The following is a 71,134-nucleotide window of genomic DNA, read 5'->3' as shown; positions in this document are numbered from 1 at the left end:
AAACGTCCAGGGGTTGGGGGGGTCTCTGGGCCAGTGCCTCTCGCTTTGCCAAGTTCCTGAAGCCTGTTGTGCTCTCAGAGATCGGGGCGCTGGGCCACATAGCCCTCTGGCCTCTGCTTCTTGGCCTTGCTGACGCCTCCTGTCAGCTCGGGATCCTCAGCCTTTTTCTGTGTGAGAGAGACCTCAGGACTTCTCAGGGGCTGAACTGAGAGAGCTTAGGCAGCAGAATGAAGCTGGGAAGGCTGAGAGTTGGTGCCCAGCCCCGGGCTCCTGCCCAGTCCGGGTGCTTACCGCCCTCCTTCTGGGTCTCTGGATGGTGCCTGCTCTCCCTCCGCCCTCCTGCCTGTCATCCCTCTTGCTGGGCTTCCCAGGGCTCTTTCTGCTTTTGTGTTTAGCCTGCCTGACTCCGTCCTGAAAGACGCCAACAGACGGAAATACGGCAGCCTGGCTAGAGAGCAGAGAAACCACTTTCTCCTCTGTCCCCCTTCCAGCCTCCCGTCTGTCTAAGACCACTGAAGGATCAGAGGGTCCTCTGTTTGGTATTGAAAATCAGAAGGCAAGCTACTTATAATGTCTCAGAGCCCGTAATTTCCTCAGCCAGCATTTACCTGCCATGTACCGTGCAGGATTCTAACTTACCTGGACTAACTCATTTAATCCTGGAAACAACCCAGGAAAAGGATACTGTTATTACCCCATTTTGCTTCCAGGAAATCCAAAGCACAAGGGTGCTGAGGAACTGGCCCAAGCGCGCGTGGTTGGAAAGGGGCAGGGCTGGGATTCAAATGGATGTTCTTGCCACGCCCTGCTGGGTGCTGGGAGAGCCCAAGGCGAGGGCATGGGAAAGCGCTGCCTCACACCGGGGCCTCTCTTCACCAGGCCTCTGTAGAAGGTGCGTTCACAAGCGGCCCCGAGGTGCAGCTCTAATCACCCTTTGTCTATCCTGGGTTTTCCTTTTCCATCAGAAGTGAGGGGGGAAATGAAAACAATGGGAGAAGCGAGAGAAAGCCCGAGGCAGCTGGGTTTTTGCTGGGGCTCATCCAAGCCACTTCCCCTCTTGCCCCAGCTTAGATGGTGCAAGAACAGGGATGAGAATTTGCCAGGGTTTCCCACTTTCCCCCTGAGTTCCTTTGGCCAGAGATCAGAGGGGGCTGGCATCTCCTTCTCCCGAATCCCTCCCGTGAACCTGTGCAGTTCCTCTAGGACACCCAGGCACCCGTTTTGCTCCCTGTAGCTCCCCGTCTCATAAATTAACAGGGGTTGGAGCAGTGTCCCCTTCCGGCCTACACTGTGTCTCTCCTAGGAATCCTGTTGCACAATTTGCCAGGAAGGCCCTGGACACTGGGCTGGGTCTGGGAAGAAGGGGACAGATGACCCCTTCAGGGATTATTATCCCTCTGTGACACTCCAGCAAGGCAGACTCTCAGCAGGGGTTGCTGGGTAAATGTTTGCTGAATAAATCCTGAACCGGGAGAGCAGGAGGGAGGGGTCAAAGCCACTAACGGGCACAGGAGCAAGCCCGCCACTCACCGGAGAGTCCCCCCTTGCAGAGGCTGGGCCTGGGTGCTTCTGGGGTTACAAAACTGCAGCTCCTTTCTCTTCTCTGTCTCTTGGCCCCTGCCAGTGGGGCAGGCCTGGAAGAGATAGGCAGTTAAATATTTCACATAATCGTTGAACTGTACTGAATAGGCGAGCTGGCCTCCTGCCCCCTCCTGGAGGACGTGCAGATCAGAAGTCTGTGTGTATCCTGTCCTCTGCCTGCAGACTGCTGAGACCTAAAATATTCTGAGCAATCTAAGCCTTTTTCACAGTCTTCAGAGCTACCCAGCATAAGGCCTCCCTTGGGACAGTGGGCCTGTGCTTAATGCTGCTGAGATTCAAGTGAATCTCTCTGGCCCATTTTTAGTGGAAATGGAGTTGGACTTCTAAAACTCTGTTTTCTGAATGCAAAGACTGTCGGAAAAAAGTCTCTGTCCCATCTTTAGAAGGGGGTGGCATTAAAGTTTGACATTTGGGGGCCCATGTCATCATGTCAAGCTGATGACCCCAGTCACTCTTGTGATGACCCTGGGGGTGGGCCAGCCTCAGACAAGCAGGCCTGGAAGACCCTGGAAGCCAGGGAATAAAGACATTTCAAGACTGTTAGTGTTTGACTACTTGAGCTCCTAAGGTCCCCAAGTTCCCCAGAACTAGTGGTAAATAAGGGGCTGCCCTTGTAGTTTCGAAAGCTGATGGAGTTTCTCCTCTTTCTCCGTAAGCAGGCGAGCGAGATACAAGGGGTGGGGGCTGGCCTGGGCAAGCCAGCAAAGGCAGAGGGGACCTTGGCTTCAGATTCCAGGCGCTCAGTGAGCCAGAGGCTGGAACGCGGTCTCAAGCAGGCCAAGAAGGAGTGAATCTCCAAGGAGCCCTGGACTTCTCTGAGACAGGAGGCCGGTGCCCAGCTCTGCTGCTGCCAGCTCTGGGAAGAAGGCCTGGGATCTGTAGTTTGTGCCACCACCCACCCTTGGCCTGCCTTGTTTATCAGCGCAGGCTGGAGACTACAGTTCCCAGAAACCTTCAGAGGCCAGACTGGGGGCGGCGGTGGAGGCGGAAGGGGTGGGGTGTGAGGCTCTGGGGTGGCAGGGGAGGAGGTGGAGAGAAATCCCAGTTCACTCCCCTTTAATTCTCTCTCCTGGTGTGTCTGCTCCTCGCCCGATCTAATCCCCCAAATCCGGTCTGCTAAGCCGCAGCTGCTTCCCCGTGATGAATGGCTTGGGGAGGGAAGGTGAATCCGTATTTTAATTACAAAGGCGCGGAGCTGAGGGGAGCTGGGGAGGGGCGGGGGATTCCGCAGTGCTCTGGAGGCTGAGGGCACCCCTCCTCTCTGGGTCATTCCCCTTCTGCCCTTTACCTGGGGTGGGGCTGGGGCAGAGTGCAGATGGGAGTGCCTTGCTGGAAGCTACCCTGCTTCAGGAGGTGGGGGCCGTGAGGGGTGGGGAGTTGTGGGGAGGGATATATCCCTTTTTAGCCTGTCAGAGAATTCCAGGCTTGTCTCAACACTTGTAAATATGTTCCTGTCCTTCCAACCCCTACTCTGGCCCACCTTGGTGAAGGGCATTACCAAAATTTGAGACACCTAGGAATTTGTGGTCTGCAAGCTGGAACCCTGGCTTTTTCCTCATCTTAGTCTCTGGGCAGCTCTGGCTCCCGTCTCCCTCTTCGTTCTTCCACCATTCAAGCCGTCTCTGACCCACAGCCCCGTTTCTGCTGAAGGTGCTGGAATTGGAAGACCCTGTAGGGTGTCTGCAGGGTCCTCTTGGAGTGAAGGGGAGTGAGGGCTTGGGAAGGGGTCGGCAGGGAGGCGGGGACACTCCTGGCTGGAGCTGATGCTCTGGGGGTGGGAAGCGCTTCTGCTTAGCCCCCACAAAGCTGACTGGCAGAGAATCTGACTGGTATGGGTCTGCCCCATACCCCAGACCATCTTGGACCTGAGCTGGGGTCCGGCCAGGGAGGAGGATGGGAAGGAAACCAAGGCCAACAGCTTGCAGTCAGATGCAGCCTAGCATGGGAGAGCAGGCGTCTGTCCAGTGCTCACGTCCCTTTCCTTCCTACTCTGGGTTTGGGGAGCTGTTTTCAACTTCGTGCCCATCCTGGGCGGGGGAACTGAGGCTGGAGGGGAAGGTTGCAGACTGGGGAGGGAAGTTTCCATCACACACGTGAGCGGGGAGTGCCCCCCACCCCTTGTGGTCCGCTGGCTTCATTGCAACTCTCAGACTCCATTCATTTCAAACGTTCAGACCTTTTCCCCCTAGAAACAGTAAGAGGAGGTTCTTCAAGGTCTAGCTTCTCTGGGGAGCCCTCCAGCTACTGTGAAGAGAAGAAGGAAGGGGCACAGAGGGCACCCAGGTCCCTACTGGCAGGGCAGAGGGACTCGGGGAGGAGGAAAGGGGCTCTCAGCAGGCCAGACACTGAGTGGGCACCGGGGCTGCCCAGGGACTTGCTGCTGAAAGGGCCTGGAGTGAAGACCCTGCACGCCCTAGGAGAGAATGGCAGGCCAGCCAGGCACTTCCGGTCAAAGCCCTGAGCAGAATAACCAGGCTCCCCCGACACACCTTCCGCCCTTAGAAACAAGGACCCGGCTCTCCCAGGGAGGTGGTCCCCAGATCCACACCGGAGGAGCCAGGGTGCAGCCCTTCGTCCAGCTCTGAGTGGCTTTTTCAACCCCCCTTTCCTCTAACGTGTAGCTCCTGGCTCCTTCCTCCATCCCCCACCTTGCTTACAGTGGGCAGAAGGTTCAGCTTGTTCTCATCTTCCCCAGAGGACCCCTGGGAGGCACAGTCACAGGCCCTGCTAGGAGGGCGTGTGGGGGCTGGGGTGGCTGTGTGCCTTTTGCTGTTTCTAAGAAAGCAGGCACTGGAAGGGAAGTAGGGTAGGGATGGAAGAGGGTCTCTGAGCCCTGGAATCAGAGACTGAGCGTGGAGGTGAGGGAGCCAGGGTCAAAGGAACTTCCAACTTGTTTCTGCTGTGAATTCCCTCCCCAGGTCAAGTCTGCTGCGCCTGCTGATTCCTCCCCCATACTTTCTCCTGAGCTTTGTCGATGGTACCCTTGATACACTCCACCTCCTGCAGCAAAGAAAGTGTGTGCATTCACAATGACCGGCTGCGAGGACTCTGGCCCTCTTCCTAATCAGGCTAGGATTCCCAGTGCCCTTTCAGCCCCTTAGCTTTGGGGTCTAATTTGTTAAACCTTGATTAATCTCCTGGAATGCTGCAATGAGGAAATGAAGGCCCAGAGAGGTACACTTCCTTGCTTAGGGTGATACACATGCCAGCGTCATAGCCAAGAATAGAACCCAGGCCACCGAAGCCCCCATTAAGATCCCTGTCTCTCTCTAGGTTTGTCACGGGAGGAATCCGGAGATAGATATAGTAGTTGTGTCTCGGCTCTGTCTATATATATCCTGGAGATTGTGCTCTGCTCTCTATATATACTCCAGAAGAGTGGGTGTGTGGCTGGTGCTGGAAAGCGGGTGATTAAATAACCAGTCTACCTACCCATGCTGACTCAAGCTGGGCTTCCTGCCCACCCAGCTGGCCATTGGAAATGCGCTGCACCTATTAATTACAGTCATTATCCGTATTACCGGGATCCTGAGCGCAGGAGGGAGGAGAGAATCCTGACGGGACCCAGCCCACTGTGGGTGCTGCGCTTAGGGAGGACCTGCCAGCCAGCTGGGCACTCTGCTCTGCCCGGAGAAGCGTGAAGGAAGTTTGTTCAGAGGAGCAAGGTTGGCAGGACCTGTGGAACTCTCCGGAGAGCCACCACCCGGGCCCTGCCAGGTTCCTCAAAGACAGTGGAGACAGTCCTCGCACCCAGCACTCAGGGCTGGCCATCCCGGGCACTGTCTACAGCTGGAGGGGCCGGGGCAGGGACGCGGGCCTGCTTGCTTGTTCTCAGCCGCTTCCTCGCAGTGTCTGGGCTGTCCTTGGCGTTCCTCCCAGAAAGAAGTGACCGCAGCAGGCCCAGGGTGTGGGCCTGACCTCCATGCAGGGGGCTTTCCTTTGTCCCTTCTGCTCCCTCCAGGGGCAGAGGAAGCCCAGAGAAGCGAGCTGCAGGCGTCTGTGGGTGGCCGCGGCCAGGGAGGCCTCGGTGAAAGGGGCCCCTTGGAGAAAGGGGTACTTTCTCCAAAGTACCCCTTGGAGAAAGGGGTACTTTCTCCAAAGTACCCCTTGGAGAAAGGGGTACTTTCTCCAAAGTACCCCTTGGAGAAAGGGGTACTTTCTCCAAAGTACCCCTTGGAGAAAGGGGTACTTTCTCCAAAGTACCCCTTGGAGAAAGGGGTACTTTCTCCAAAGTACCCCTTGGAGAAAGGGGTACTTTCTCCAAAGTACCCCTTGGAGAAAGGGGTACTTTCTCCAAAGTACCCCTTGGAGAAAGGGGTACTTTCTCCAAAGTACCCCTTGGAGAAAGGGGTACTTTCTCCAAAGTACCCCTTGGAGAAAGGGGTACTTTCTCCAAAGTACCCCTTGGAGAAAGGGGTACTTTCTCCAAAGTACCCCTTGGAGAAAGGGGTACTTTCTCCAAAGTACCCCTTGGAGAAAGGGGTACTTTCTCCAAAGTACCCCTTGGAGAAAGGGGTACTTTCTCCAAAGTACCCCTTGGAGAAAGGGGTACTTTCTCCAAAGTACCCCTTGGAGAAAGGGGTACTTTCTCCAAAGTACCCCTTGGAGAAAGGGGTACTTTCTCCAAAGTACCCCTTGGAGAAAGGGGTACTTTCTCCAAAGTACCCCTTGGAGAAAGGGGTACTTTCTCCAAAGTACCCCTTGGAGAAAGGGGTACTTTAACAGACTGACGACCCCTCCCGTGGCCCAGCCCGAGTTCCGCAGACCCCAGAGGGGCCCCTGCCTCCTGTTACGAGGGTCGTGTCACCTGGAACAGGGGTACAGTGGGGTAGATCCAGCCTCAGCCTGTACTTCGGGCTGAGACTTTTACACCAGGGAAGCAGCCATGTTCTTACCCCCCACCCCTCTGCCCTGCCTAGTGCTCAATAAAATAGCCCAGGGCACTGAAATAACTCTGTCTGCTCTCTGCTGAGGAGGGTGTGGACTTGGGCTGGTCAGGGGAAGTGCCTCTTGTTCCCTGTAGGTTTCCCAAAGGGCCTCAGACAAGTCAGGGCTATGAGGGGGCGCGAGGAATCTGAGACTCTGTGCCAGGTGTCGGGTGGTGCTGGCTGAGGGGCTGCCCTCAAGGCCCCCGAAGTCCGCCCTTGGTTCGCGGGACTGTGTGGTCCTGAGGACCCAGTGGACGCCTGATGCCCACAGTGGCACAGCGCAGAGCTCACTTTGAGCTGGCATGCTGCCTGCCCCCAGCCGCAGGTGTGCGGGGACAGGGAGGCCGAGGGCAGGGCAGGGATGAGGCAGCTGCAGCCAGGGCCCCCTCTCCCTGGGCTCGCCCGGCTCCAGTCCAAGGCCGGACTCAGCTCCACAGAGACCAGGATGCAAGGAGCTGTCAGAGACCGCCGTCAGCGACACGGCCCCACCCTCAGCGCCGGGAGAGGCCTCGAGGGGCCTCTGCAGCCTCGGGGGACCCCGGGGTGAGCCCCAGCTTGCTTCTCTCTCCTGCCTCTCTCCCACCCCCTTCCTCCTCTGCCTTCCCCTGCAGATCTCTGGTGAGCAGCCCCCGGCCTGGCCCCGGGCATGCCCCAGTTCACTTTCGCTTGCTTCTGTGGCCTCCACGGTTTCTGCAAGATGAAGAGGAAGAAGGGGGAAGCTCACAGGCAGCGGGAAACAGCGGTGTGAGCGGAACCGGGGGCCCTTCTTCAGCCCCCGCCCCTGGCTGAGGCTTGGAGCAGGAAGTCTCCCTCTGACCGGGCTCTTCTCAGGTGACCCCTGACCCCATCTCACCTGTAGACAACAGCCTCCTCCGTGTGGCCTGGCCTCCTGCCCCTGAGTTTCCAGTCCCAAGAGCTCCCTGAAGAGAGACACTGGTCACACCAGGGGAAGCCCAGGATGTGCTGTGGGCCTTCCAGAGTCAGAGAAGCCCCAGGAAGGCTCCAAGAATGAAGCATCTTCCTGCCCTGGAGGCTTCTGCCCAGAGCAACCACTCCCATGAGGAACATGCTGCCTGGGGCCAGGAGAGCTGCTGCAAAATAGGAAACCTGCCAGAGAAGCTCCAGCAGCCTTGACCCCGGGGAAGCCTCAAGCAGGTGGAAATGTGAGGCAGACCCCTCCAAGCCCAGGATGGAGTCTGCCGTGGGATCCCAGGACGTGAGCCTGGAGCCACGGCTGCAGGAGTGTGGCCAGGAGCTGAGTCCCCTGCCCTCCATCCCCTCCCGACGTCCCGCTGGGCCCGGCCGCCGGGAGGACCCCTGAGCGCGGTGGAGGGACGGGACGCGGAGCAGACTTCTGTCCTCAGCTCAGCGGGCCGCCTGTCCTCTGCCCCACTCTCCTCCACCGCGGAGAGCAGCCTTCCCTCCAGCCCAGCTCACCTCCGCCCAGCCTGGCCTCACTCGCCTCCACTGGGGCCCCTCAACGGCAGCTCAGATGTGGCGGGGCCTCCTCAGGGACTGCCCTCTGGGCCCAGACCGAGGGACCCCTTCCTGCACTAAACCGAGCCCCTCCTTTGCTCTCCCATCTTCTTGCCTCACTCGCCTGCCCCTTCCTTCTCTTCTCAGAAGCCATAGCGGGGAATGCTTGCATGTGGTGCCTTCAGGGGACACTGATACCCTCCTGGACGTGCCCTCTAATCCTATCTTCAGGGTCAGAATCTATCCCCACTCCCAGCCTGTTTCCAGGAGGTGGGAAGCAAACGAAAAACCGTTTCCTTCTCTGCCTCCATTCCTCTGTCCTCATTTTGATGAAACCTGGCCTTCTGTCACTGTGTCTGGACCTCTCAGGTGCTAGAGGGTCACACACAGCGAAGCCAACAGCTGAGGCACGCTAAGCAGATTCTGCGTCTTGAGTGAGTCTGCCATCTACTTCGTCACTGGAACAACTCAGCCCAGGAACACAGTCTGCATCCAGGGACAAAATAACCTTGCTGACACATAAGTGACCTGGGTAGAGGAGGTCAGGGTCAGCACAGAAGGGGCTGTACACCCTCTGCTTGGAATGTGCCCATCTCTGGGTAGTGGGGGAGGGCAGGAGACCTCTGCTGTCTCTTCTGGAAGCAAGGGCATGTGCCATCCTGGCAGCCTTTGTCTGTCCCGCCACCCCCACGCTCAGGGGCATTTCCTAAACTTTGAGCAGATTTGGTGGATTCCAGGTCCTCTTTGCAAGGCCAGAGCACAGCTTAAGATCTCTTTCCTCCCAGCCTCCAGCACCCTCCTTTGCCCTCACCACCGAGCCCCAGCCCTCTACGGTCTGTTATTTCCTTTTATATCCAAAGAATTATAAACAAATCCTTCCCTCGAGGAAGGAGCAATAATGGCCACTGAGGTCACAAGGGACAGAAGAAAACCTCCCTGGTTCTTCGGCCTCCTGAACAGTAGCGGCCTCAGATGAGGCAAAGAGATGGTCAGGAAAGCTTCCCAGGGTCCTGTATGAGGCCACAGAGCCCTCCTGGTGGCCGGGGACAGCTCTGGCAGTTGCCTGCGAGGCTGCAGCCTCAGCGAAGTCACTTCTGTGGCGGAGGATGAAATTGTATCCCTAGAGACCGCGGTGTTGGGTGTCCTGTCCTGACCACACGGGTTGACCTGGAGGAAAGGTCAGGAGCGTGGGGAACGTGCAGGAGAGGTGGTGAACGAGAGCTTCTCTGCTCTCAGGCCGGCAGGGATTTCAGCTGCAGGGGTTTGGCCGTGTGCCTGTTCGGGGAGAGCTGCTTCCCCCAGGGGACCTCCCTTGGCTCTGGAGGGATACTGGATACCTTGAGCCCCCGCTCTGGAAACATGGAGAGGTCCCAAGGTCACGGCCCAGCTGTGCCTGCAGACAGCTGCCCTTGGCCTCGCCTCCAAGCTGTGGCCCCTTTTTCATCCCACGCTGAGGTGGAGGGCAACACGGCAGCTTCCTGGCAGCTCACCCCAATCTATTGTCCCTTAGTTTCTGCCTCAGGGAAACGGGGCCTTCGCTCCTCTCAGAGTCTCAAAGGTGAGCCCAGGGCACAGGCTTCACCCCAAAAGGCAGGAGCAGCGCCGGCATCCACAGACCATGCTCCCCAGGCAGCGGACTTGGAGTCCAGACTCTACTTCCTCCTGTTCCTTGTGTGTGTGTGGGGGGGGGGGGGGTGGGGGGTCGGGGGAGTCTGGGCGCCTTGCTTCCGGCCCTAAGTCTCCTTCCCAGAGATCAGGTGGTACCGTTGTGTCCTCCCCGTTTCTAATTCCCTCCAGCCCCAGTGTTCTCTCCCAGACCCCACCTGAGGAGGTGATGGTTCTGAGGAGGAGTCGGGCCTCCCGGTCTTGCCGCTTGGCATGAGTCCTTGCAGACACGCAGGAGACCTTAGTTTTCCGTCTGTAAGAGGGAGACCTTCCCAGGTGCACTTCCCCTGTGTGTGGGCTGTTTAGTGGCAGGATAAAGGGCTGTGAAGGGTGCCCGAGGCTCCCACGACCTGACTGGCCGGAGGCCCCCAGGGGTCATTTTTCTTCTCTCAGGTCTTTTTTTTTTTTCTTAGAGTATCATCTCCTTCTCTGGAGCATATGAGTCAACGGGACAGTACAGGAAGATTATTATTTTTTGAGGAAAAAAGCAGTAATTTAACGAAGTGCGGTATGTACAAGGTAGCACAGTGGGATGCGAAGAACATTGAGCTGGGAACCAGGACTCCTGGGTTCCAGCCCTGCTCGGTCACGGACAGTGGTGTGGCCTTAGGCTAATCATGTTGTGTTTCTGGGATTCCGTTTCCTCAGCTGTGAAGAGAGAACTGCACTAATGGCCTCCTAGTCCCCTCCAGAGTCCAGGGTTCTGTGGGTCTGGGAGGTCAGTGGGGCCCGGGGCTGCGGAACCAGGGGGCTTGCAGGTTTCCTGTGCCCCGCTGCTGTGCTTTGTCTGTGTAGCAAATATGGGGAAGGCGGATGGGAGTGATAAGGTGGATCTAAGAGCAGGTGGGAGGACTGAGGAAAAGCCAAGGCACCCAGAGCCTCTGCTAGAATCCCGCCCACCCTGGCCCCCGGCACCCCCTGCTCAGAGCCAGGACGCCCTGCAGCTCTGTTTCCTTCCGGTAGCCAGGACCCCAATTCCAGGCCCAGGCGGGGCTATCCCAAGTGCCACTGTTGCGCATGTTCTCATACACACACACACCTTGCAGATGGGTCTCAAGGGTCTGCTCCCTGCCGCACTTTATGTAACCCCTGCACGGCTGCTGGTGAGCCCATCTCCAAGCTGACTGACCCGCTCCACGTTATTACCTTGCCTTCTGCAAGGGGAAGTGCCTCAGGCTGCAATCTGCTGTCCACAGACTTGAATGTGCATTTTGCCCAGCGCTCTGGGATGGGCCGTTGACTGTCCTTGGATGGAGAGCTGTGGCCCGCATCTCCCCACGCTCCGCACGGCTGACTCCGGACCTCGGCAGCCTGCTTCCGCTCTCCGGGCCTCCAAGAAAGGTAGTGACAAGACCCATTTCCTCCCTACCTCATAGGAAGGCGTACATTGTATCAGATGTGCCCAAGGGTGGCTTGAACTTTTGCAGACAGACATTTGGTTCACAGCCATGAAGATGGGCTTTCACCAGAAAAGGAAATCTCAGGCTGCTGAGTCTGGTGGACTCCTTGGCATGCTGGTCCAGAAAGCATGGTGTTCACTGTGAAGGTGGCCGCTGTATCCAGCAGGTGATGAAGCTGACACCATCACCAGAACCAAGAACCAGAATCTGTTCCAAAGAGCAAACTCAATCCCTCAGACACAGAAGCAAGAGCAAGAGGGCGTGGTCCTGCCCTCACCCTTCTCCGGACACACAGCTCCCTAAGGCCAAGGCACTGAGCAACGAAGGAACAGGGTAGTTAACCCTCTACCCCCAGGTCAGTGCGCACCGCACTGGCTGTTGTGGCCAGCCCTGCCTGGGATCAGAACCACAGAACGTGAAGACTTAACAGTAACCTTGGCTGTTCAAAGGGGAGCCCAGAAGGTCAGGACCGTCCACCAGGAGAGTGGAGTGGGGGGGCTACCCTGGACTTATTATAGTGAGGAAGAAATAAAAAAAATCCAAGAGCCCCCAAACGGGGCAGTCCAGCCTCTGGCGGAAACCTCAGGCTCTGGAGCTCAGGGGTTTCCTAGCATGTGACCCTCCTGTCTCCCTCCCCTTGGGCAGCCTTCCCTTTCCCCTCTGCCCATCCCTGAGTTCCACGCGAGAGGTGGGAGGCAGGCTGGAGGGGGAGATGGCAGGACCCAGAGATCCTCAGGACTCTCCCAGCCTTCGTTGCCATGGCAACACTGCTATTTTTATCCCATTGTTCATGCCGCTCAAAGCTCTGACTCTCTGTTCCAGAGAGAGGCCAGGCTGGCTTCTGCCCTCACCCTTCACTGCAGCACCTTCTCCCAGAGGCCTGGCAGGGGAAAGCGGAGTGGAGGGAACAAAACCCGCTGGGCCACCCCTCAGCCAGGGGGACTGCCTGACAGCAGCTTGCCTCTGCACCTGCGAGCCTTTGTTTTCTAGCTGGCTTAGGCACTCAGTTTTATGTTTTCAGTGAGATCGAAACTCCCCATGGTCTCCCTGAGAGGCTGTTCCAGAGAAAAAAGGAAGAGCTGCTGCTTGCAATGAGTTTTCCCCACAAAGCTATGACACTGGGGTTGCTGCCCTTCTTGGGAAAACCAGAGCTGGTTCTGAAGAATGTCCAGTTGGTACAAGCCAACCCCTGCCCCCCTGAAAGGGGCTGGAGAGCTAAGTTTGGTTAGTTAGCAATCAGATGTACTGGACATCCCTAGGGAACCTAACGGTTCTTCCCTTCCCTCTGCCCGTCCACCGAAGAGCTGGGCCAACTGGGCATCGTACCTTTGTCCAGTTTTCATGCCCAAAGCCTGTTAGCATATATTCTCCAGTCTGGGTTTGTCGCCTTCTCTCCCCCTAACCCCTCAATAGCTGTCTCTCTCCAAAGGCTTGAAGTCTTAAACTTTGATGATCCTCTTGAAGGCTGGGTTTAATGAAAAGCTTTTTTAGCCTCTCTTCCCTGGCCCAGCCTCTGGTCCTCTCCCTACACCCCACCCACTCCCGTGGCAAGGTACCCTTGAGAGCCAATGGTGCTAACCTTCCCCACCGATACGCTTTGAAGGCCAGTGAGATTTGAGCCCTCCAGCTGGGGTAGTTGGGTTCAGAGCGAGCATTTCTTGCATGTCCTTAAGATCATGATCCTGGAGACAGGTCCCAGGTCTTAACCCAGTAAAGTGCAATCATATTGTGTCAGACTCCTGCCCTGAGGTGAACTGACTCCTGGATGGCTAATTTTTCTAGGGTGGCTGGGACCCACTCACTTAGCCTCTAATGGGTTTCATTTTGGCTCAAGACGCATGGTTTCCACAATCTATGCACCTGGAGTAAGCACTTCTGGTTGCCTCTGAAAAGCATGCCGGTAAATGCTGCTCTGTTAATTGCTGTAATAAACAGACTTTTATTATATCCCTTTGCAGTAAATGAATTATGTTGTCAGGGTAGATGGGGCACCCGTGTTTATTTCACACTGTAATACACTTCAGCAGCAAACGCTAAGCATTTATTTCCACCAGCTCTGTTGGGGAGAAGGGAGACTGGGAACAAGAGGAGTATGAACATAAAGTGAAGTGATGGAGTCCCGGAGGAGGCTTTGGGAGACACACAGAGCCCTGGGCCGTGGACCTCACTTGTGCTATCTAGAAACTGGAGGAAGGCAGGCCTTCTCCCTCCGAGCATCTCAGAGAAACACTGGGATAAAGCTGGCTGGAGGAGATGATGTGGGGAACAGGAAGAGTGCTTTAGGACTAACTGTGAGCACACGGCTATGAAGGTGCTTTTATTTTTTACAAGAGAAATAAAGACCTTCAGGCGTACTTCTCAGGACTATTGACAGGACGAATGGGAATTTTCAGACTTACAAGGAGAGAAAGATGCCATAATATTAAGAACAAGAATGATTATATCATATGGTATGTGAATTATATATCAATAAAACTGTCTTTTAAAAGGATTATTATATCATAACTCCACTTTGATTAGAAGGCTAGCGATTTCAAATCATCGCTGAAGAGGCTCTAGGGCCATCAGGTTTCACCCAGAGCCAGCCTCATGTGAGGCCCAGGGTAGCTGGGGCAGGGGGGTGCTGAAGAGTCTCAGGCTGCTGCAGCTTGGAGAGCAACTGAGTGCCCTGGGGCGGCCCACCCCTTCTGGTGCAGCCACCGCAGAGCTAGTAACAGGCTTGCAAAGGTGTTTGCTGACGGTCTGGGATAAATAAATGCCCCACGCCTCTCAGCCTTCAGGAGTCAGCTGGAGTGTCAGCTTCTGCTGTCAGAATCCCAGTCCTTGCCCCTCGTGTGGGGAAATGTGTGCAGCGTACTGCTGTCTATTAATCTGTCCCATCAGACTTGAGTCCTGACTGTGTGAGGCCCTCAGGGAAGAGCCATAGGAGAAACACGGGAAAATCACACACTGTCTGGGCCCTTGAGGAACTCACAATTTAGTAAAACGAAAAGACTTGAAGGATTCAAGATGCAGGGCACAAGCAAAGTGCTCTGAGGCTTCAGGGGCCTAAGAGGGGCCTCCAAACACTCAACTGTTTGGAGAGTGGGGAGGGATCAGGCAAGGCTTCACTGTGCAAGTGGACTTCCAGCTGAGATTTGAAAGATGGAGATGAAGGCATGCTCAAAGCACAGATCCCAGGACCCCTCTCTCTTTGCCAGCATCTAGGACATTTGCCCATGGTTATATACACATGCAGTGACCTTGCAAACAAGCACCATACAGAGCCTCTTCTGTCGCAGGTGGGCCCAGTTGCTCCCAAATTCCTTTCCTTTCCAGGAGTCTGACATTTCTTCCTCTTCAGGCTTTGACTCCCTGAGGCTTGTCCTCCAGGAGGAAGGGGAACCCTGAGCAGTTATCAGGCGTTTGCCCCACAGCATCAGAGAATACATTGGGCTCTCTTCCAGAGCAGGTTTCACTCGGATAGGAGAAAAGCATGGGAGCGTCGGTGGACATCTGATCCCAGGGTGGCATGGGTTGGTGGTCGTGGTGGGGCACCTGGTGGGGAAGAGGGACAAAGCAAAGGGTGGCTGGGAGCTCTGACAATGAGCTCCCCCTGCGGCACGGCTCTGCGCCGAGGTGTGCAGCCCATTTAAGCTCCTTCACTCTCTAGACAGCCGGCCTCCTTTCCCCTCCCTCTTGTTTTCTCTCTCCAAGTACTCTCCCCCAGCTTCCTTCCAAAAGATGTCCCATCATGTCCCAGCACACTGCCAGGGTCCAGGAGACTGGGGAGAGAGGCGTGGGTTGCCTGTCCTAAAGCTGCTGTGTTTTTGTCCTGCGCTGCCCCAGCTAAGATGCTTGTTGGTGGCCAGGAAGACGCATGACTTCATCTGTCTGAATTCCAGTTTCCCTCCTTAGGGAACGGGTGGATCTCTGCCTCCACTTCCCTTCCTCTCAGCTGGCTATGGGGGCAAGAACGTAAGACTTGGGATCTGATGTCAGTTCTCTTCACTAGCTGTGGCAGCCCAGAGAACTCGGTCACCCCACCTCTCTGTTTTCGATATGTAAAATGCGGATAATAATGCCCACCGCATGTTTTTTTTTTGAGGATCAAACAAAAGATAGCATGTGCTAAAATGCTTCCTTAGCTCACTGCCTGGCACAAAGCACGAGTTCAGTGAGTTAACTGAGAGGGTTAGCTAAGAATGGCAGGAGATTTTGCCCTTATCTCACACACGTACTGCCGTTAGCACAGTGGGGTGGTGTGCTGAAAAGTCAGCCACGGTTCCTCTGACTTATTCTCTCCTTCCCACACCCCCTGCCCTCCCCTGCCCTCCCCTGCCCTCCCCTCCGCTGCCCTCCCCTGCCCTCCCCTCCGCTGCCCTCCCCTGCCCTCCCCTCCGCTGCCCTCCCCTGCCCTCCCCTCCGCTGCCCTCCCCTGCCCTCCCCTCCGCTGCCCTCCCCTGCCCTCCCCTCCCTCCCCTCCCCTGCCCTCCCCTCCCTCCCCTCCCCTCCCCTCCCCTCCCTCCCCTCCCCTCCCCTCCCTCCCCTCCCCTCCCCTCCCCTCCCCTCCCTCCCCTCCCCTCCCCTCCCTCCCCTCCCCTCCCCTCCCTCCCCTCCCCTCCCCTCCCTTCCCCTCCCCTCCCTCCCCTCCCCTCCCCTCCCTCCCCTCCCCTCCCCTCCCTCCCCTCCCCTCCCCTCCCCTCCCCTCCCCTCCCTCCCCTCCCCTCCCCTCTCTCTCCCCTCCCCCACCCCAGGCTGGAGACCGAGGACCGGCGCTCCTGCGCCGCACTTCGGGGAGCGTCCCGCAGGCGGCGCTCTCCGGTCGCTGGCGCGCCGGTCGAGTTGGGGCTGGGGTAGGGAGCGAAGGGTGAGGGGGAGTGTGCAGGGAAAACAGCCCCACGCGCAGCTCACATATTTACATCCGAACTGTCAAAATAGTTATTTTTAAGTCGAGCTCCGTCTGCTGCGGTTTAAAATCGAGCAGGGCGGGGGCGGGGCGCCCTGCTGGGTAGCGCGGGCGGCGGGCGCGCGGAGCAGCTCCGGTGCGGGGGCTCGGGGCGGCTGTGTGTGTCTGGGCCTGGCGCGTGTGGCCGCAGCCTCATCCTCCAGCCACTTTGCCCCGAACTTCGACCTTTAGGAGGCGCGGACTCCCAAACCGACCACGCCTGCCTTCCCAGGCGCATTCCACCCCGCCCCACCCCCAGCCAGGATGGAGGTCTGTCCTGTGCCCCTGGGAAGGAGAGTCCCCTTGCCCCAGCCCCTGATAACCTCAGCCCCCAACTCAGCAACCATCATCCCTCCTAGCTGCATCTTGGATCCACCGAGCTCTAAAGCAGGACCTCTGGGCCTCCAGATCCAGGTGTCATTTTGAGGACCCCCCCCCACACACACACACACACACACGGGCATCCACAGCACAGCCACTCCCGGGAAGGAAGGTGCTGGTCAGCGTTTGGACGGGCTGAAGCTAAGGCCCCTTGGATCTGCAAGCAGTGGAGAGAGTGACTTCGCCTTAAATGTCAGCAACGGCAAGAATGAATTTTTTCTGGGCAAAGTGAGGGGCCTGCGGTTTTGATGCTCGTGATGCTTTTTTCCTTGCTCACTCTCTCAGGGGCAGTGGGATTTGAGACAGACGCTGACTGGCTCCGCTGCCATCAATACGTGTCCTAGCCCCATCCAACGTCTGCTCTGTAATGAGTACTGTTTGGGAATGTCACCTCTGCTGATGGGAAGGCGGCCCTGTGCACAGCCGGAGCCGCCTCTCCGTCTTCATTAGGCAGCCCGCAGCCTGGCTGCCCGCCGCCCTCGCTGGGTGACGGATGAGGGCGACGAGGAGTCAGGGCAGCAGCCTCCTGCTGTCCAGGATTCATTCCCAGACGATGACCCCACCGCCGTCCCTGCCGACCCCACTCCCCTGATAGACAGCTGGAAAGAAAGGCCCTTCTAGGACAAGGTGCTGCAAGGACAGAGGATAGCCAGAAATCGGCGCAAGAGAGTGGAGTCATTTCCAAGAACAGACACATGCCCTAACCACTGTGGTCTCCTGTCTAGATTGCTCTTTCGGGTCTTCCCCTCCCCTGCCCAGCTGTCTTCAGAGGCTGCCTTTTATGTCCTTTCTAATCTGTTCATCATGCTTAAGTCACTGGATAAGGGTATGCTGCTGCTGCTGCTGCTAAGTCGCTTCAGTCGTGTCCGACTCTGTGCGACCCCAGAGACGGCAGCTCGCCAGGCTCCCCCGTCCCGGGGATTCTCCAGGCAAGAACACTGGAGTGGGTTGCCATTGCCTTCTCCAGTGCATGAAAGTGAAAAGTGAAAGTGAAGTCTCTCAGTCGTGTCTGACTCTTAGCAACCCCATGGACTGCAGCCCACCAGGCCCCTCCGTCCATGGGATTTTCCAGGCAAGAGTACTGGAGTGGGGTGCCATTGCCTTCTCCGGGATAAGGGTATAAATGTGTTCTAATTCCAGAGTCTTCTCCAGCCAGACCTGTATATTGCCTCCCAGCAAAATCTTGCTACCTTTAAATCTCAGCCCTCATCCCTGCCTGAGACAAGGAAGGGACGCTGAGATGAGTGAAGCCTCAAGGGGCATGAGACAGTGACATGGCTTCAGAGGACCACTGCTACTGCGATAAAAGCCTCGCCCGGCTGCCCGCTGCCCTGCACCTGGGGGTCTCGGTGCCCGCCCCTCCCCCAGGCCGCGGCATCGCCTTGGCCTTCTCCACAGGCAGAGCCAGCTAAGCTGGACTCAGAGGTGTCCTTCCGCACTTGTCAGTGGTTGGGGGTGAAGGCAGGTTGGTCCTACTTTGGAGGGTTAGGAGTGCAGGTTATGAGCACTCAGAATTGCGTGAGGAACTGTCCCATCCAAAAGCTACACGGACAGTTGATTTCTTGACTGGGTCTATTGGTGGGAGGGGCTTCATCTTACCAGGCCCTCATTTTGAGAGGCTGTGAAGGGGCCACCTGGACTTTTTCCATCACTCCTCCATGACCCCATGATGGGCACCCTTGTTCAAGCCAGAACTGCTCCTTCAACTCAAGCCAGAGTGTCGCCTTGACGTTCCCCCATTCTCCAACCCCGCCCCTACGTTCGATCCATCACCATGCCTGTGGGCTCTTCTTCCTAAATCTCCCTCGAAACTACCGGCTTCCATCTCTACAGCCAGCAACTTGGTGCAAGCTGTCATCTCTTCTCCTTGCCCTCGGATCTTGCCTCTACCACCCTTCCACTGGCGCTGCTCCAGCCACCCTGACCTTCGTGGTGCCCCAGGTGCACGCGACCATCCCTGGCCGCCGGTTCTAGCTGTTAGGCCCTCCCCTCCCAAGTCCTTCTCTGTCCCGTCAGTCTCATCATCACACTCTTGAATCCCCTCCTTCACGCCATTTGCTTGTTTTTCTGCTTTCCCCTCTAGGAGCATACGCTCTAGCAGGACAGGAACCCCATCTGCTTTATTTACCCTTAAATCCTCAGCTCCAAGAACAGTGCAGGCATGTGGAGGAACTCAGGAGATGTTTGTGGAAGGAATGAATGAATCTGTGAGTGACCGGTGCGCCGCCACCTCATGGCAGCCCAGCCCTGCCCCGCTCTTCTCTTTCCGTCACATTTAGAGGCATCTTCCCCCAACACCGGTGTCACCGTGTCATTCCTCTGCTCAGAGCCCTTTGGTGACAGGCAAAACACTGGCAACTGTTGAAGCACTGTGAAGGGTATGTGTGGATTTTATCATACTTTCACTTTACTTCCTTGTAATTTACTACTGTTTGAGACCCTTTAAAGTAAACTGAATTTGAAAACTGTGGAAGCAAAAAAAAAAAAATTATAAAACCTCCAGTGGCTCCCACTGTCCTCAGGGTAAAGCTTTGGTGCTCCTCTTTCTCACGCCCTTCACTCTCCAGCCCCTGCCAGGCTTCCGGCCGCACCCTCAGCAGTCACCTCATTGCTTTGCACATTGAGAGGATCCCCGTGAAACAGCCACACTTGTCAGCATCAGAAAAACTCAGAATGCGCTGGAGCAGTTTTCTGTTTTCATTTTACCAGTGTAGAATTGTAGATGTGTGTGTATGTGTGTCTGTGTGTGTGTGTGTCTGTGTGTGTCTGTGTGTGTGTGTCTGTGTGTGTGTCTGTGTGTGTCTGTGTGTGTGTCTGTGTGTGTCTGTGTGTCTGTGTGTGTATGTGTGTCTGTGTGTGTGTCTGTGTGTGTCTGTGTGTGTGTGTCTGTGTGTGTGTCTGTGTGTGTATGTGTGTGTGTCTGTGTGTGTCTGTGTGTGTGTCTGTGTGTGTGTGTGTCTGTGTGTGTGTCTGTGTGTCTGTGTGTGTGTGTCTGTGTGTGTCTGTGTGTGTGTGTCTGTGTGTGTGTCTGTGTGTGTGTGTCTGTGTGTGTGTCTCTGTGTGTGTCTGTGTGTGTGTGTCTGTGTGTGTGTGTCTGTGTGTGTCTGTGTGTCTGTGTGTGTGTCTGTGTGTGTGTGTCTGTGTGTGTGTCTGTGTGTGTGTGTCTGTGTGTGTGTGTCTGTGTGTGTGTGTCTGTGTGTGTGTGTGTCTGTGTGTGTGTGTCTGTGTGTGTGTGTGTCTGTGTGTGTGTGTGTCTCTGTGTGTGTGTGTGTCTCTGTGTGTGTGTCTGTGTGTGTGTGTGTGTCTGTGTGTGTGTCTGTGTGTGTCTGTGTGTGTGTCTGTGTGTGTATGTGTCTGTGTGTGTCTGTGTGTGTCTGTGTGTGTGTGTCTGTGTGTGTGTCTGTGTGTGTGTGTGTCTGTGTGTGTGTCTGTGTGTGTGTGTCTGTGTGTGTGTGTGTCTGTGTGTGTGTCTCTGTGTGTGTATGTGTGTCTGTGTGTGTGTGTGTGTGTCTCTGTGTGTGTGTGTGTGTCTGTGTGTGTGGCTGCTGGAAAGTAGGGTCAGCTTAGAGCTTCTCCTGCAAGGCCTGTAAGAGTATATTTAGGCCATTAGGGTTTCCATCTCTCTTAGCCTCATTCTTGGTTCCATTTTATGCTCCTGCTTGTTCTTTTTCTCCTTTGCTTCTACCTTGATTATCTTTCTATGCCTGTCTTCAAACCCTTGCCGATACAGAGTCTCCTTTAAGCTGTGGGAATTCACCTCTCCTTGGTTTTAGGGGCAGGAATGGCTGTCCCACCGTGCCCTCTTCATCTTGATTTGTCTCATCTTTTATTAAATTTGGTCTCTCTTTTGCAAGTTGTTCCGCTGAACAACACTCTCCCTGTGATGTGAGCCAGTTCCCTTCCAGTGCATTCTTTCTCTCTCAAATGTCTCTTAGAGTAAAAGCAGATCCCTGACTGGCCTTTTTATTTAAATTCATTATCATCCATAAGCATACAAATCCCGTCCCTCTTGACCCTCCCTCCCACCTCCCACCCCATCCCACTCTTCTAAGCTGTCGCAGAGCACAGACTTGAGCGCCCTGGTCATAGAGCAGATCCCCGCTGGCTATCTGTCTCACGCACAGTAACGCCTGTGCTTCTGTTCTGCTCGCTCAGTTCGTCCCATCCTCCCCTTCCCCCACTGTGTCCACAAGCCTGCTGTCTATGCTGACATTTCCATTGCTGCCCTGCCAACAGGCACATCAGTACCATCTTTCTAGATTCCATATACATGCGTTAGTATAGGATATTTTTTCTCTGACTTACTTCACTCTGTATAATAGGCTCTAGGTTCATCTACCTCATTAGAACTGAATCAAATGTGTTCCTGTTTTTGATTGAGTGATATTCTGTAGTAGGTATATGTACCACAGCTTCTTTATCCAGTCATCTGTCGATGGACATCTAGGTTGCTTCCCTGTCCTAGCTATTGCAAATAGTGCTACAATGAACACTGGGGTACATGTGTCTTTTTCAGTTATGGTTTTCTCAGGGTATATGCCCAGCAGTGGGATTGTTGGGTCCAACAGTAGTTTTGCTCCTTGTTTCTTAAGGAATCTGCATATTGCTCTCCATAGTGGCTGCGTCAGTTTACACTCGCACCAACAGTGCAAGAGGGTGAAGACTACAGTACAAAGGTACAGTCATCAAGACAGCGCGGCCCTGGCGCAAAAACGGGAATAGAGGCCAATGGGCCGGAACAGGGAGCCCAGAGATAAAGCCGTGCACCTATGCGTGCCCCGTCTTTGACAAAGGAGGCGAGAATATACAAGGCAGAAAAGACAGACGATTCAATAAGTGGTGCCGGGAAAACTGGACAGCTACGTGTGAAAGAATGAAATTAGAACACTTCCTGACACCATACACACGGATAAACTCGAAATGGATTAGAGACATAAATGTGAGACCAGAAAATACAAAGCTTTTAGAGGGGAACATAGGCAGAATACTCGATGACATAAATCACAGCGAGTTCCTCTATGACCCACCCTCTAGAGGAGGGGAAGCGAAAACAAAAATAAACGAGTGGGACCTAATTCAAAGCTTCTGCACAGCAAAGGAAACTGGAAACAAGGTGAAAAGACAACCCTCAGAATGGGAGAAGATAAGGAGTGAAACAACAGATAAAGGATCAGTCTCCAAAATATACAGGCAGGTCTTTAAAGGAGGACAAGCTACCTTCAGTTTCCCCTAATTCACAGGGAGAGGTGGGCTGTGACACTCGTGAGGTCGGCAGACGTCCTATCGCACCGTGTCCTCGCCCCACCAAGCGCCCTGCGACAGGGCCCAGCTGCCCCCGCAGAGTAACGGGGCTTCACTCCCAGCTCACATTTTCGAGTCCTTACCACGGGCACTACTGAAAACAGTGCCGTTGAAGCTCATTACCTTGGTCCTGCAGCACTCTGTGGAGAAGGTAATTTTACTGTGTTTCCATTTCACAGATGTGGAAGCCAGGGCACAGAATCGCAGAGCTTACAGTAGGTGGTGGGTCCAGGATAGAAGCAGAGGCAGCCTGCCCGAGCCCGCTCCTGATCACTCTGCATTTGCCTCTAAGTTCCCCCCGGAGGGTCCCGATCTCCCGGCTGGGACTCTGGCAGTCTGCAGCCTCCCTCCGTTGCCTTTGCTACTGTTTATTATCATTTCACGGGGAGACTAGGGTGAAGGGCCCCACGTCTCCCTCCCTACAGCCGCTCTTCCCCTGCAGTGCATCTTGTCCTGCACTGTCAGATTAGTCTTTCTGACAGTCAGGGACCTCCAGGGACAACCCATCATTGTCATCAGAGAGCCCCAGAATGGGAGGATCCTGGAGGCAGAAGGGACGGAATCCTAGGGCTCTCTTGCTCAATCGTGCCCACCCCTATGTGAAGCAAATCCTTTGCTGAAGCTGGTCTGCTCTAATTCCCACTCCTACCCTAAGTCTTTGTTCGTAATGTGTCTGTCCTTGCCTGGGATGGCCAACCTTTTCTTCTGCCTATCCACACCTTACTTGTTTGGTAGGTTCCAGCAACCCACTCCAGTACTCTTGCCTTGAGAATCTCTTGGACAGAGGAGTCTGGTGGGCTGCAGTCTATGGGATTGCAGAGTTAGACACGACTGAGCGACTCACACACACACAGACACACACACACGCCCAGAGTCAGAGTTTCACCTTCCCCAGGAAGCTCTCCCTGAACACCTCCCACCCCTAACCAGGGGTGATTGTTTTCCCCTCTGCTTCTGAACTTCTGCAACATTTTTTGGGTACTATATTGGGATCCAATTATGAACTTGGAGTTCTTACTTTTATTTTTATTTTTTTTTTTGACTTCTTACTTTTAATCTTACGTGTTTAGAGTTTGTTTCTTCATGTAGACATAATCTCTTTGAAGACAACAATCACATTTTAGATCTCTTTATATTGTCCACAGATTATCCAACATTTTTTGTACATTAGTTATGCACAATAGGAGAAGGAAATGGCAACCCACTCCAGTGTTCTTGCCTGCAGAATCCCAGGGACGGGGGAGCCTGGTGGGCTGCCGTCTATGGGGTCGCACAGAATCGGACACGACTGAAGTGACTTAGCAGTATGCACAATAAATCTCGTATACAAGACCTACAAGATACCAGGAAGGGAGTGCTTAAGATAGTAATTTGTCAGCATCTGAGGGCTGGTTTGTCATCATAAGAGAACTAGGGGATAGATTCATTTCGGTTTTAAGAAGCAGCACAGAAAACAGGGTAGATGGGTAGCTTCCTAACTTCGCACAGCAGTGAAATTCTGCCTTTAAAAGCAATCTTCATAGGAGCCCAACACGTGAAGCTGGCAGAGACAGACTCTTCCGACTGCCCTGGAGTGTGGCTGCTCTGTGCCCACCACCCGCCTCCACAGCAGCTTGGAGGGAACCTTGGGGATGGAGTATGATATCTTGAAAACCCCTGGGAACGATCCATCTTGTCTTACTTCACATAGCAGCATTTACTAACTTGGCTGCTGAAAGAAGAGACGGTGTGCACTCGATCTTATGGAAAACCTGTTTGCTTTGTGTTTATAAAACGGCAATTAAGCAACTTTCTTCTCTTTGTTTCGCACAAATTTGGTTTTGTTTTTTTCCGTTAGCCTTGTTCATGCCTTGTTCTCCTGAGGAGAAGATGCTTCTGCCAGAGCCCTCACTGCATTTGGTTAAACAGTTGTTCATTCCTCTGTTGTCCCCGTTAAAGAGCCAGCTCTTTGAAAGCAGGCAGTCTGCCTTACCCACCTTCTCATCTTCGGTCTTAGCAGGGTGTCTGGTGTGCAGTAGGTATTCAGGAACTGATGTCCCAAGGGACCTGAGTCTCTAGCTACTCAGCCCTCTCTCCGTGAGCCAGCCCCAGCTCATGGCCTCTGTGGCTGATCCACGTGGACTGTGGGTGTGGCATGTCTTTCTCCTGCTTCACAGCCTAAGGCGGAGCACCTACCCTGCCCTCCCCTCCCCTGCCCCCCTCTTCCCCTGCCTGACTGGCACGGGCTCCAGGAATATTAGTTAATTTTAATATTAGCCTAAGAAAGATTCATGAGGAAGGCAAATTTGCTCTTAAAAGTGTAATTAATTCCAAAGCCAAATAGAGGAGAGTTATGGATTATCTGCTTTGCTGCTGCGTTCAAGCGATGTGGAGAATCAAGAGTTGACTAGATGAGCAAAGAAAAATCATTTAAGTGTCGGTGCTGTGTAGACCAAACTCCAGATGGCTCCTTGTGAAGTAGGCTCGTGGCTGAGACCAAAGATTTGGGCTGAAGTAGTCCCCGTGCAAGGGAGGCAAAGAGGAACCCTCCAATCAGACATCCTGTCCAGTCTGTTCCAGCTCCTAAACCATTCGCAGACCACGTGCCTTTCTCTCTAGTCCTCTCGCAAACTGGCCTGGTCCAGTCTGAGTCAACTCTTTTCTGGACTGTTTCAATAACTTCCCTAAGAGGCCTCCAGACTCTGCTCTACGAACTCATTCTCTACTCAGGCTCAAAGTGAAATTGCATCAAATGCATGAATGCATTGTCCTCAACCCAGTGTCAAACACAGTCATGCCATGCACTGCTCGTGAACTTCCAAATGTGCATAGAAGTGAAGGGTTAACTCCTTGGCATGGGCCACAGAACTCTTCACAAGTCGGCCCAACCTGTTCACCAGGCTCATTTCCTTCTTGCTCACCACATCCCAGAATGACGGTCCCCAGCTCTCTTTTTATAGGGCAAACTATGGCTTGCTCTAGAAGCCTCAGCCCAAATGAAACTTTCAGCCCTTAGAAACTTCCAATTCTGGGTTCCTGGAGCACTCTGTTAACAGTTTCTCTTAGTTTCTTGATATTATTTGCTTTCTTTTCTCTTTAAGGGAATGAGCTCCTTAAAAGGACTGTGGGTTTTGCATCTTTGTATTTTCTCTTCCCTGTCTCCCTAATTTAGGCCAAGCATAAAGTCCATCCCATAGGAGATGACCAATACATATTTGTTGAAAGACATTGGTCAGTTCATAATTTCAATAGTGATGCCAACCGGATTAGCTCACTGAAACAAACTTCCTCCTTCGTCCCTCAGTCAATAGTAAGTGCAGCTTGAAATATCTGAGAAAATGCCTCAGTTCTCCACTTCCTTGTACCTGCCTAGCTGAGGCTCAGAGGCAGGTGGCTTTGGGAGGAAAGTTGGGAGAGAATAGCAAGTGATGCATACTTCAGCCTGACAGCTGCTGATCCTTGCTTTAGTTGATTTCCCCCTTTGCAAATGGTTATTGGCAATTGAAACTGCATATCTACTCTCTGCTCCCCTATGTAAATTGCATTTACATTTAAATTGTGCATTCTTCCAAAGGATGGGGTTAGTAAATAACATCAGATTAAGCTTGAGGAGAGGAAATTGTGCCCCATGTCAAACCTGAGACTGAAGTGACATCTGGCTTTTAGTATTTCCGTTATTTCAGTTTAATAACAGCATGTGGCATTAAGGGAAAAGAAATTGGATCTACATTTTAATGAAAGGAGGAAGCTCTCAGGGTTTAGATACCTTATCATGTTGAATACCTAGTCGATTGGCAATTAAAACTTGTTTCCCTGGAGAAATGGAATAAAACATCTTTGCAGCCATGGAGAGAATAACACAAAAAACAAGCTAATGACCAGGACTTCACAGATAAAACCAAGGGAAATGGGTGATGTAAACATAAACATCAAATATTTCAGGATATCGCAGAGTACAGAAATTTTTAAACAGGATCACACTGAGAATAGAATCATGCATATGCTTCAGACAGAATGGTTTGCGAATAATAGGGGGATCAACACAATCACATCATCTGATTAAATTCTTTGTCAGCCTAGCTTGTTTTAAGTTCCAGAAGTCTGACCAAGAAAATATTTTAGAAATGCTCGTGTCATCCCAAGAGTCTGTTTAAATGGAAGCAGTTCCACCTGCTGGCTGCTTTCTTTGTTCAAAGCAATTCTGGGAAATGTAAATAAAATGCTTGTGCATCCTAATAACCCAAGCCTATCATTTATTTGCTTTGATTGGAAACAAATGTGTCAATTTTCAAAGTCTTTGTTTGGTAAACCCAGTGTTCAGATGTTGGCAAATGTTTGCATTGTATGTTTGTTTGGAAACTGATGCTTTATTCACAGACTCGGGAGCCAGAGCCCTTGGAACCACATGCACACAGAGATGCTCAGTCCTCTCCCAGAACCTGTACAGTGTCGACATGACAGAGTCCCATGGGCAAGTGTAAGTGGGGTGGAGACTTCTAAGAAAGACACTGGTTGTAGCAACTTTCTGCGATAGAGCTCATGAAAAATCAAAACAACAGAAAACATTTATATACTACTCACTATGTACCAAGCACTTCATGTGCCAAACACTTCATATGCCAAGCGCTCAGTGAATCCACGCAACAGCCCTGTGAGGTAGGTACCACTGTCACCCGCATTACAGGTGAAGAAAAGGAGACGCAGTAAGGTTAGTAACTTCCCCCACCCAGGGGCACTCAGCTGGTAGGACACAGACTGGAATTTGACTCTAGCCAGGCTGGCTCCACTGTCCTCTTAAGCCCTCGCAGTGGTTTCCTCCTACCCCTGGTATTTAATGAAAGCATTGTGTTTTCACAAAGCTATATTTTGTCTTGCATAATTGTTTTTAAAGTCCCAGCAGTATTTTTTGAAATGCCCAAGCTAATAGTCTGAGGGTTCTTTCTTAAACAAAATTAAGCAACAACAACAGAAACTAGCCGCTGCAATATGGATAATAAATAATATCTGCGCCAGAGGTCTTTCAGGAGTGTGCAGAAGATGAAATGAGATGATATGAGAGTGCTTTGAATAGGCCAAAACCATCCAAGTTCTGAAACACCGTTTACCAAAATACTCATTTCCCTACGTGAGCAGTCCCTTAACAAGTTAATAGGAGTTCCTTCTACCTTCCCATTTTCCCTAGAGCATATGGCCAAATCACCCATCTACTACTGGGAGTCTTTTGATGATGGCCTGGACACTCGAGTCTGTCTGACTTCTCCTTTATCTTCCCAATCTCTTAGCACCATTTGGTTTGGTAACAGGCCCTTCTCACTTCCTGTGCGTGACAGTCTCTCTGCATCCCTTGACACTTTACCATGGCAGTTGGCCTCTGAAGTTGACCAGTGCGTCCTTCTGTTTGAAGTCAGGTTGAACTCATCATCTGCCTTTCACATCAGTTTGTTGCCAGGGGGATTTCTGATGTCACAGGTCAGTATTATGATTACCATAATACTTAACAGGCCAAAAGGGATTGGTTACTAGTGGAAATCCTTGGGTGAAACTCACCCAGCTTTAGTAACCAGCCCAACTGCAGAGACTTTAGACAACCATGTAAGCGGGTAAGTGAATTAATCATTCAACTGGATCCCACTTGAATTTTTCTTCCATATGTGTGTTCCCTTTAAGCAGTTGCCTCCTGTCACTTGAAATTGATGAGGGCTCTTTTGGAGGTTATTTTTGGGAAGGTGGAGAAACAACAGACAGCTGTTCTTGGGAACAAGTGTCATAGGATCTGCCTAAGCTGGCTTCCAGTTTAAAAACTGTCTGAGGCGCATCCTCCTTTTCCTTCACACCATTAGGTCATTTACTAGTGGCCCTTAAAGTGTCAACTCAGCTTTCCAAACACACAGGAAAGAAGGAAACTCACATCTACCAAGTACCTACTATGTGCCAGAACGTGACTCTGGTCAAAGTATAGCTTTCTTGAGCCAATAAAATTCAAAGTCCTTACTTAAAATTGGTCCAAACCCTGATATGCTGAGTGATTGTCTTGAAGTCATTTTCGCTGCAATATTAAGAAGACTGGAAACGTGATAGAGACGAGGTATAATAAATAAAGCTTTGACAAAGGCATCTGTCTTTTCGGAGTTTTATTAAGCAGGTAGAAGGTCCTTTTTAGGGGATACAAGGATCCACAAAATAAAACTGATCGAACCTGAGGTTGTATAGATTTGGAAAGCCATATCAAGAATTGCCTAAGTCTATATAAATCAATTTGTGTGCCAGAGAATGAATAGCTGACTTTTTTTTCAAATGCCAATTCAGCAATTACAAAGTCTGCTGGCAGCTAATTAAAACTGCCATCCCGTTATGTTCAGAGTTGAATTACGAGTGTGAAAAGATACTGTCTGCAGTACTTGGTGTTCTGCACTCTCTGTGCTCTCATCAAAAGGAGGGCGGGGATAAATAACTTTTATTTAACTCACTAAAACATCTCTCTCAGCTCTTTCATATTTAATTAACTTATCTTCTCAGAGCTTGTGTCTTACTCAGAGCGCCTAAGCAGTGATCGAAATATTTGTTCATTTTGTGTAGAAGATTTTTCTTACATTAGTTGAGTAGAAAAGTTAGAAATAATTGAACCCCAAAGACACTGGGGAAAGTGACACTCTATCAAAGCTTTGCATTGAGGCCACTAAACCTGGAAGAGATTGACCACAGATAAACAGCAGGAAATGGTGGGTTTTGCTTTATTGACTATGCACCCCCGCAACTGGGGAGCTAGGGCTGTAAACACTTCTGTGGACGGGTAAAGTTTTAGTTCTCGTTTACAAGTCTCATGTATAACTTAATGTTTTGCTGTCTCAAGGATTCCACTGTCAGAAGAGAGACCAAACTTTTGTCACCATGGTGGAGGTGACGTGTCTGAGTGATGCCGAGTTACAGAATAAACTCAACACACTGGGATTTCCACCTGGCCCAATACTACGTACGTATGCGGCAATTATTAGACGCTACGCGATGATTACTTGTGAGCTAACTCCAAAGGCTGAAAATCATTTGTAGTGGAAGGAACATATGCCATAAAAAACATTAAAATAGAAATAGGAAAAAAGTTTAAAACCCAGAAAACCACATGGAAGGAAGGGACCATAAGTAACCCAGTTCTTATTCACAGATTAGTGAAGAGAAAGTATTGGTATTTTACAACTGTGAGAAGCTAGTTACTCTTGATTATGTCACCCTGGGCTCTTTTTACGTTTCTAGAATGTGCACCGTGTCAACTGTTTATGTCCTTGTCCGTATTTCCCGTAAAAAGGATGTACTGCTTTGTCAGTCTTGGTCTCCAATGTCCACGACACCTGACTGTGGCCAGTGCACAGAAGCCCACCGTAAGTGTTGGTGGAAGGCGAGGAGTGAGTCCAGTAGGTATGGGGTCCACCTCACTGTAAGAGCCACAATTTCCCAATAATGTAAGAATAAAAATCTAGGTTGTGTAATATTTTGAATCCAGTGAGATCACATACACAGAGTGACTTAACTGCTCCCCACATTCTTTCTCAGCTTCCACCAGAAAAGTGTATGAAAAGAAGCTAGTGCAATTGTTGGTCTCAACTCTGCGTGCACCACCCAAGAAGAATCGACCCGGAGAACTGAGCAGAGCTCGGGACGACGATGGCAGTGAAGGTACCATCAGAAGCTGACCTGTAGGTAGCAGCCGCGCACTCATTCACGCCTTGCACGCTACGATTTGTGCAGCCTTAAATGACATGCCAGGTGACCTGTGAAATACCCCTGTGGCCTGTTTACACACAGAGCCAAAAAATAGGCCCCTGGGCTGCAAAAGGAATCTATTAACTCCACATCTACAGTCATGCCAGTGACTCAGCGGGTGGACTGTTGGAGAAAGGACTGGTCAATTTGCACATTCTGTTGCTAATCAGAGCCAACTCTGTATTTGATTTCTAAAACCAGAAGTTCCGACAGGTAATTTCCTAGTCTCCTTTCAGGTCTCAACCTCTGCTTAGCCTCAGGCAATAAATCTGACAATCATTTTCTTCAGACTAAATGATGACACGTCCATTCAGACGCATGAACCAGAGTGTCCCTCCCCAAAGCCCTTCTGTGCCTCCTGCCTTCCCGGCTTCGTGGGGGTGGGCCACAGCTGGCCTCTTCCAGGCCCCAGGAGGCATAGGGAGTGGGGAACTCTGGGATCCGTGGTTTTTCTTCTCAGGGACCCCTGCCCCATGTGTACAGTTCTCCTGCAGGAGTGTCTAGCTTAGGCTCTGAGCGGGTGGGCTTTAAGATTCCCACAACGCATTCGGAGGCTTTTTTTGTTGAATAGACATTTATTAGGAGTCCTATGGGAACCACAGGAAAATAAAAGGAACTATCATTCATTGAAGGCCATCAATGCATTTCTGGCCTAATATACATTATCACATTTAACCTTCACAATACTTAGGTGAAGTTCAGAGAGGCCCAGTAACTGGCTTAACGTATAGCTAGGAAGCGGCCCCAGAAAATCAGCTCCCAGTAGAATGTGCCATGAAGAACAAGGCCCACCCGTCTCCATCATCACTACGCGTCCAGGTCCTGGAACAATGCTGTGCATACAACGGGAATTCACTCTACACTTTTCTCGTAATTTCCGTTATGAGGATGAGCATTTGACACATTTATCCATGTCTGACCTACGAAAAATGGCAATTTCATACAGTTCAAATGAAGAACTTGGGAAACAATGTAGATGCCTGGGGCCCCCGAAAAATCCCCTGGAATACCTAGTGTTGGTGATGGCGCAGACCCTGAGGCTTTCCCTGAGCCCGGCATGACCTCGTGGAAGTGGCAGCAGTTTGGGGACAGACCTCACTGGCCCCTGAGCAGAGCAGTTAGCATGGGGGTCCCTCAGGACAAACGGCCACTGCAGAGTTTTTCTGGAGGCGGGATGTGTTCAGAGTCTTGATCCAGATCTGGGGCTACCTCGGTACCCTGCCAGAGACAGGAGCTGAAGGGACCTGACCAGCCTTCTGATGAAATGCAGTGTCAGCCTAGAAGATTCCAGAGAGGAAGGCTTGTACGCTCACTGCTCGTGACTGCCCAGGACTGCAGGTCAGAGCTACACAGCCAAGCTGCTGTGTTCTCAAGCCAAGCCATCCCGGTTCTCAGCAGGCAGTTTCTCCCCAGAGGTGCATTTATGCGAGGTCTAGGAGGGAGCTGGACCTGCGCTTTGCGAGCTCTGCTATTGCTTTACTGTCCGCCCAACACTAGCCGACTGCAGGCAATCAGGTCAGAGTGGAAGCTCTGCTTCAGTCCTTCTCTCGTAATGCAAGAGGCAATGGCCGGTGGGTAGTACAAGCAGAAAACCTGCCTCCCAAGGTCAGGTCTGAATCAGACGCTTGAATCCGCCCATTGGAGGAGTTTCATAGACCCTGGTGCGGTTAGAATGCAGGGTTGTCATGGAATTCACGAGGTCTTGTGGGCATCCGGCCTTGGGCGTTTCGCAGAGGCACACAGCCCTGGGGTGGGGTTGTGGTGGAGAGGGCAGGGCAGCACCAGACCTGGGGCTCAGCATTAGGTCGTCCGAACAATGAGCGGGTTCGGTTTTTCTTGTTCTCACTCACTGTGCTGGCATTCGGTGGATCTAACCTCTTCAGGAGCCTCCCTAGTGGCTCAGAGGCTAAAGCGTCTGCCTGCAGTGCGGGAGACCTGGGTTTGATCCCTGGATGGGGAGGATCCTCTGGAGAAGGAAGTGGCAACCCACTCCAGTGCTCTTACCTGGAAAACCCCATGGACGGAGGAGCCTGGTAGGCTTCAGTCCATGGAGTCGCAAAGACAAGACTGAGCGACTTCACTTTCAGTTTTCACAACCTCTTCAAACGTCCCAAATATTTTTGACTCGGAGGACTCACGTAAAATCCTCTGCAAGAAAACCTCTGCTGCATGTGCAACAGCACACAGCTGCTCCAAGTTGAGCAAAACAGTTCTCTGCCAACTGAAGCCGAGAGTTAACAACTACCTTTTCTGCTCATGGCGGTTCCCCTGATTTTAAAGCCTTTTTAGCACAGACCGGGCCTTCCCTCCCCTGGGTGCTCCTTTGAATACGGGACAAATTCTGCCCTGTCTTGACGATCAGAGATGCATGAGGCTTACAGCCGCTTTGAAGGGGCAACGATGAGACCAAAAACACGCCCAGATGAGCAGCCAGCTCCGGCTCTGCAGCGTGTTTCTCTCAGAGGCACACAAAGATGACCGCAGCCTCCCAGGGAGGAGCCCGCAGCGTGCTTGTGTGTTCCACAAAGGCCAGTGCAGAATCTGCCCTCAGAAGGCAAAATGAATTTTCTTCCCCTCACAAGAATCTCTTGCCCTGTGATTGAGAGGATTCACTCCTGTGATTGGTGTATGTTCCCTTTGCTAGCTGGTATGTTCTCATGGCTGATTTTCCTTTTGTTTCCCATGATCCAGAGTTTAATGCCACTATCATTTTGAAAAGAAATATCACACCCTCATCAGAAAAAAGCAAGGGACCCAAAAATGTATGTACAATTCTAATGCGTGAATACTTTTACACATATATTAAATATGGGAAATAGCACTTTTCATGTGTATTAGCGGAGGAAATAGCTAGTCCGCTACACTCAGTTATAATGGTAAAATCCTAGTGTTTTAAAAAGCCCCTGTTAATGCAGGTTTCTGTTTTATGAAACTATTTCCACATCCCAGTGCAGGGCCCAGAGTGACAGTGTCTCCCGCCCCTCCCTGAATAGCCACCCTCGCCCCCTCCAGCTGTCGTCCCCTGTCTCTCCTCTCGCCCGCAGTCACGCGTACACCCACAGTGAGCGTGGGGTGAGTGTGAGTTCCCGTGCCCTTCTCTCTGTCTCCCGGACGCCGAGGTCTGCCCTCCACCCTCGTCACCGCTGAGACAAGCAACCAGTTGGTGGGAGTGGCAGGTTTGGGCAAGCCCTGCTGGTTTAGCAGCCCTGCCTTTCCACTTGCTGTTTATGCGACTAGGCGTCCCGAGGGCAGCTGGATCGCTGTGCCGGGGACACAGGGCGACTGGGAAGGGGAAAGCTCTTAGCCTTGGACCTGGAGCACCATTAGCCCACGTGATGAACTCCGGGCCATCAACTCTAGAGGCACTTTCTCAGCCTTCTGACCACTGTCGCCCCTTGCTGAGACCCCTGTTTCCTTAGATTTTGGCAGCTCCTGGGTCTGCCCTCTTCCTGTTCTGAGCTGGGTCTTTGTTGGCCCCTATGGGCGCTGGTGCCCGAGTCTGTCTTCAGCCGCTTCCGTCTCTCTCCGTGTCTTTTCCCTCTCTGTCTCTTCCCCTCTGGCCTCTCTCTGGGGTGTCTCTACATGGCCTGCACAGAGAACCCCCTCCTAGGCTCGGGTCTGCATAACCGCCTGCTGTCCTGGAGAGCTCCTTCCTTCTCCTTCTCCTCCCCGTCCTTCCTTCCCCATTTCTCACATTCACCCAACAAATGCTTGTAATCATGGACATTTCACAGATTAGATAGATGTGTTTATCCTCCCCACTTCGGTTATATCCCAGCAGCTCATTCTCACTCACCCCAAACTCCATCTGTGGCCTCTGCTCATTCTGATGGCTTCACTGCCTTCCTACTGTCCCAGCTCGAAACCTCTGAGTTATTGTGGGATGTCCACAGTCCTCACATCCTACACATACATCATTGCCAAGTCCCATGGATTAGAATTCTGAGTTAGAATTAGAATTTTGTTTTGTTTTTAATTATCCCTCCTTATCTCTCCACTGCTGCTACGTTGGTTTGCATTCATCTACTTTTAAAAAAAAATGTGAACAATTGCAAAATCTTCCTAACTGGCCTCTTCCTCCAACTTACCCAAGTCGGGTTCAAATCTACCAGTAGAGATTAAGTCATATTACTAATTTGCCTGGAGGCTTTAGAGCAAGATGCACGCTTATTCTACACCATGAGGAGACACCAGTGTCTCCAGGAACTTTATCTCCATCATCATCAGCTGCTGCTGCTAAGTCACTTCAGTCGTGTCCGACTGTGCGACCCCATAGATGGCAGCCCACCAGGCTCCCCTGTCCCTGGGATTCTCCAGGCAAGAACACTGGAGTGGGTTGCCATTTCCTTCTCCAATGCATGAAAGTGAAAAGTGAAAGTGAAGTCGCTCAGTCGTGTCCGACTCCTAGCAACCCCATGGACTGCAGCCCACCAGGCTCCTCCATCCATGGGATTTTCATCAGACTCAACCGTAATTACTTGTTTCTGCACCTCGCACGCTTTCTTTCCACAGGCCTTGGCCTCAGCTGTTCTTTTTGCGTGGAATTTCTTTCATTTTCCCACCTGCTCCCTGTTTTCCTTCCTATTAAAATCCTGTGATGGCTTAAGGCGCATCTCAAAGGCCAATGCAATGCTTGGCAGGGGCCTTGTGTCCCCTTCAGTGGCTGCCACAGGCTCTTGCACATAGTAGGAGCAGAAAGCTCACCTCATCAAATCTACCAGACAGTTCTGTTGGCAAATGGGCGAGTTTACCAGTGTGATCTAGTATGTAGACTACTTGCTGAGTTTAAATACCAAGTGAAAAGGAGCCCCCACGTAAACATTCCTGCGGTACACTGTAGCTTTAGCTTCCCACTGAAACATAATTCACATTTGATGAAGGACTTCTGATATCTTACAAATTTTCTAAATGGATTTTTAAATTCTTCTAAATGGCTCATTAAAGGAATCCTTTCCATTCAGTAAGCCTCATTTCCACAGAAAAAGCCTTTTGTATAGTTCCTGCAAAGACATTTACAGAAATAAAAGCAGCCTGAGTATTTAAGGTGCATCAGGTGGGACCAATGTCCTTCATGCTTTGCTTTACAGAAACCTGAAATAAAACACGTCAATATTTTGAATTAGCAATAGAATTTAATAGAAAGTTTGTGATGGCATAAGATGTTTTGATCTGAAGGATTTATATAAGCCATTTTGATTCTCGGAAGGGCCCCAAGACATCTTTTCAACTTTAAGTCTGAAAGTAAATGTAAATAAGCACTTAAATTTCCGTGTAAAATGTGGTAGAAAGTGTGTTTATTGCGACACTTGTCGAACACCATAGACTTTAATTACTTAAAAGCAGTGGTCTGTACCTAATAGTCCTCTAAGTACCTTCAAAGGTAGTGTTTACATTTCTCTGAAACACCAGTGAACACATAGTTCCCCCTTACTTTAGTAGATTTCTAGGGGAATACAAACCACTTTGAGATTTGGATTGTGTCAATTTCTGGACACTTTTTAATACTATATGTGTGTATGTTTTATCAAGTCACATATATGGCCCATTTGATTTGGTGATTAAGACTACCAACAAAGCCAGGTGAACATTTTTTATTGAGTTTTTTCCATCAGATAGACTCTAGACACAGTTTGTGCTTCCACTGATGGAGGAAGGAGTTAGGCCAATGTGTATAACTCAGGCTCTAAGTCCCCTTCTCCCAAAGAGGGAAAAATAGTGTTCAGGTGGAAGCAGGGAGGCAACACAACCTACAGCACTGAGGTTGCATAAAGTGGGGTTTGAGTAGGGTGGCCATATAATTTATTATCCCTAACAGGATGCTTTTGAGAATGAAACCAGAAGGGAAGCTGAAATAGCAGGAGTAAAAACAGGGCTATTATGGCAAAACAGGGCATATGGTCACCCTGGGTTTGGGAGTGGTTCCAAAGGGTGACGTGTTTGTGCAGGCACATGTCTAGGGGGGCGGGGAGCTGCCGTGTGCAACACCCAGAGGGCAGCTGGCCCTGGAAGGTGTGTGCTCCTGGTCCCATCTGGGTGTCTCCTTATCCTCTCCCCAACAGAGCGTGCTCTTTTCGGCCAGAAACCCCGTTCATTCTGCTCTCCCAGCCTAGAATGCCTTCTTCTCATCTTGCCGCCTCTCCTATACTACATTCCACCAGGAGTTTCTCCTCATGTGCTCTGTGGGTCTGGTTCTAGGAATCTGCCTTTTCAATCAACCTCTACTTCCACCCTCTGCCCAGCAGTGTTCCAGGCTGTCAACTTTTGAGGGCGAAAAACTGTATCTGAGTCCTCTGTTTAGTTCAACGCCAGGCATGTGTGGGTTGGGGCAGTTGCGCAGTCCCTGCTGCTGACCTGCAGGGAAGCTTCGCCTGCGCTGACAATAATGATCTGGCTCTCTGGCCTCCTCATCTGTGCCGTCTCCTAGACACACCTTACTGCAGTCTCTCAAGAGACGGTGCCTGGGTCAGAGCAAAGTAATGACCGTCCAGGGGGTCGTGACCACAGAGCTTCCACCGGGTCTCAGAGTGTGAGTTAGTGACTACTTATAGTTCTTAACTGTATGTAGGGCATATACAGTTATGCACCCTGTATATAGGGTGTTGTGCTAGACCTTCTTTAGGAAGAAAATAGGTGCAAAAGGAGCCATAGTTTCTGTCTTGCAGAAATTTAAGTAGAGCTCCGGAAACAAAGAACATGTATATAAAAAATATGGACTCTACTGCCTGGGTTCATATCCCAGTTCTGCCACTAACTAGGACAAGACACTTGCCCTCTCTGTGTCTTCATTTTTTCACCCATAAATATGGATGATAATAATCTCAACTTCATATAATTTTGTAAGAATTAAGTTGGAGTGGGTAAAATATAGAAGTGATAGAGTATAATGGGTTAATAAGTACAAATAAAAATATTCTTATCATTAATATTCTATAAAAAGCATGATATTTAATTATCTGTGATACAAAGCAATATGCTGCTGCTGCTGCTAAGTCGCTTCAGTCATGTCTGACTCTGTGCGACCCCAGAGACGGCAGCCCACCAGGCTCCCCTGTCCCTGGGTTTCTCCAGGCAAGAACACTGGAGTGGGTTGCCATTTCCTTCTCCAATGCATGAAAGTGAAAAGTGAAAGTGAAGTCGCTCAGTCGTGTCCGACTCCTAGCAACCCCATGGACTGCAGCCCACCAGGCCCCTCCGTCCATGGGATTTTCCAGGCAAGAGTACTGGAGTGGGATGCCATTGCCTTCTCCAACAAAGCAACATACTTAGTGAAAAATAATATAATGGAAACGGAATCTTCAGTATTGAACTCCCAAGTGCCATAGAATGTGATTTACAGTTGCCTATAGGTGATGCTAGTGGTAAAGAACCCACCTGCCAGTGCAGGAGACTCAGGAGTCATGGGTTGGATTCCTGGGTCTCCAGACCCTCCCCTGGGTGTGAAGAAGAACAAGGCAACCCACTCCAGTACTCTTGCCTGGAGAATCCCATGGAGAGAGGAGCCTGGCAGGCTCGCCAGTCCATAGGGTCGCAAAGAGCAGGCATGACTGAAGCAACTTATCACACCACACACAAATGTATTTGTATAGTTAAACATACAGATGTAATTAAAGATTGCTCTCCGTGAGTGCTGTGTGTTGAATGAGGCAGATCAGACTTAAAAAAAAATGTTATATGTGCTCTCTCAGTATATAGGATTCCTTCTTCTCAATCGTAGATTTAAACCTATCCCCTGCCTCTTTAAACATTTTTTGAATAATTTATTTTGAGATAAGTTCAAACCTGGGGAAAGTTGCAAGAATAGTATTGAGTTAGCCAAAGAAGTTCTTATGGATTTCTCCATTACATCTTACAGAAAGACCCAAAAGAACTTTCTGACCAACTCAATAGAATTCCCATATCCCAGAAAATCCAATGGTTACCTTTCACCACGTTAAAAAAATTGAACTATAGTTAATTTACAATGTTGGTTGGTTTTAGTGATTTAGTTTTTGTATATATACATATATGTTCCTCCTCCTTGTAGGTTATTACAAAATATTGAGTATAGCTCCCTTTGCTATACAGTAGGTCCTTACTGTGTGTGTGTGTGAGCATATGTGCACATGCATGCGCATGAGTGTGTCCCACCATCATGTCTTTCTGAACCACTAAGAGCAAACAGCAGTCATACAGCCCCTCAGTTCTCCAGCACGTATTCTGCCTGCCCCTAAGGGATTCTTTCCCACATAACCACTGTGTAACATGGAAATGCACATTAATGCAATGCTACCATCCAGTGTTCAGACCCCATTCAGACCTCACCAACTGTTCTGATTATGTCTCTTGGTTTCTGGCCCAAGGCCAATCCAGGAACACGTGTTGCCTGCAGTTGTCAAGCCTCTGCAGCTTCCTTCAGTCTGAACCAACATTGCCTCAGTCTTTCCCTGTCAAGTGTCCTGGACTGTTTTCAGGAGGATAAGCCTTTCATTTTGCAGGGTGATTCTTCTCTTGACTTCATTCAGGCCATGTATCCAGGCAGGAATTCCTCAGAATGGTGTGCTCTTGTTCTTCTGTCCCACTGCTGGTAAATGCTAGCCTTAATCACCTGGAAAAGTCGGTGTCTGTCAGGCCCCTCCACATTTCTCTCTTTGGAATTGAACAGAGTTTTGAGGGAAAATATTCTGAAATGATACCTCACCAAACCCAGCAGTCATTAGCCCAGTACTCAGAAATGACTGCCTACCTAATTCAACTTCCATCATCAGGATGGCCCATTGAAAGTTTCTATTTCTATTATTTCTTCTACGTTTATTTGTTGGTATTTTACTATAAGGAAGACTTTCCCTTCACCCTCATTTATTTGTTGGTTGGTTGGTTTGGTTTCCCTGGTGGCTCAGACGGTAAAGAATCTGCCTGCCGTTGCAGGAAACGTGGGTTCAATCCCTGGGTTGGGAAGGTCCCTTGGAGAAGGAAATGGCAACCCACTCCAGTATTCTTGTTTGGGAAATCCAGTGGACAGAGGAGCCTAGTGGGCTACAGCCCGTGGGGTTGCAAAGAGTCAGACATGACTTAGTGTCTAAATAACAACAAGGGGTGACCAATATCCCACATGCAGTGCAGTGAGAGCAATACAAAACGAGACAAAGAGAAAAAGGCAGGTGCTCATCATTCCTTGAGCATTTCCTTAATTTCTGAAACATAACAGGATGTTTCAGACCCATCTTGTGCTTTTTCTGCCCCAGGAATGCTGGCTCCTTTTACTGCAGAATGATATTCAGAAACCAAGATCTTCAGCGAGCTTGCTGTTATTGGGGAATCATTGCCTCTAGGCCCTCTCTGTGGACAGAGGTAGAAAATGTTTGTTTCTATGTACGCATAGACTTATGCGTCTCCCACTATTTTGATATCTCTCTATATATACATTTTAAAAGTGTGAGTCCATATCGGCTTTCAATTACAATCCAGCGTTGCAGTGTTCTTTCTAACCTTTCCCCTTTCTGTGTTCGTAAGTCACTTCTCTGATAGGGAAAAACCTGCCTTCCGTTATCCTCTGTGTATTTACATTTTTGTTCAATTTTTTAATGCTCTCAGCATAAGCAATTTCTCAATCATAATAGCCAGCTCCTTGTCTGCACAGCCCCCATCACTACTTCCTTGACCCCTGGACATGCCAACACCTGCATGCGGCCCTCCCCTTGCTGTCTTTCTGTCCTGGGACAGAGGACACACAAAGCCTCCAAGCTGTTCTCTCCCCTTCGGTTCCTGTTTGTCACCCATCAGGTACCCCCAAAGTCCCCCCCCCCCGTACACACATGGAGCCCCCTGCTCCATGTCCTTGACCTTCAGGCAGGCTGGCACTCTGAGTCCGTGTCCCCACTCCCCGCCTTCCAGTGCAGAACACACTGACAATCTGAGGAAGGAAAAGGAAAGGAGAGAAAGCTTCATGTCTTTTCCATTTCTGATTCTGAGATCGGCTTCAATGTCTTCGTGCCAGGACTTTCACAGGATTTTTTGCTGTCTGTGTCTCAGTTGCTATTGTTGCTGATAATATGCCTTGTAGGCCTGTAATCATCACGTACAGAGCCTACCCCCAAGCACTGCAAACAGAAGAGCCTGTATACTGAGGGAATATGCTACTCTTAAGACTGCCATTAACCGTGCGGTTTGAGCTGCATGTAAAGATTTTAGGAGACCATAGTTTCTTAATTAATTGAGAAACATCCTTATTCCCAATAATAGTCGTATATTCGGTTGAGTCAAAGTGAAGAGTAAATTGCGTCTTCTACAACTATTTAATAAGCCCTTTGTTCTTACCTATGACGTGTGCTAATGGGAGCTAAATGTCATCTTTACAAGGAATGTAATTTAACCTTGTTCTTCTAAAAATACTGACCTCCCGGTAGATATGCTTAATAATCAATGTGCCTTTATCTGATTTTTTTTGCCTTTATCTTATTGGTTACATGCTGGTTCTTTCTATGTAGTAAAACCCAGTTTTTGAAATACAAGAGCGGCAGGAAGAGATAGTGAAACCAAACTCTGATTATAGTAATTCTAAGCTGATAATAAAAGTAGACGTTTATTTTCACAAAACAGAATTATGAGCAGTGGTGGTCTTTTTCTAAAGGAAAAATATGTATTTGTTTAGGATGTACATCTTTCCATTCCCTTTCATCTAAGGATCTAACCACACCGACTTTAACTAATTTATAATTTGCCTTATGAGTTTAGATATATGTATCCATTTGGGGGATAGGAATTGCTCACACGAGGACCCCTGAGTTATTTTAACTTCTTGGGACTTGTTAGGGCTTTGTGAGCACCAGAGTCTCTTGAGTCTAGGCATGATTTGCTAGAGATAATGATTGATTATGGAATTTCCTATCTGAAAGGCTTCTTGGAGGAGGCTATATGATTCATCTTATAGATGAAGTAACAAGCAGAGAGGGGATATGACTTGCCCAAACCACACAGAGTTAGAAGAAAAGTTGAAATAGAATTCCAGCCTCCCAATTTCCATTCTATTGCCCTTTCCAGTATATCAAGCTTTCAAAGGGGCGGAAAATCAGCCAGGTACCTGAGTAGTGAAACAGCTCCCCCCAGTGTCTCTTTTGTTTGTATCGCAGAAGTTCACCCATGGAAGCAAAGGCTTTCTTTGTAAAGAGAGGCGCTTCTCATCCATCCTTCCATTCACTCATTAAACTATGCTACAGAAATCGGAGAGTTAAAATGGGCTGACATACGTGCATTTGGGTACCCGGAACTTTCCCAAGTGGACAAAAAAATTCAAACCTGAAAAACTTTTTTTGGCATTTTATTATAACATATCTTATGCATCTAAAAAGGTATAGAGAATCACATGAGTAGTTAGAGACCCACTCCAGAGATTAAAAAAAAAATCACTTCTAATTCAGTTGAAGACCCCAGTGTATCCCTCCCTGACTGTATCCCCTTCCTGCCTTTTCCCAAGGTAGCCACTAACCTGAATTTTCTACCTTTCATTCTTCTCCTTATCTTTACAGTATCCACAAACTTAAGTTTCTCATGATTTTGGGTTTTATATAGGTTATATCACAATGTAAGTATTCTTCTGTGGTGGTGGTGATTTAATCCCTGAGTGGTGTGCAACTCTTTGTGACCCCATGGGCTGTAGCCCACCAGGCTCCTGTCCCTGAGATCTCCTAGGCAAGAATACTTGAGTGGGTTGCCATTTCCTTCTCCAAAGGATCTTCCTGACACAGGGGTTGAAAGCGTGTCTCCCTCTTTGCAGGTGGATTCTTTACCATTGAACCACCGGGGAAGCCCAAGTATTCTTCTGCAACTTTCCTTTATCATTCCGTATTATGTTGTGAGCTTCACTCAATACCTGCTGCTCTAGTTCGTTTTTCCTCCTATATAGATATTATGAAAACATATCTATCCATTCTGTATTTATTGGACTTTTCAGATCATTTCCAAGTTTTTCTAATACAATCAGTGCTGCCACAAACACATGGGCACGTGACCCATTGTGTACACGCACAAGAAATTTTTTCTGATTGAATGAATATACCGAGAAGAGGACCTGCTCCGCTTCTCAATTAGTGGAATCGAAGGATATATCTCTCTTCAACTTAAGAGAATATGCTAAGTTGTTCTATAAAGTAGCTGCAACATTTTATGCTCCTACCAGCGGTATGTCAAGAGCTCCATTTTTCTAAATCTTCTCCAAAGTGTAGTATGGACAGATTTAATTTTTGTCAATGTAGTGGGCGGAAGATGGTATTTCATTATGACTGTAATTTGTATTTTTCTTACTGCAAGTTGAGCATCTTTACACACGTGTACTGGTCGTTTGTGTTTTCTCATCTGTGAGATGCCTGTTCATGGCTCTTGCCCATTTTTTTCTATTAGATTGTTTACCTTCTTCTTGCTGGTTTGTAAGAAATCTTTATCTATTTTAGATACTAACCCTTTGTTAGTCATTAAGTGTAGAATGTATCTTCTAAAGTACTTTGAGATTTTTCTCTCTTTTTGTGAGACAAGTATTTTTGCAATAGTCTTAGGTTCACAGCAAAGTTGAGAGGAAGATAGAGATTTCCCATGTAACTCCTGCCCGTTGACATGCATGGCCTCTCCCATTGGAGAGGGACATTCCCCATCAGTAGGTTTGTCTTCTTACTCTTTTCTTGGTGTCTTTTTAAGAAATGATTTCAAACTTAACAGAAAGTTTCCAACAAAGAGTTCCTGTTTGTTGGAGTTCCAGTTTGTTGGTGAGTTCCTTCACCTAGAAATACCAAGTCTCAATGTTTTACCACATTTGTTTTATAACTTTATCTATTCAGTTCAGTTCAGTTCAGTCACTCATTGGTGTCCGACTGTTTGCAACCCCATGAACCACAGCACACCAGGCCTCCCTGTCCATCACCAACTCCCAGAGTTCACCCAAACCCATGTCCATTGAGTCGGTGTTGCCATCCAACCATCTCATCCTCGTCGTCCCCTTCTCCTGCCTTCAATCTTTCCCAGCATCAGGGTCTTTTCAGATGAGTCAGCTCTTCACATCAGGTGGCCAAAATATTGGAGTTTCAGCTTTAGCATCAGTCCTTCCAAAGAACACCCAGGGCTGATTTCCTTTAGGATGGACTGGTAGGATCTCCTTGCAGTCCAAGGGACTCTCAAGAGTCTTCTCCAACACCACAGTTCAAAAGCATCAGTTCTTCTGCACTCAGCTTCCTTTATAGTCCAACTCTCACATCCATACATGACTACTGGAAAAGCTATAGCCTTGACTAGACGGATCTTTGTTGGCAAAGTAATGTCTCTGCTTTTGAATATGCTATCTAGGTTGGTCATAACTTTCCTTCCAAGGAGTAAGCGTCTTTTAATTTCATGGCTGCAATCACCATCTGCAGTGATTTTGGAGCCCCCCACCGCCTCAAATAAAGTCAGCCACTGTTTCCACTGTTTCCCCGTCTATTTCCCATGAAGTGATGGGACCAGATGCCATGATCTTCATTTTATGAATGTTGAGGTTTAAGCCAACTTTTTCACTCTCCTCTTTCACTCTCATCAAGAGGCTCTTTAGTTCTTCTTCACTTTCTGCCATCAAGCTGGTGTCATCTGCACATCTGAGGTTCTTGATATTTCTCCCGGCAATCTTGATTCCAGCTTGTGCTTCTTCCAGCCCAGTGTTTCTCATGATGTACTCTGCATAGAAGTTAAATAAGCAGGGTGACAATATATAGCCTTGATGTACTCCTTTTCCTATTTGGAACCAGTCTGTTGTTCCATGTCCAGTTCTAACTGTTGCTTCCTGACCTGCATACAGGTTTCTCAAGAGGCGGGTCAGGTGGTCTGGTATTTCCATCTCCTTCAGAATTTTCCACAGTTTATTGTGATCCACACAGTCAAAGGCTTTGGCATAGTCAATAAAGCAGAAATAGATGTTTTTCTGGAACTCTCTTGCTTTTTCCATGATCCAGCAGATGTTGGCAATTTGATCTCTGGTTCCTCTGCCTTTTCTAAAATCAGCTTGAACATCTGGAATTTCACAATTCCTGTGCTGCTGAAGCCTGGCTTGGAAAATTTTGAGCATTACTTTACTAGCATGTGAGATGAGTACAATTGTGCAGTAGTTTGAGCATTATTTGGCATTGCCTTTCTTTGGGATTGGAATGAAAACTGACCTTTTCCAGTCCTGTGGCCACTGCTGAGTTTTCCAAATTTGCTGGCATATTGAGTGCAGCACTTTCACAGCATCATCTTTTAGGATTTGAAAGAGCTCCACTGGAATTCCATCACCTCCACTAGCTTTGTTCATATATTACTGTTTCTCAAACTAAACTGTAGACATTATGACCTTTTACTCCCTCCCCAAAACTTTATTACGTATTTTCTTAGACTAAAGATATAAAGGCAGGAGTCCCCAACCACCCGTTAGCAACCAGGCTGCACAGTAAAAGCTGAGTGGCGGGCAGCTGCATTTACAGCCTCTTCCCGCTGCTCTCCCATCACCCCTTGACGGGCCCGTCTAGTTGCAGGAAAACAAGCTCAGGGCTCCTACTGATTCTGCATAATGGCAAGCTGTCTAATTATTCCATTATATATCACAAAGTGACGATAATAGAAATAAAGTGCACAATCAATATAATGCTCTTGACTCATCCTAAAACCACTTTCCTCCCTCCCCAGTCTCCTACAAAAGTGGTCCCTGGTGCCAAAAAGGCTGGGGACCACTGCATAGAGACATTCACAGTATAATGACAGGAGTCAGACGTTTTTTTAAAAATTGAGGTTACATTCACATAATGCAAAATTTACTATTTTAAAATGAACAGTGGCATTTAGAACGTTCATAATGCTGTGAAACCACTACCTCTATTTAATTTCAAAACATTTTCATCACCCCAAAATAAAACTCAGTACCCAGTGCCCAGTTATTCCCCACCCCACTCCTAACAACGCTTTATATGCTTTCTGTTTCAATGAATTTACTTCCGGATCTTTCGTATGAATGGGGCCATTTATTATGTGATGCTTTGTGACTGGCTTCTTTCACTTGGCGTAAGGTTTCCAAGGCTCATCCACCCTGTAGCATGTATCTGTATCTTCCATGACTGAATAATGGTCCAGTGTATGTGAGTGAAGTGAAAGTCGCTCAGTCGTGTCCAACTCTTTGCAACTGCATGGATTATACAGTCCATGGAATTCTCCAGGCCAGAATACTGGAGTGGGTAGCTGCTGTTCCCTTCTCCAGGGGATCTTTCCTTCCCAGGGATTGAACCCAGGTCTCCCGCTTTGCAGGTGGATTCTTTACCAACTGAGCTACCAGGAAAGCCCACTGGATGGATAGACCACAATTTTTTAATTCACTCATTCATTCATTGAAGGACATTTGGATATTGCTACCTGGAATATTCACATACAAATAGTTGAGTGCCTGTTTTCAGTTCTTTTGGGTACATACCTCGGAGTGAAATTGCTGGGACCTGTGGTAATGGCTGCAGCATTTCCCCACTACCTATGTATGAGAGTTGTAATTTCTCATATCCTTGTCAACTCTCCTTATTCCACCCCAAGTTTTTGAATAGCCATCTGGTGGGTGTAGTATCTCATTGCGGTTTTGATTTGCATTTTTCCTTAATGATTAGTGATGCTAAACCATCTTTTCAAGTGTCTATTTCTCTTTTGTGTATCTTCTTCGGAGAAATGTCTGTTCAAGCCATTTTAACCAGGTAGTTTGTTGGGTTTTTTTTTTTATTATAAGACTTTATGTATTCTGAATACTAGACTGTTATCAGATATATGATTTGCCAATATTTTTTCCCCATTCTGTAGGTTGCCTTTTCACTTTCTTTATGATACACTTCAACATCACAAAAGTTTTCAGAAAGTTGATTATGACATATCTTGGCATAGCTTTCTTTAGGTTTCTTCTGCTTGGAATTCATTCAGCTTCTTAAATCTGTAGATTAGTTGCTGTTGTTCAGTTGCTAAGTAGTGTTTCAACTCTTTGCAACCCTAAGGACTGCAGCACGGCCAGGCTTCCCCATCCTTCACCATCTCCCAGAGTTTACTCAAATTCATGTCCATTGAGTCGGTAATGCTTTCTGACCATCTCTTCCTCTGCCACCCTCTTCTCCTTCTGCCTTCAATCTTTCCCAGCATCAGGGTCTTTTCTAATGAGTCAGCTCTTCACATCAGGTGGCCAAAGTATTGGAGCTTCAGCTTCAGCATCAGTCCTTCCAGTGAATATTCGGGGTTGATTTCCTTTAGGATGGACTGGTTTGATTTCCTTACTGTCCAAGGGAGTCTCAAGAGTCTTCTCCAACACCACAGTTCAAAAGCATCAGTTCTTTGGTGCTCAGCCTTCTTTATGGTCCAACTCTTGCATCCACTCACGACAACTGGAAAAACCACAGCTTCGACTGTACGGACCTTTGTCAGCAAAATGATGTCTTTGCTTTTTAATGAGCTGTCTACATTTGTCATAGCTTTCCTTCCAGGGAGCAACAGTCTTAATTTCGTGGCTGCAGTCAATGTCCATGGTGGTTTTGGAGCTCAAGAATGTAAAATCTGTCACTGTTTCCACTTTTTCCCCTTCTATTTGCCATGAAGTGATGGGACCAGATGGCATGATCTGTTTTTTGAATATTGAGTTTTATCCAGCTTTTTCACCTTCTTCTTTCACCCTCATCAAAGGCTCTTTAGTTTCTCTTCACTTTCTGCCATTAGAGTGGTATCATCTGCATATCTGAGGTTGTTGATGTTTCTCCCACCAGTCTTGATCCCAGCGTATGATTCATCCATTCTGGTGTTTAGCATGATGTACTTTGCATACAACTTAAATAAACAGGTTGACAATATACAGCCTTGTCATACTCCTTTCCCAATTTTGAACTAGTCAGTTGTTTCATGTCCGGTTTTAACCATTGCTTCTTGACCCTCATACAGGTTTCTCAGGAAACAAGAAAGGTGGTCTGATATTCCCATCTCTTTAAGAATTTTCCACAGTTTGTTGTGATCCATACAGTCAAAGGCTTTTGCTTAGTCAATGAAGCAGAAATAGGTGTTTTTCTAGAATTCCCTTGCTTTCTATACGATCCAGTGAATGCTGGCAATTTGATCTCTGGTTCCTTTGTCTTTTCTAAGCCCAGCTTGTACATCTGAAAGTTCTTGGTTCACATACTGCTGAAGCTTAGCTTGAAATATTTTGAGCATAACCTTACTAGCGTGTGAAATGAATGCAATTGTCCAGTAGTTTGAACATTCTTTTGCACTGCCCTTCTTTGAAATTGGAATGAAAACTGACTTTTCTAGTCCCGTAGGTTAGTGCCTTTTGTCAAATTTGGGACGCTGTCAGTCATTATTGCTCCAAATACCTTTTTTAGCCTGACTTCATCTTCCTCTGCTTTCAGTTCAGTTCAGTCGCTCAGTCGTGTCCAACTCTTCGCGACCCCATGAATTGCAGCACGCCAGGCCTCCCTGTCCATCACCAACTCCCGGAGTTCACTCAGACTCACGTCCATCGAGTCCATGATGCCATCCAGCCATCTCATCCTCGGTCGTCCCCTTCTCCTCCTGCCCCCAATCCCTTCCAGCATCAAGTCTTTTCCAGTGAGTCAACTCTTCGCATGAGGTGGCCAAAGGACTGGAGTTTCAGCTTTAGCATCATTCCTTCCAAAGAAATCCCAGGGTTGATCTCCTTCAGAATGGACTGGTTGGATCTCCTTGCAGTCCAAGGGACTCTCAAGAGTCTTCTCCAACACCACAGTTCAAAAGCATCAATTCTTCGGCACTCAGCCTTTTTCACAGTCCAACTCTCACATCCATACATGACCACAGGAAAAACCATGGCCTTGACTAGACGGACCTCTGCTTTAGGGACTCTAATTACATACATGTTAGACATTATAATCCATTAAGACTCTGAGACATTTTTAAAATTCTGTTTTCTCTGTATTGTTGGTTTTAGATGATATATACTTCTATCTCCAAGGACATCAGTTCTTTCCTCTGTTTTCTTCATTCTGCTGTCAAGCCCATCTAAATAAATTTTTTATTTTGGTTGTTGAATTTTTTCAATTCTAAAATTTACACTTGATTTTTCTGTATACACTGTACCATTTCTGTAGAGAATTAAAAGTTTTTCATTTGTTTCGAACATGTCTCATTGTTCCTTGAAGCGCTTTGTGAAACTTACTCCAAAATCCTGGTCAGATGATTTTAGTATTTGTGTCAACTTGGTGCTGGCCTCTGTTAGTTTTTTCTCACCTGAGTTATGAGGCTCTGGGTGCTATTTAAGTCTTCTATTTTAGTGGGCTTGCTCGTGCACTGGTGGGAAAGAGGAGGGCCAACCCTTTGCCGTCTGGTGCGGGTAGAAGCCCAGGGTCCCGCTGGGCCTCCGCTGCTGCCCTGGTGGGTGTATACACTTCACTATTGCTGGGCTGTGGGGAGTGAGGCCCCTCGTGGCCTACACTGACATACCCAGCTGGCCCGGGTGCTTCTGACACATGGAAGCGGAAGTCCAAGCTTCCATGCGCCTTTGTGTGGAGAGTGGAGTATGCCGCTTGGTGGAGCAGGGCTGTTACTGTCAAAAGTCTTCTGTCTTACTAGACTGCTCCTTTTCCTTTTCTTTGTCCTTTGGCTTTTGAGCGAGCTTTTTGGGGTCTGATTGCAGGTTATGGCTTCTCTAGCACCCAGTCCAGAATTTACAAACTGAGAAGAAAACTCAGAGCACTCACCACATGTCATTCCTCGGGTTCCAAGGTCCCTAGCCCATCTGCTTTTCTGCACCTCTCAGAGTCTTTTTATGCTTGCTTTATTTATAATGTCCTGGAGAAGGAAATGGCAACCCACTCCAGTGTTCTTGCCTGGAGAATCCCATGGACAGAGGAGCCTGGTGAGCTACAGTCCATGGGGTCACAGAGTCGGACACGAGTGAGCGAAAGAACACAAATGTGACATCCAGGGTTTGGGCTACGCTTAACTAAGGGGTGGGAGGAGCACCTCTATCCCGCCTCATCCTCAGTGCCATTTGGAGCAGTCTGTCCTTCCTCTTCTTATCCGCAATGCTAACTCTCATCATGCATCAATTTCTAAACATGCGTGGGTGTCTTAAAATGTACACAGGATTTGTCTTAATCGAGTATGCTAAGGTGACAGACGTGGAGGCAACTGCCTTTGAAAGAAGAGTTTATTGCCTACAGTCCCCAAGAGGAATGGGCACATCACGCCGTGCTCGGCCACGTGGGGAAGCATCAGTCAGGCAGGAGGCGGGAGTGAAAGCAAGCGTGGTCTCGTGCCTTGAGTGTGATGTTTGCAGGAAGGAGTGGGTCAGGCAAGGTAAGCATTTTAGGATTAGCTAGTTTGAGTAACTTCAGTGGGCTCTGGGCTATAGTATAGGGTGATCCCCAGTTGTCCAATATTGGAATGGGGCTGATTCACAGCAGGAGAAAAATTAGCTTGGTGTGTGAGAGGTGGTTAGGGATTGGTGGGTTTGGACTGGTTGGTTTGCATATGAAACGGCATGCTTTACAGTCTCTCCTGGATTAGCAAGGCCCCAAGATGTCAAAGCACCATGAAATACAGGAAATAAACATCTATGATTAATATAACGGAGTCTTTATTCTGATCAATTCGCTGGCCTGTGCTGAGAGCAGAATGCGTTAACTCCCTTAGCGTATCTTCCCCACCTTGTTTTTAAATGGTGTCTTTACTTGTCCCTTTGTCCTTCTATATAAATTTTAGAATAAGTTTATCAAGTTCCATGAAAAACGTAGACTGGAATTTTGATTGAAATTGTATTGACTTAGTAAATTAATTTAGACAAAGCTGGCTCTTCACTTCCTGTTCGTGTTCTTTGCGTTTATTGAGATTTTCTTTGATGTCCTTCAGTAAGACCGTATTATTTTCTCAGGGAAGCCCAGGCTCATCTTTCGTTAGCTTTATTCGGTGGCTGTGTTAGGTGCTGCGCTGTGCTTAGTTATTCAGTCGTGCCCGACTCTTTGCAGTTAGTATTGGGAATAGCATCTTTTTAAAACTGTGTTTTAAAAGGTTAGTCGCTTGTAGATAGGAATGCAGCTGACTTTGGTGTATTGATTTTCTAACACCGCACTCTTTGCAATCATAATCATTTTTCTGTAAATCTCTTTAATTCGTTTTGATTAGCTTTAATTTCTTTTTGTTTTACGGTGCTGCCTAAGACCTCTTTATTACAATATTAAGTCAGAGGGATAATAGTAAGAATTCTTACTTGATTCTGAGCAAAAGAAAATGTTTATGACGTTTTCCTTTTGAGTATGATTTTGGTGTCGGTGTTGGAAGAAACCTTTTAACAAGTTAAGGAAATTCCCATTCTACTCCTGGTTTGCTGAGAATTGTTTCAAAAATCGAGAATGCGAATGATCACAAGGTTTTTAACCTTTCTTTTGTTAATGTGATGCAGGTTATTAAATTAATTCAAAATCATTACTCAGGTTAAAAGAACACAATGTTTTAGATGAGAGCTTTATTAAATCAAAGTTGAGGTAAAAACAATAAAGTAAGAGACTGAGATTATTGTAAAATCTTTTATTAACTTAATCATTTTAGTCAATAAAGGGATTTGGGCTAACTCAATTTTAAAGAGTTCTAAATCAAAAGGTTTTCTTCTGCCTCTAAGCAGGGTGGCGAACTGCCAGTTTGCCAAGTCATTGGTAAAAAGTCTGGTTCTACATATAGGCCTTTTCCAAAAAATTGCTTTAGTGAGTTGGTGAATCACCAGCTGCATTAGTGACTAGGAGAGAATTTCGTCCCCACCCCCAGGAGCTGCCTCTAGACTCCCCAGAGTCCAACAGTTAGAAGTCATGGGAGGGTAAGAGGGAAAAAGGGTGGGAAATCCAGCGCGCGGCACCCCTTCGATTGCCTAAAACTGTGGGTGTCAGCCTATGATATTTCTGGCTAGGTTTGGGTCTGCATTGTAAAATACACTTCTTGTGGAAATGCAACCAAACTTGCATTTCTTTATGGGCAAGTATGAATGGCTTTAGTCAAGGTAGATTATTTTCAAAAGCGAATACATTTTTGGATGAGTAAGGATTTAATGAGGATACAAGATGATTACTGTTCTTTCTGGCTCTGGATAATAGCCCAGTGTTTTCTAGTTAGCCATAACAGAGTATGACATAATATCTCACACACAATCCACTTTCACATTCAATATGATATCTATATATATATATACACACACACGTACACACACATATATGTAAGTAGCATCACCGACTCGATGGCATCACCAACTCGATGGACATGAGTTTGAGAAAGTTGGTGGTGGACAGGGAGGCCTGGCGTGCTGCAGTCCATGGGATTGCAGAGAGTCAGACACGACTGAGCAACTAAACTGAACTGATAGATAAGTAGGCCAGAATTAGCACAAAATAGTCTACCTGGAAAAAGCTTATTAAAAAGCCAATTTATCTGAAATATTTAAGAAGAGATCTGATGGTTACAAGTGTTACTGCCTCAGGAAATTAGTTGATGACTGGACAATTTATCAGTTAGTGATATCAGTTTTCAGAAATACGTTCTGATGTATTTGTAATAATGAATTTCCCCAACAGAATGATTCCAAGACTAAAAACCAGAAAACAGAGGCATCGAAGCCTGAATATCTGAATTTAAATTACAGCTATTCCTTTCACTAACTGCGTAATTTGGGGTAAATAATTTAGCCTATAAGTCTCTATTTCTTCACCTATAAAATGGTGACGATTAGCTCTTAGAGTTGTTAAAAAACTTAAACGAACCGAGGCACATTCAATGCCCAAGATATTAAACATTCAAGCACAGTATTTCTAATTCCCTTCCAGAGCAGCACCTTCAGTATGCAGTACAGCATGGTGTGAGGAGGAGGGACCCTGAGGCTACTTTGCCTGGGTTGGCTACCATCTCGCCAGCTGTGTGACCATGGGCATACTACTTAAACCATACGTACTTTAGTTTTCTCATCTACAAAATGGGCATTATAAAAGCATCTTCCTCATAGGGTGGTAGGATTAAATGGGTTTATTTCTGTGAAATGCTTAGAATGGGGACTAGCACACGGGAAATGCTATGTAAGCGTTAGCTGGTATTGTAGTGAGATACTCATGGTTTATTGCACTGGTATATCTCAGAACTACGACATTATATCTATAGTTGATCAGTAATATGAGGATGAGGGTATTTTTCTGATTTCAGTGCTAGGGGTGTACAGAAGAGGGTGGGGCAGCAGAGGAGGTCACGCATTCCCTCAATATCAGCAGCAAATGCTCTGCAAAAGCAGCTGCCTTTGCAGAATCTAGCTCCGGGCATAGGGAGAAAGGAGCAGAGATATTCCATTTCCCCATGGGTGCCATTTACCCTCACTAAGCCATGGCTTTAATGAGCACCAATATTTTTTAGTTCCATTGTAAATGGTGTTAACAGTGAAAATCATATTATAGCAACATTAAAGGAATTGTTCAAAGATAAAAAATAAATCAACTACAAACATGCAAAACCTGATTTAATGTTTTCAATTTCCCTCCAGTTTCTGTTTATCTGCACATGCAGTATGTATTTACACAGCTGTCATCAATGAGCACGTAGCATTTTGTCCTTTACTGTGTTTAACATTAGCTGAGAACTCTTTCCCTTGTTATACAGTCTTTATTATTATTACTGATGGCTGCAGAGTCATGTTGACAAGCATAATTACTCTTTTCTTGAAAATCAAAAATACTGTAGAAGAACTCTAGGAATACAAGTAAGGGCAATAAATTATAGAAGAAAAGGAAATCAAAGACCTACACCTCCTATGACAGAGGAAAGATAGGAGGGGAATATGTGATTGCCTGAGAACTGTGAAATCCTATAATTTGATTTTGCAACAGATTTCTACCCCAATGCTTTCCTTAACCTATCTATTTTTAAATGTAAGAGAATTAAAAAGAAGTTGCATGTGATGGGTACACAGAGGTTCATTATACGATTGTCTACTTTTGTATATGTTTGAAACGTCTGTAATTAAAAAAGGTTTAAAGAAAAGAATGTGCTTATAAAAGATTTTTCCAACCCCCTTGGAAATAGTTTGCGTGTCTCTTGGTGAGCAGGCCCCCGCAGCCCACACATGTGGGAGTTTTCAAAGTCCTTCTACCTCCAGAGCCTTGCTTTCTTCCTCCAGGAAATTGATATAGTGCAGGTACATAACTCTTTCTGTAGTGATGTCCTCGCTGGGAACAGTGCTCCCTCAGGCGTGGAACTCTTGTGCCAAGCACAGCTCCTACCACCTGCAGAGACCCTGCCCAGATACCACTAAACCACTGCTGAGAACATCTTGTTTAAGAAGGTGGGGTTAGAGTGGGTAGAGCGGAATGGTGGAGGCCACAACTGCCTCACCGTTGGTGGTCTCTGCCGGGAGTGGGTGACCCCCAGTAGACGGTCGTAGAGCAGGCCAGGCCCTCCCCGCCCCACACTGGGCTGAGGCCATCACGCCTGCTGACACAGCACTGCCTGAAGGTGGTTGTCCAGTCACTAAGCTGTGTGTTCTGTTGGGTGTCCTGACGACACACTTGCTGAGACCAGGGCTCTCCTGCCTCCTGCTCATTCTGACTCACACGAGTGCCCAGTGCCTCCCTCTCCTGCCCGCCCCCCATCACCCTCGAGTCAGTCCACCTCACTCCCGCTCTCAGAACGCCTCCTTTGGACTTCCCTTCTGGATCTTGTTCTGTTTGCTCTGTGCAGGTGCGGGTGAGTCCTCCCCTGTCTGAGGCAAGTCCCATCTTGCTCTTGGCACCTGACCCCCTGACCCTCAGCCAACAGCCTCCTGAGGCCTCTAGTGGCACGGCAGCTATTGGAGGCTCCTGTTGTGTTCAGGGGTGCTGGGCTCCTGGGAGGGGGACAAATATCCACCCCCGGTGGAAGATAATATGGCTTGATTAAAGAGAAATAGAAAATCAAGCCATCCTGCTGTACACTTTAAATCTATACAGCGATGTATGTCAATTATTTCAATAAAACTGGGCGGGGGGCGGGGAGAGAAAAAGAAGACAGCTCTGTGAGATCCAACAGATGGTCTGACTAGGGAGAAGGAAGTCAGTGCAGAATACACACAAAATCCCCACACTCACTGATCAGCTGTTTAGGACAAGGATGGTGTGGTGGTCCCTTTGAAAATCCTCACTGCCAGCATGGGGACTGGTACTCAGCAGAACAGTAGAAAGTTTGTTGAACAAATAAATAAAACTTCAGGTCAATAAAGTCAGGTATAGAATACGTATATGAGGGTCCAAGAAATATAGACCAGATGAGTGATCTGAGTGGATAAGAGCAATGGAGAAGACTTCTTGTAGGAGGGAAAAGAGGAATCTGGTGTAGAGTTCCATTGATAATACTGAGTGACCTTAGACAACTTCGCCTTTCTGTGCCTCAAACATACGCTCTCTAACATGGAGCAATGGGTGTCTACAAAGGAGGGCAGGGTGGTCGAGGCAGCTCAGTGCATTCATGAGAAATAGAACTTGATAAACGGCGGTCAGCGACACCATCTGACACACATCTTCACCTTCCTGGGGTTCACCCCCTGGACACTGCAGACATTTGAGGATGATGAGGCCTGAATCTTAAGTATGAATGAACAGTCAAGGAAAACCAGACATATGAGGAGAAACAACAGCATGAAATTAATAAGTTATCATTCTCGCAATCATTATGACTAATGTTTGTTGAATGCTTACCATGTGCCAGAGCTTTTCATCACTTCATACAGTTTAAATCATTTAATCTTTACGACTATATTTCACAGAGAGGGGACAAAGGCCTAAAGGGCCTTTTGACCTTATCAGAAATATACCAGTATGAAAGAAATTTGGGGGAAAAGGAAAAAACAAAAATGCTATGATTATCTCTCCTTCTACCCCTCTAACAGAACATTTTCACTTTCCTAAATTATTTTCTAATCCATGTTCATTGCCAACTGGTCTTTTAAAATAACTTTATTCTTTGTATAAAAATGATGCGGGCTCATTAAAAAAAGTTTCAAGCAATATAGAAATACAAATAAGAGAGAAAAGAAAGAGCTGGCATTTAGGAACAGCGTGCTTCTGGCATCACCGGACCCTCGTCACCGGCACGTCTGCTGTTCGTGCTGAGTCACTGCAGAAACATATTACACTACAGAGCTTGGATGTTTTTACTAGCTGTTGAGTAAAGGAAGGTTAACTTAAAGTTTGTGTTATGAGGTACCAAACTACCCAATGGGCTTCCCAGGTGGCACAGGGGTAAAGAATCCACCTGGCAATGCAGGAGATGCAAGAAGCGTGGACTCAATCCCTGGGTCAGGAAGATCCCTTGGGGCAGGAAATGGCAACCTGCTCCAGTGTTCTTGCCTGAAAAATTTCATGGACAGAGGAGCCTGGCGCGGGCTACAGTCCATGGTGTCGCAAAGAGTCAGACACGACTGAGTGGCTGAGCACACACACGCACACACACACACACAAACTACCTGATACCCCAAAAACTTATCAGTTCTCAGATTACATGACTTTTCCTAGAAAAAAAATTCTTTGTATAAAATATTGGAAACTATAAATTTTTGATATTTTTTTTCTGTTCATTAGAGATGCAAGACTTCCACCAGTAAACCAAAAGCCGTAGAAATCTTCTGCTCAGATTCTAACCGTACTAAGGGAAGAAGGTAATGCTTTTCTTAACATATGAGAAGATATGTATGTACATAAGATATGAGTCTTATGCAACTCCTGGAAAAAAACTCATTATTCAGATTTCTGTGAAGGGTTTGAGTCTGAAAGGAATGTGTTGAGAAAGGAGAAAGATTGGTGATCTCTCACAATTTCGAAGTCTAAGGAGCTTTACAGACTCTGCACTTCACTACTCGTATTTAGAGAGAAGGAAATGGGCCGGAGAAGCTGAGGAGGATAGCATAAATCATAGAACCAGAACCCAAGTCATTTAGAAACATTGGTAGTCATTCAGAAACCTTTATTCCTATTGGTGGGGAAGGGAAAAGAAAAGAAAAAAAAAGAGCAAGGAGTTGAAATAAGAGCTCAAAACAGGATATTTTATGGGTCAAAACAGTAAAGCCTTCTGGTATACTTCCTAACTTCTGAATAAATTTTGGCCGATTGCCAGGATTTGACTAGCAAATCAGAAATTCCCCTCTTTCCTTTGGCAATGTAACATAAGCAGATTTCAAAAGTAGTTCCCATCTCCTCCCTGAAAAATCAGTGCTTATACCTGTGGAGGAAAGGGAGAGGGCCAATGTGCAGACACCCCCTCAGCGAGTGCCCATCCCCAGTGGGCACCGGGGCACTGTAAGGCCCTGAGCCTGGCCTCGCACCACCATTGGAAGATGCCACACTCAGGGTGATGAACACACGTTCCGTGGGATTTCAGAGATCTCACACCTTGGTGATATCCTGTTACTATTACTCTTTGAAATTAGCTTAGGTTTTAAATGAGCAGAGGGTTGCTTCCTGAAGTCTCACCATGGCCGCTCCCTTGGGCCTGAAGCCCCGCACATTTTAAGGGGTCCTCGAGTAGCAGTTGTACACAACCCTAAAGGCCACTACTGTTTTCACAGACGTGCTGCAAGAGTGTCAGACATCAGATGCGAAGCACTGAGGAGCCTCAAAGAGAAAGCCTGCCGCAGAGTGAACAGGGGAGCTGGAGACAGGAGCCTGGAAGCGTTTCCAATGCGCTTGATGCTCGCTGTGCTTGGCATCTTCATTATCGTGATATTTGTCTACATAACTATGGAAAACAAGTCACTCTTTGGTTAAGTGCTTTAGAAGCAGAGTGGTGAGCACGTGCCTGAGCACCGCTCCGAGGCCTCTGCTTCAGGAGGGAGCAGAGGCTACTCTCAAGGTAGAGACCCAGCCCCACAGCCGGGTAGTCTTCCCTTGCCCTGTGCTGAGCTGAAGGGTCTGAGGCCAGGCTCCAGACAGGTGGAAGGGATGAGGGAGCGAGCCAGGCATTTATGTCAAAGAGCTTGATAGTAGGAAGTTCCCCGAGTCAGGTTGGCCATCATTAAAGGTACTTTCACGTTTGTGCAGACCTCTAAGAAGGAAACTGTGCCTGGAGTTGTTCCTTTTAACTATGGTGATAAGCCATGGATCACATTTTATTCATTCTTCAAATTGGGTAGTCAACTATGGGAAAGGCCACAACAGGTGATAAGCAAAAAAGGGAATGTATCTGCTTTGGCAAACCCAAAGAACTAGCCAACATCACCAGTCATGAAAAGAAAATCACTCAGAACAAGATTACATTTTCACCATTGAGCTTAGAAAGGTCTGAAAGGATTAGGACCTGGTGAGGAGTGTAGTGATCACGGCCCTGGGGGCGGGCAGGGCTGGGCAGGCACCTGAGCTCCTCTGTTCATTGGCTTTGTGAGCTTGGGGGAGGTAGTTGTCTTCTCTGAGCTTCAGTTCAACTTCTGAAAACACGGATAAAACAGATGCTTAGGGTGACAGAGGATGAGATGGTTGGATGGCATCACCGACTCAGTGGACACGAGTTTGAGCAAGTTCCAGGAGTTGGTGATGGACAGGGAAGCCTGGACTGCTGCAGTCCATGGGGTCACAAACAGTCAGACACAACTGAGCGACTGAACTGAACTGAACTGAACTGAACTGAACTGAACATCATCTTAGGGTGATGAAGAATGTGAAGAAATTGCACATAGAAAGTATTGATATAATACTTATCATTGTCCACAGCTAACTGGTAGAAGCCCTCAGTAAATGTTCAATAAATTGTTACACTTTGGCATAATAGTTCAGCTTCTGGGAAGAGCTACTTCTAGACAGAGAGAAGTCTTAAGTACCAAGGAGTTAGCTGCAGCAGTTTTCATGGCAGTCAAACGGTAGAGCCAACTCAAACATCCAACAGTAGGGGAAAGGCTTAATAAGTTGAGGTTTATTTTGCCTCTCAATAGATGACTATGTAAGAATTAAAAATATTAAAAAGTTTATCATAACAGAAAATGCTTATTTAAAAAATTTTAAGCAGCTTTATTGAGATATAATTTACATGTCATACAGTTCACCTACTGTGTACAATTTAATGATTTTTAGAGTATGCATAGTTGAACAACCATCACCTATTCATATTTTAGAATAAGCATAGGTATACAACCATTACCACAATCAATTTTAGAATATTTTCATCACCCCTAAAATGCTTCTTTTTAATGGTAAGCAAAAAAGATGCAGATTCATTACTATTGTATTATCACAACTAAACAAACAACACTGGAAGAAATATATCAAAATGTTAATAGTACTTCAACAATGGGACTCTGACTTTCTTTATTTCTACTATTCCATGTTTTTAAAGATTTCTATAAGCAGAGTGTGTTGATTTGTGTTAATTCAGGAAAGTTTTAATTTTAAAAAATGTATACTGTATTACATTTTGGCTGTAAGGAACATAAAACTCAGTAAAGCTGGCTTAAACAAACAGGGATTTATTTTATCTCTTAAAAAGAAATTTGGAGCTTAAAGCATATAATACTATTAAAAATAACCAAATGTAATATGATCCTGACTCTAAACCAGCTGTAGAAAAAATTACGATCATGAAAATTTGAAACTGACTAGATATTTGGTGATATTTAGAGATGCTTGATCTTATTAAGCATCAGCAGCTATTTTGTGACTACAAGTTAAAAAGCATAAGAGGAAGGCTAAGAGAATCGCAAAGATATTGGCCTGCTGTCTTTAAACTCCTGAAATTACTTCTGAAACTCAGCCCATTTCATTAGTATTTTAAGGCAGAACTTAGGAACTCACCACCTCCTATCCCCAGTTTGTGTTAACAGTAAGGCTTCCCAGGTAGCTCAGTGATAAAGAATCTGCCTGCCATTAAAGGAGACCCAGAAGACACAGGTTCGATCCCTGGGTCAGGAAGATCCCCTGGAGGGGGGCAATCCACTCCAGTATTCCTGCCTGGAGAATCCAATGGACAGAGGAGCCTGGCGGGCTATGGTCCATAGGGTCTCAAAGAGTTAGACATGACTGAAGCGACTTAGCATGCAGAACAGTAAGGGAGGCTAGGAGAGTGGGCATTCGAAATTTAGCAGCCTGTTAGACACGGGAGTAGAGGACTGAGCATAAGAACAGGAGAAAGCAACCTACAGTGACGGCCACTTGTTTAGTTGTCAATAAGATAAAGCATAATAGATAAAAATCTCCTAGAAAGCCTTCTTCAGTATTTTGAATCTTTGCCAATTATTTCCTGTAAATTAGAATCCTGGAATCAGTCTCTGGAGACTGAACAAGACCTCTAATTAGTGCCTCACCACTCAAGGTACGGTCTCCAAACGGCAGCATTGGCAGCTCAGGCCCTACCCCAAACTACCAAGCTGGAATTTGCATTTTAACAGGATCCCAAGATTCCTACACATAGTAAAGTTTGAGAAGCAGTGCTGTGGCTCATGAGCATCAGGTGCATATGTAGGAGGAAACCTAGCTCAAGCCTCAGCCAGGCTGACCCTAAGCGTCAGGCCAGAAGACCAGCAGGGTGGGTCCCTCAGGGGCCTGTGCACGCTGGGGACTGGCTCAGTTCAGTTCAGTCGCTCAGTCGTGTCTGACTCTTTGCGACTCCATGAATCGCAGCTCGCCAGGCCTCCCTGTCCATCACCAACTCCCGGAGTTCACCCAGACTCATGTCCATCGAGTCAATGATGCCATCCAGCCATCTCATCCTCTGTCGTCCCCTTCTCCTCCTGCCCCCAATCCCTCCTCCTTGGAAAAACACGTCTTAAAGGAAGAGACTCGGGGGGGAGAGTTTGATCTCAGGAAATGTGTCACTATTCATCCATCTGATAATTTATCATCTCCTGCACCCTCTCAATAGAAAGGCAAATAAAATCAGTGTAAGATACAGCCCTACTCTTAAGGGACTGGTAGGGGAGAAGGAGATGCCAACAGACACTGCAATGTTAACTGACCTGCTTTTGACGGGAGGATAGGGAGTACAGAAGAGGGCGCCTTTCTCCAGTGTTAGGAGTAGACACCGGTAGCTTCCTGGAGCAAGTGGTATCATAGTTGAACCCAGCAAGAGTAGGATTCGATCAACAGAAGTGGGAGGAACCTGGGTGAGGCTAAAGGTGAGAGGACCGTGTCCAGGCGGAGGACACAGTGCTTCTAGAGGCGGGTAGGTGAGGCAGGGCAGGCTAAGGGGGTGGAGACTGAAGGGGGTGGTGAGGAATGGGCTGGAAAGGAAGGCAGAGTTCGGATCATAGCGAGTCTCGGGACCGTATTAAGGTCTTTAATCCCGGGGCTAACGCAGAAGAGGACCTAAGAACGAATCATCCCTGCCTCCCTGTCTTCCTCGGCAGTTTCCATCGCTTCCATGGCTTCGCCTGAGAACTGGGTAGAGAAAGGCTTCTAAAGAGGCATCAGGCTGAAGGAGCCACTTGCCCAGGCCCCTGAGAGACTTCGGGCACACAGGGCAGTTAGCAGGGTGCTGGGCCCCGGCAGGGGCAGGAGCAGGAAGGCCTGCCTCGGTGGGAGGCGGGGCGCACGCTGACATGCACTTCCTGTGTCGCCCTTGGCCAGGGCACCGCGCCCGCAAGGCTGCAGGAGCGGGGGCAGGAGCGGGGAGGCCAGGCTGCTGTTGGCGCGCAGACACGAGGCACCTTCATGGAACTCCCTGGAGGCGCGGAAGGAGCTGCTGCAGCTGACCAGGCAAATGGGGTAGGGGTGGCGGGGGCCGCTGAAACCCCTCTGCGGAGAGAACGCACACCACTGCCTGTGAATCTTCATGATGTGACCCAAGTGCTTCACGGTCGTCTCTGTAAGGCTCCCCTTTCCCTGGCGATCCGCGGAGAGTGTGTATATGGAGGGGAGCTGTGTCCTCCCAGAACCACTGTCCTCTGTCTCCAGGAAACTGTTGCCACCAACCTGACCTCACGGAGCTGGTGCAGGGTAGGCTGTGTGCGTAGCGGGCTTTTCTGAAAGTGTAGACATGATGCGGAATCTGAAATGCGGAGAGGAAAGAACTGGGCCTTACTTTGGTGCCCTTCCCAACTCCGAGTCATCTACCTGCGGCACCCCACCCTCAGCTACACACCACCGCGGCAGAAGCGTGACACTGAGATTGTCTTGACTTTAGGTCAAATAAAACTTCCAGGCAGAGCCCTACCCCCGCCCCCGCCTTCCCCACGCCACCCCCCCTCCCCGCATCCCCCCCTCCCCCGCCACCCCCCCAGTCTCACTGATAGGAAAGGAATTGGTGTAGAGATTTATTCTCTCATCAAGGGCAAACTCCAAGACATCAGGGTGTTTTATTTTCCCAGTTCCAACTACCTGTCTGCCTCTGCTACAAATCTTGGAGCTCTTTGGGTTGGGGACTGTATCTTAATCGTCTCTGGATCTCTTCTTAAAAGTCCTGACGCATCCAGAACAAGCCCACTTCCTTTTCAAGCCATTTCCAACCCAAACAGACATTTGAAACGACAAAACCAATACCCTAGATTTCACCTCCTACTTATCCCTGTGAGAAGTTCCTAAAATGAGCAAACTGCTGCTGAAAGGCATCATTATGCGTGTTTATTCCTGAGCAGTCTGTCCTTCCTGGGCATGGGTAGCGCTCATGGGCAGGGACATGGGTTCAATGTCACTTACCTCTGGGTGAGACCTGGGTGCCGCCCAGAGTGACTGTTCTCCCTCTGATCACCAAGCAGTTAAGGGGAGCACTGGCTCGCGACACAAGATTCAGCTCATTTCATGTCCCAAGGGGCGTTGGATTTTGTGGGCATGTGTTCTGCATATGGGGCAACAAGTCCTATTCTGTGACGTGTGGTGTTGAAATCTCTATGCAGCCAACGTTCAGGCTGGCAGATGGAAGAAATTCTTAAAGGTTCTATTTCTGGCTTTCAACATTCAAAGAAATACTGTGCTCCCTCCCACCTCTTAAAAATAATTGGTTAAGCACCAAGTTATATTCATTGCCACAGTCATAAATAAAGAAGTGCCAGACCACATTATTCAAATCTAGGGTATTGATAATAATTCTAACATGCAAGAAATAGGATTATTGCTGTTTGGGAGGTCTTTCTTTTTGCTTCCCCCACACACACTTTCCTTCTGTCCTCAAACCCCACCACTACCCCCCAGCCAAGAAAAGCCTTCCTGATTAGAGTAACATGAAGAGGCTCATCTCTGAAGTAAAATTAAACGTTACTCTTTTCCAAATCAAGAAATAATCTCAAGACTAAAATAAGAAAGTGCCAAACCAATTTAGCATTTGATTCTGAGGAAGATTTCCCCTAGAATCTTGGATGGCAGAACATGAAAGGGAAGGCAATTAGCTTGTGTGAAGCCACGCTAACTTTGAGCAAGCTTGCTCCAGAAGAAATGCACCCAGGAAGAAGGGACGTGGAAGCCAAAGCAAGTGCCATCGGGGCATCTTCCTGTCGTTGCACACAGACAGCTTCCTGCCCCTTTCCTGCTGGCAAAGTGGGTGAGTGCAGAGCAGGAAGAAATACGCAGAGGTGTTGCAGACACACAGCACCCAGCACTGGTTCCCGTTCACTGAAAAACGATGGCTCCCACACAGGTGCTCCTGTGTGGGTGTAACCTAAACACAACCCTGCCTAATGAATCACTCCCTGGAGAGCCAGAAGGGGCTATTCTAGGCACGCCGCAGGCGTGGACGAGGGCGCCTCGCTGTCTCCTGACAACGGGAGAACGCTGTGACAGCTCCAGTTCCTAGAGAGCCATTGTTAAATTCTCTTCGGAGCTGAGGGATTAGCTAAAAATACGCTGAGGGGACAGGAAGAATTTGCTTTGCTGTGGTTGCCACTAAGGTTTGTTGGCCTCTCGGGGAATATGGGTCACTGACGTCTACTACTGTTCCAATCAGAGCGCAGTTCTGCTTTCCCCAAGACTGGTGTGGGGCAAGCAAGAAGGGCACGTTCACAGCCTGCCTGAGTCAGGGGGGCTCTGCTGCCAGGAGGAGCACGTCTTTCTTCCTGATGCTGCTGGAACGTTGAAACTGGCCCAAAGGGGATGACACGGGGGATGGTGCTGAGATGGAACTCAGGGCCTCCAGGTTCCAATCTCACCATGCCCCCGTGGGCATGGAATGCTGGCCTGGAGCCTCAGTTGCCTCTGTAAAATGAGCAATATATTTCTGAATTGGAAACTACATTGATGAACCTTAAAGACAGAGTGCTAAGTAAAATAGTCCAACCACAAAAGGGCGAGTGCTGTATGATTCTGCTTTTATGATTACCTAGAATAGTCAGACTCATAGAGACCAAACGCAGAATGGTGGTTGCCAGTTTCTGAGGGGTGGGGGAGTGGAGAGCTGTTGGTTGATGGCTTCCGAGTTTTAGTTTGGGAAGATAAGAGAAGTTTCAGAAATGGATGGGAGTGATGGTCGCACAGCAGTATTTAGGATCACTGAACTGCATAGCTAAAAATGGTTAAAGTGGTACATTTTGTGTTATGTATGAAAGTGTTAATTACTCAGTCGTGTCTGACTCTTTGCAATCCCATGGACTATAGCCCACCAGGCTCCTCTGTCCATGGGATTCTCCAGGCAAGAGTACCAGAATGAGCTGTCCTCCCGTCTCCAGGGAATCATCCCAACCCATGGATCGAACCTGGGTCTCCCACATTGCTGACAGATTCTTTACTGTCTGAGCCATCAAGGAAGCTATGTGTTATGTATATTTGCCACAGTTTTAAAAAATAAAAAAGAAATGAAGCGATTATTCATAACATTTGCTCACAACATCAGGGGTCTCAAACTCAAACATCCATAGAGAGAAAGAAAGTGAAGTCACTCAGTCGTGTCCGACTCTTTGTGACCCCATGAACTGTAGCCCACCAGGGTCCTCTGTCCATGGGATTCTCCAGGCAAGAATACTGGAGTGGGTTGCCATTTCCTTCTCCAGGGGATCTTCCTGACCCAGGGACTGAACCCGGGTCTCCTCCATGGCAGGCAGATGCTTTACCATCTGAGCCCCAAGGGAAGCCCAAACGTCATGGGCCCAGGCAAACTGTGTAAGTGAATGAGTGAGTCCTCTGACTTGCTCAATGCACGTCGCCCCGGAGCGGGCAACAGCTCCCCAGCCCAGCCAGGACACACCATGCAGGAAGGTGAGTCGGTATTTCAAGAGGAGTGAAAATTCTGGATATTTAGGTGAAATCTCTGAATTCTTCAAATTGGCAACTAATTTAAGAAAGATTTTAAACCCTCAAAACTGTGAGCCAAACAAAATACATCTACAGTTTCAATTCTGCCTGCAGACTCTTTCTCCCCCTGTGTAGGTGACCCCTGTGTATCATCTGGCTTCCTTTCTTCTGTGCATCCCAGCCCCACTACCCCCTCAATAACACACTGTGGCCACGACAAGCTGTATCGGGGTAAGTCTCTTGACTTTCCACACCGTGCGCCCGTGGAAACCCAACCAGAATGTGCCAGAACAGGCAGGATATACGTCACCGATAACAAGCAGGTAAGCTGGAGTCAACATTGACGGCTCTAACAGAGTCCATTAGAGATGTGGGGGTACTTATATGCATAGTCTAGCCCCAAACTGCACTAACTCTTATGATTTTTTTTTAACTTTCCTCAACGGAGGCCTAGTGAAATAGACCCTGACTCTCCCGTCGCACTTGATGCCTTGCATCTCTTGATTTCTGCTTTGAAACTAATCAACTCCCTTGCTACATCTGGTGTCCATTCTCATTACCATATTCAAAAGTCAGATGATATCATGTATCTTTCTTAATTTCTGGTGAGTGTGGAAAATACATCCCAGTATATGAGACCCCAGGGTAAAGGGATTTTATGTTATCAGAGTAGTAACAGCTATATAGACGCTGGAGGCTGCCTTACTATATTTCACTTTTAAGCCCAATACTGCAACTTGGCAAAAGAACATAGGCAGTTTTCTGCATTTCCTAGCAGCTTTATTTAAAGGTGGGATATTGCTTGCAAAAGTAGGCCATTTGGAGACGTGCAAGGAATACACCACTAATCACCTGCCAGTATCTTTCTTGCTTATACCAATTCTGGTAGCAAAAAGGAAAAATTGGGGCATTTCCTTAGGCAAGGCTTTCTACAATTAATTCTTAGTGACAGCACATACTTCCACTTGTGAGAAACCATCAAAAGGTTCTTTTTGAGGTGCTATGCTCTCCCAAAGTGGGGAGGCAGAAGTATTGCTTAGATGAACAGATCTGCATTCTCGGCAAATCCTGCTGGTGATGGGAAGGTCGTGGTTCTGTATTCAGTGAGTCTCTCTGCCTGCCTACTCCTGTGGGCCAGTGTGACCTTATGCTCCGTGATTCTTCACTCAACTGGAAACTTTTCCAGATAACTTCAGTTTACCTCTTTGAGAGGTAGCAACTTCCTTCCTAACAGGGTGTCATTCTGTTGGCATTTATGAAGGGCTTACTGTGTACCAGACCCTGTACTAGGAGCTGAGCTGTAATGATGCTCCAGCGGGGGAAGCAGAGGACTTGTCCAGAGTCTGTGTGAATGACCGCTTGGCCCTGAGCCCCTTCCCTGCTGTGTGGGTTCCTGCCAGACTCACGGGTGCCACTCTTTCCCGAGAGTTGCCTTCAGTTGATGGGGTCTGCTTCTCCTGATCAGTGAGACCCACCTGGGTAGCCCAGAGCCAAAGACTAATCTGGAAGATCAAGAAGCCAGCCCTTTGGCATCAGGAGGGGAAGGGACACCTCTGTGGTACTGATTGTGCTCCAGAGGCCTCCATGTCCCACCCATCCTCCCTGAATCAGGCCAAGGCCTAGCTGTACCTGGGACCACAGACCCATGCAGGTTTTCTGAGCAGCGCTTCTGCAATAAGCCACAGGGTTCAGACTCTGATTCTAGGGAACCCAACATGTGACAGGGTTATGAAGATGATATTAATAGGAATCTTCATGAAATGTTATACTTCTCTTTTGCCTTTTTAAGCAAAGAATCCGAGTATATAAGTTTTCAGGAGAAAATATTTGCAAATGACATATCTGATAAGGGCTTAATATCTAAAATATATGAAGAACTCATAGAACTCGGCAGCAAAAAAACAAAACCAGCATGCCTAAAAATGGGCAGAGGGTCTGAATAGACATTTTTCTAAAGAAGACCTACAGATGGCCAACAAGACATGAAAAGATCTCAGCATGACTAATCGTCACGGAAATACAAACCGAAACCACAGTGAAATATCACATCACACCTGTTAAAATGGCTATTATCAAAAAGACAAGCAATAACAAGTGTTGGTGAGGACGTGGAGGAAAGGGAATCCTTGCGCACTATTGGTGGAAATGTAAATAAGTGCAGCCACTATGGAAAATGATATGGAGATTCTTAAAAAAAATTACTGATAAAATAGAACTTACCATATGATACCTCTAGGTATTTATCTGAAGGAAACAAAAACATTAATTTGGAATTATACATGAAACCACTGTGTTCACTGAAGCATATTTTTACAATAGCCAAGATATGGAAACAACTTATGTGTCTGCTGGCGGATGACTGGATAAAGAGAGAAAAAAACGTGTACACACAACACAGTGAGTATAATTTGACCACAAGAAAGAATGGATCTTAGCATTTGCAGCAACGTGGATGGTGCTAGAAGGCTTATGTTAAATGAAATGTCAGGGAAAGACAGATACTTATGTTACTTATATGTAGAATTTTAAAAACAAAAAACCTGCCCAAGTTCATAGATACAGAGAATAGATTGGTCATTACTAGAGGTAGAGGTGCATAGTGGGCAAAATGGGTGAAGAAGGTCAAAACACAGAAATTTCAGAAATAAATGTCATGGGGATATAGCCTATGGCATGGTGACAATAGCTAATAATACCATATTGCATTTTTAAATGTTGCGTGAAGAAGGCTGGGCGCCGAAGAATTGATGCTTTTGAACTGTGGTGTTGGAGAAGACTTGAGAGTCCCTTGGACTGCAAGGAGATCCAACCAGTCCATTCTGAAGGAGATCAGCCCTGGGATTTCTTTGGAAGGAATGATGGTAAAGCTGACACTCCAGTCCTTTGGCCACCTCATGCGAAGAGTTGACTCATTGGAAAAGACTCTGATGCTGGGAGGGATTGGGGGCAGGAGGAGGAGGAGACGACTGAGGATGAGATGGCTGGATGGCATCACGGACTCGATGGAGGTGAGTCTGAGTGAACTCCGGGAGTTGGTGATGGACAGGGAGGCCTGGCGTGCTGCGATTCATGGGGTCGCAAAGAGTCGGACACGACTGAGCGACTGAACTGAACTAAACTGAAGAGAATAGCTCTTAAAAAAACTATATGGGGACAGAATTACTGTGGTTGTCATTTTGTGAATCATTATATTGTACAATGAAATTAATATGTTAAATTATACCTCAATAAGATATATAGAAATATAATGTTCATATTTTTGAGTGACTTCCTCCTCAATGAAATAGGGGCATTGAATGAGACATTTTCCCTGCCAAATCTTATGTGTCTTTGACTTTGTAACTATGAACATCACTTTGGGAATGGAATGGAGACAGACAGACCTGGGTTCAAATTCTGACTCCGCATCTAACAGCTGAGGGTCCTTGCAAGCTGTTTGGTCTTGCTGAGCTGCAGTTCCTTCATCTGCTGAATGGGAAGTGGTGTCTAGCTCAGCGTTGTCGTGAGGACTAACGAAATAATCTATACTGAAGCACACAGTGCAGCACCTAGCAAGAAATCATAGCTATTAATACCAACATCTTGCTTCTGTATTAAAACAGGAACATCTCTACAGGCTTACAAGACAGCTTGCCCTGTCCCGCGTGGCCCCAGGCCACTGTGCCCTGTGAGTTGTTGAATTTGTTTCTCCCTCTGCCTTCAGGTTTTCAACTATCTGGAACAATTCTTTCCCACATTTGAATTTTCTTACTCATCTGCTACAGATCGTTCAGTTCAGTTCAGTCCCTCAGTCGTGTCCAACTCTTTGTGACCCCATGGATCGCAGCACACCAGGCCTCCCTGTCCATCACCATCTCCCGGAGTTCACTCAGACTCACCTCCATCGAGTCTGTGATGCCATCCAGCCATCTCATCCTCTGTCGTCCCCTTCTCCTCCTGCCCCCAATCCCTCCCAGCATCAGAGTCTTTTCCAATGAGTCAACTCTTCGCATGAGGTGGCCAAAGGACTGGAGTTTCAGCTTTAGCATCATTCCTTCCAAAGAAATCCCAGGGCTGATCTCCTTCAGAATGGACTGGTTGGATCTCCTTGCAGTCCAAGGGACCCTCAAGAGTCTTCTCCAACACCACAGTTCAAAAGCATCAATTCTTCGGCGCTCAGCCTTCTTCACAGTCCAGCTCTCACATCCACACATGACCACTGGAAAAACCATAGCCTTGACTAGACGGACCTTAGTCGGCAAAGTAATGTCTCTGCTTTTGAATATGCTATCTAGGTTGGTCATAACTTTTCTTCCAAGGAGTAAGTGTCTTAATTTCATGGCTGCAGTCACCATCTGCAGTGATTTTGGAGCCCCCCAAAAATAAAGTCTGATACTGTTTCCACTGTTTCCCCATCTATTTGCCATGAAGTGATGGGACCGGATGCCATGATCTTCGTTTTCTGAATGTTGAACTTTAAGCCAACTTTTTCACTCTCCACTTTCACTTTCATCAAGAGGCTTTTCAGTTCCTCTTTATTTTCTGCCATAAGGGTGGTATCATCTGCATATCTGAGGTGACTGGTATTTCTCCCGGCAATCTTGATTCCAGCTTGTGCTTCTTCCAGTCCAGTGTTTCTCATGATGTACTCTGCATATAAGTTAAATAAGCAGGGTGACAATATACAGCCTTGACATACTCCTTTTCCTATTTGAAACCAGTCTGTTGTTCCATGTCCAGTTCTAACTGTTGCTTCCTGACCTGCATACAGATTTCTCAAGAGGCAGCTCAGGTGGTCTGGTATTCCCATCTCTTGAAGAATTTTCCACAGTTTATTGTGATCGACACAGTCAAAGGCTTTGGCATAGTCAATAAAGCAGAAATAGATGTTTTTCTGGAACTCTCTTGCTTTTTCCATGATCCAGCAGATGTTGGCAATTTGATCTCTGGTTCCTCTGCCTTTTCTAAAATCAGCTTGAACATCGGGAAGTTCACAATTCCTGTGCTGCTGAAGCCTGGCTTGGAGAATTTTGAGCATTACTTTACTAGCATGTGAGATGAGTGCAATTGTGCAGTAGTTTGAGCATTCTTCGGCATTGCCTTTCTTTGGAATTGGAATGAAAACTGACCTTTTCCAAATGTGCTGGCATATTGAGTGCAGCACTTTCACAGCATCATCTTTCAAGAGTCGAAAGAGCTCAACTGGAATTCCATCACCTCCACTAGCTTTGTTCGTAGTGATGCTTTCTAAGGCCCACTTGACTTCACATCCCAGGATGTCTGGCTTTAGGTAGTGATCACACCATCGTGATTATCTGGGTCATGAAGATCGTTTTTGTACAGTTCTACTGTGTATTCCTGCCACCTCTTCTTAATATCTTCTGCTTCTATTAGGTCCATACCATTTCTGTCCTTTATCGAGCCCATCTCTGCATGAAATGTTGCCTTGGTATCTCTAATTTTCTTGAAGAGATCTCTACAGATTGTAGAAACCCTCTAATCAGACTTATTAGCTCTGACTGGGTTTATTATTAATAATATTAGCATCATTATTAGATTCCTTGGCCTGTTCGAGTCGTCTTGTGGTAAGTTGTAGTTGGGCAGCTTGCAGCTAGACCATGGCCCCGTAGAGCTTGAAGACAATACTGGAACCATCTATCAGTCTCTAACAGCTAGTCTAGGGCCAGCAGATAGTAGGGATCCAATAAATGCTAGTTAAAATATGCTCTTAAGGGTTGAAAATAAAATGTAAGTAAAGAGGCTCAAAATGAGGGCCTAAACCTCCGCTACAAAATCAAGTCCACACTTTTTTTTGTTCTGGGTGGTTGAAGCTTCTGGTTAAAAGATTTTGTGATCAAAAAAGGTTTTATTACATAAGTGGACACTGAAAGGGGAAAGGAGAAAGTGAATTTTATCTCCCAATTAATGTTAATACAAGGACTAAGTGCTGAATGCTGAAATTCTGCTTTTCTTTTCCACAGTCCCCACAATGGGCAGAGTGTCTTAACATTACGGGCTTTGCAAACAATAGAGAAACCCAAGGGAACAGCCACATGGTGTTTGCTCCCTGTGGCTCCTAATCACCCTCCTGCCATTCTCTTTTGATGTCTTCCTTGTCCATTTCCCTAAATGACATAGATCCTCCTGGCCTGCTCTTGGGCAGAGTTGTCTCTTGCTTTTGGAGAGTCAGACAGGAGCCAGATGAGAGAAAGCAAGGATGCTTAATCAGCTGTCTTTACTGCTCAGGCCACCAGGCAGGGATGGGAGGGGAAATGGCCCCTCTGAGATCAAACTCTACAAAGTGCTGCAGTGGTACATTTCGTTCGCACAACAATTAAACTGGTTAAACACTGCCTGACCCTAGGATTGCTGGCTGGGAGCCCGGGTTTGGTCCTCTTATCTGTCTAACAGGAGCCTACAGTGCAAGAGTCCTTCTGGGCTGCCTTTAGGCCTAGTAGGGAAATATATTTCTTCCTTATCTTAAAGGTCCAGCAACTTGTGCACAAAATTCATCTGGCCAAAGCTCAGTGGAAATGGAGGCATCTCCTTTCAAAATCATTACCACACAGGTTCCCCAAATCCAGTGGCCCTCAGCCTTGTAGCCCATCAGAATAATCCTGGGTCTGGTGCCCAGGCTGTCCCCCAGACCAGTTAGCTCAGAATCTCTGGGGGAGGGACACAAGTGGCCAATGCTGGAAATGAATCGCCTTGGATGAAAATCCCCGCAGAGAAGATTAAAAGATTTCCAAAGACTGAGCTCAGAGTGGAGCAGGGAGTGTGACCTTAAGATTTCTGCAGGACTTCCCCGGTGGTCCAGTGGTTAAAAATCTGCCTGCCAACGCAGGAGACATGGGTTCGATCCCTGGTCGAGGAAGATTCCACATGCCTCAGGACAGCAAAGCCCCCGCGCGACAACTACTGAGCCCACACGCCGCAACTCCTGAAGCCCACGCACCTTAGAGCCGAGCTCCGCAACCAGAGAAGCGCCGCCAGGAAGCCTGTGCACCGCAGCTAGAGAGAGCCCGCGCAGCAGTGGAGGTCCAGAGCAGCCAAGAGCAGAAGCGAGTAAGCAGAAAGGTTTCTGGAGGCCCCAGTGACGGAGCAGAAGAAACCTCTACATGGCGTCAGACCCACGGGGCTCGGGCGCTGGCCCTGCCGCCTGCTGCCTCTGGGTCTTGGGAAGCGAGCTCCAGGCTTCGATTTTCTCCTTTATAAGATGGGTATCGTGCAGTAGACAATACATGGAAAATGTCAGTACGTAACAGGCATTCAAACAGTACTCATTATTAGACTCACAGAAAGCAACCTTATGGTTACCAAAGAGGAAAGGTGTGGGAGGGGAGAGCGAAATTAGGAGTCTGGGATTAACATATACACGCTACTGTATATAAAGGAGATACCAACAAGGACCGATTGTGTAACACATGGAACTCTACTCAATATTCTGTGACAACCTGTATGGGGAAAGAACCTAAAAAAAATGAATATTACATAGTATAACAGGACCACTTTGCTGAATACCCGAAACTAACACAACGTTGTAAGTCAACACTATTCCAATATACAATAAAGATTGAATTCAAAAGTAAAAGGAGGCTAAATAAGAGG

At 48.1% G+C, this 71,134-nt stretch overlaps 1 protein-coding gene across 1 annotated transcript; it reads left to right on the top strand.

The window, feature by feature from the left end:
* The first annotated feature begins 28,547 nt into the window (after positions 1-28,547).
* On the top strand, positions 28,548-56,176 carry LEMD1 (LEM domain containing 1). Its single transcript, XM_052654116.1, has 5 exons — positions 28,548-28,629; positions 29,205-29,339; positions 30,753-30,829; positions 54,995-55,071; positions 55,978-56,176. Exons 1-5 carry the CDS (start codon positions 28,548-28,550, stop codon positions 56,174-56,176), a joined length of 570 nt encoding a protein of 189 aa, XP_052510076.1.
* Positions 56,177-71,134: the final 14,958 nt, after the last annotated feature.

The sequence above is a fragment of the Budorcas taxicolor genome, chromosome 16 (genome assembly GCF_023091745.1).
Source record: "Budorcas taxicolor isolate Tak-1 chromosome 16, Takin1.1, whole genome shotgun sequence".
In the NCBI taxonomy this organism is placed as follows: domain Eukaryota; kingdom Metazoa; phylum Chordata; class Mammalia; order Artiodactyla; family Bovidae; genus Budorcas; species Budorcas taxicolor.
Note: the sequence above shows the minus strand (reverse complement) of the source record. Positions and strands in the feature narration are given on the sequence as shown.

Coding starts and splice junctions, on each gene's coding strand:
- LEMD1 (XM_052654116.1), top strand. CDS start 28,548: ATGGTGGAGGTGACGTGTCTGAGTGATGCCGAGTTACAGAATAAACTC. Junction 29,340..30,752: donor CAGTGAAGGTACCATCAGAA/GCTGACCTGTAG, acceptor CCAGGACTGCAG/GTCAGAGCTACACAGCCAAG. Junction 30,830..54,994: donor CAGGCAGTTTCTCCCCAGAG/GTGCATTTATGC, acceptor TCTGTTCATTAG/AGATGCAAGACTTCCACCAG.